At 37.0% G+C, this 72,089-nt stretch overlaps 2 protein-coding genes and 1 pseudogene across 2 annotated transcripts; 1 reads left to right on the forward strand and 2 right to left on the reverse strand.

The window, feature by feature from the left end:
* Positions 1 to 5,594: 5,594 nt before the first annotated feature.
* On the reverse strand, positions 5,595 to 21,764 carry LOC117394861 (pituitary tumor-transforming gene 1 protein-interacting protein). Its single transcript, XM_033993515.3, has 7 exons — positions 21,431 to 21,764; positions 19,851 to 19,900; positions 19,224 to 19,332; positions 16,768 to 16,873; positions 14,794 to 14,859; positions 10,360 to 10,406; positions 5,595 to 6,156 (listed from the first exon to the last, which is right to left on the reverse strand). The coding sequence occupies exons 1-7, from the start codon at positions 21,537 to 21,539 to the stop codon at positions 6,107 to 6,109; spliced, it is 537 nt and encodes a 178-aa protein (XP_033849406.2). The 5' UTR covers positions 21,540 to 21,764; the 3' UTR covers positions 5,595 to 6,106.
* A 6,323-nt stretch (positions 21,765 to 28,087) lies between these two features.
* On the forward strand, positions 28,088 to 37,817 carry LOC117394208 (tRNA-dihydrouridine(47) synthase [NAD(P)(+)]-like; annotated as a pseudogene).
* A 6,732-nt stretch (positions 37,818 to 44,549) lies between these two features.
* Positions 44,550 to 55,239, reverse strand: LOC117394883 (sorcin-like). The gene is made up of 8 exons (XM_033993561.3): positions 55,080 to 55,239; positions 49,444 to 49,536; positions 48,404 to 48,473; positions 48,069 to 48,112; positions 46,717 to 46,864; positions 46,317 to 46,430; positions 45,211 to 45,269; positions 44,550 to 44,855 (listed from the first exon to the last, which is right to left on the reverse strand). Exons 1-8 carry the CDS (start codon positions 55,125 to 55,127, stop codon positions 44,829 to 44,831), a joined length of 603 nt encoding a protein of 200 aa, XP_033849452.2. The 5' UTR covers positions 55,128 to 55,239; the 3' UTR covers positions 44,550 to 44,828.
* Positions 55,240 to 72,089: the final 16,850 nt, after the last annotated feature.

Consider the following 72,089-nt stretch of genomic DNA (forward strand, 5'->3'; position numbering starts at 1 on the left):
AAGTCATGAATGACCCTCTTTTGGTCCTGACATGATGGGCAAATTTCAATCATTTCACATTTCAGATAAAGGGCATTTGTTAAGCTGCCAGTATTCAGCTAACTGGTTTAATAATACAGCAATTGAATTTGCCTGTGTCACGGCAGACTTCTTTTAAAAGTAAAACCAATAGATTGAAACTGCAGCAAATATTGCCAAACCTGCACACGCTATCCTAGAAACTCTACTGGTTACTTATTGTAAACCCCATAGACTATTTAAAAATAGGAATACAATAAATAAAATAACATATGAAACTGTTTCTGAAGAAATGCAAACGTTTACAGCATGAATGGCAAAACTTAGAGATTTATTTACATGCACAACTTTATGAAATATTGCTCTGCCCATCTGAAAATCACTTAATGTGTCATAACAACTGGGTTAAAATGCTCCAGTTTATTGCTGAATATTTTAAAACAATGTTAATAATCAGGACAATTTGTTGGATATATATATATATATATATATATATATATATATATATATATATATATATATATATATATATATATATATATATATATATATTATATAATTCTGTGTGTGTGTGTGTGTGTGTATGTATATGTATATATATATACATACACATACACTACCGGTCAAAAGTTTTAGAACCCCCCCATTTTTCCAGTTTTTATTGAAATTTAAGCAGTTCAAGTCCAGTGAATAACCTGAAATGGTACAAAGGTAAGCGGTAAACTGACAGAGGTTTAAAAAAAAAAGTTTAGGTTACCAAAAACTGAAAAATAATGTACATTTCAGAGTTAGACAAAAAGGTCTTTTTCAGGGAACAAGTAATGGATTAACAACTTACAGCTGTCCTGCAGCAATGGAAGTAAATTAAGCCTTGAAAGTTGATGCTAACAATTCCTACTGGTGTCCCAACTTTTGTTGATTACTTACAAACCCTCTGTCTGTATAAAAGCAGTGTTGGAACAGACTGTGTTACTACACCCTCTTAAGCATTATTTGGACAGTATTGTACTGCAGGAAGTAGTATATTGCTCTCATAATGGCGAGAAAAAGGCAATTAATAAAGGAAGAAAGACAGACCATTATAACCCTTAAAAGTGTAGGTCTTTCCTTTAGAGAAATTGCAAAGAAAGCCAAGGTGTCAGTGAGTACAGTTTCCTACACCATCAAAAGGCACTTGGAAACTGGAGGAAACTCTGACAGGAAGAGGTCTGGCAGACCCAAAGCCACAACAGAATCAGAAGACAAGTTTCTGAGAGTCAACAGCTTGCGTGATAGGCGGCTCACAGGACAACAGCTTCAAGCACAGCTTAACACTGGTCGAAGTAAGCAAGTCTCAGTTTCAACTGTGAAGAGAAGACTTCGAGCTGCAGGTTTGACAGGTCGAGTGGCAGTAAGAAAGCCATTGCTACGATGGCAAAATAAGAAAAAGAGGCTTGCCTGGGCCTTGAAGCACCGCCAGTGGACTACTGAAGACTGGAAGGTGGTCTTATGGACCGATGAATCAAAATTTGAAATCTTCGGTTCATCACGCACGGTTTTTGTACGCCGTCGAGTAGGCGAAAGGATGGTTCCTCGGTGTGTGACACCAACTGTCAAACATGGAGGAGGAAGCATGATGGTCTGGGGCTCTTTTGCTGGATCCAGAGTTGGCGACTTGCACAGAGTGAGTGGCACCCTGAACCAAAACTGCTACCACAGCATTTTGCAGCGCCATGCAGTACCCTCTGGTATACGCCTAGTTGGTCAGGGGTTCATCCTACAGCAAGATAATGACCCAAAACATACCTCCAGGCTATGTCAGAACTACCTTAGAAGAAAAGAACAAGACGGTAGGCTTCAAATCATGGAATGGCCAGCACAGTCTCCAGACTTAAACCCCATCGAGCTGGTTTGGGATGAACTGGACAGAAGGGTGAAAGCAAAGCAACCTACAAGTGCAACACATTTGTGGGAACTTCTGCAACAGTGTTGGGAAGAACTTTCCGAACAATATTTGATTTCCATTGTAGAAAGAATGCCACGAGTGTGTTCGGCTGTTATATCTGCAAAAGGTGGCTACTTTGAGTCAAAAATTTAGATTAAATTTTGTTAAACAAAACAATTCCATGATTTCTTTTTTATCTCCAATTGTTTATTTGTTCTATGCTTTAATTTCAGAGTACATTGAGACATTAAACTGCGTAAATTTCAATAAAAACTGGAAGAATGGAGGTGTTCTAAAACTTTTGACCAGTAGTGTATATATACACATACACACAGAGAGAGAATTACACACACACAGAGTAGAGTCAATTATCTAAACTAATTGGGACTGATACTATGTTGCATAATCTTTGTATGGATAATGGACCAGGTATTAACAATTATTGTACCTTATTGCATTGAATAAAGTTAACACACACTAGTACTTGGTACACAAGTACCTACTACGATATATAGCTAGCAACCTATTCTATCACATTAAGCATACAAAGTTACAAAGCTTTACAAATCATTAAATTAATGCAATTCAGTAAAACTTTAACACCTACAGGTAATGAAATACTGTAGTTAAACGTACCATATACCAAACTTTGAAAATCATCAAAGAATACAATTCAGTACAACATTGACACATTACAAAACTTTAGGAATCATTCAACTTCAAAAAATCAGTAAAATGTTTCTATGCTTTGATACTTGCTGTTAAGGCATTGTAATAACGTGCAATTGAAATGAATTAAATAAAAGTTCTTTGCTGCCCAATAACAGACTGGATCTCCAGCCCTTACTGATGAAATAGAAGAAAAATAAAAAATGAGGTGACTGTGTTTTAATTTGCTTAGCTGCAACAATTTAAAGCACACAATGCTCCATCTAAGGTTTTGGTGTCTGAATAATTCTATAACTTTCATTTGCCTCAGCCTGCTGGTTCTTTTTTGGCAGCTAAATCTCGTAGCTGTTTTAGCAGCAGAAGCTGTGTGCGTAAAACACCACCGTAATTCATTACGTGATTACAGGTGCGTTCATTTGATCAGACAATACGGTTGATCAGATATAGCGCTTGAAGTCACAGGACGTCCCTTTTAAAGTTATTTTGAGAGGATTCTGTTTCCTAATTAAACTCAGAAAAACAATGTCATTTGGTCATATCTTGACTGAGCCCGATTCTGTTATACTTATGTTTTTATTTCAAACAGACGTGACAAATTACGAATCGCTGATCCAAATTGCATTTAATTCATGAAGACGCATAGTTTTTTTTGTGCTTGATAATTTCATTAGTTTAACAGACTTTCTTTTCACCATAAACTACCCAGTACAGATTGTAAACTGATAAGTCCATCATTTCAAATCTCATTTATTTAAATTAAAAAACTCAGTCTTTAATTAGTAGTTTTCTCTTTATTAGGATGCAGCAACATCTTAACAACTAATTAACATTTAAAGACAGGTAGGGATTTGGAAAATAAAAACCAAAAAGTTCAAGCCCTATCTATTATTCATATACCAGTGTGTGAGGAGGCCATTCAGCCCATCTTGCTCGTTTGGTTGGTAGTAGCTTATTGATCCCAGAATCTCATCAAGCAGCTTATTGAAGGATCCCAGAGATCAGCTTCAACAACATTACTGGGGAGTTGGTTCCAGACCCTCACAATTCTCTGTGTTAAAACAGTGCCTCCTATTTTCTGTTCTGAATGCCCCTTCATATAATCTCCATTTGTGACCCCTGGTCCTTGTTTCTTTTTTTCAGGTCGAAAAAGTCCCCTGGATCGACATTGTCAATACTTTTTTAGAATTTTGAATGCTTGAATCAGAGCACCACGTAGTCTTCTTTGTTCAAGACTTTGTTCAAGCCTGTCTGCATACGACATGCCTTTTAAACCCGGGATAATTCTGGTCGTTCTTCTTTGCACTCTTTCTAGAGCAGTAATATCCTTTTTGTAACAAGGTGACCAGAACTGAACACAATATTCTAGATGAGGTCTTACTAATGCATTGTAAAGTTTTAACATTACTTCCCTTGATTTAAATTCAACACTTTTCACAATATATCCGAGCATCTTGTTGGCATCTTTTTCATAGATTCCTTCTTTAATTTATATATCTATATCTATCTATCTATCTATATATATATATATATATATATATATATATATATATATATATATATCCTACAGATTGTAAAAATGACAATTTTATGCATACCCTAAAATAATGTCCTCCATTATGTTAACAACAACCCTAAACTAAATTGACAGTATTTTGTATATTTTTGTTTTATCTACAGTATATCCTCTATACTTCCTTTGCCACTAGGTGCAAGACAGCAACATACAGACAACTTTCATGTGATTCAGCCTTACAATCAGCAGTAATACAGGACTTCCTCCTCCAGGTATTCTGGTTCAAATGTATACATTATTACATTAATACATTCTGCTTAACTGAAATTATAAAGGTGCAGAGTGGTGATGAATAAACTACAATATAGTTAAGTACCCTTAACCAGAGATTAGGTCATTTGTATACAGTACTTTTGAGCAGTTTTGTTTGTAGGGCAACACTGATTGGTAAATTATAGGCATAGTTGATTAAATGTTATTTCAACTTTGTACAGCACTTTACTGCTTGGACTGCAATGCTACTTGAGCTTAAAAGGAGAGCTTATGTTTTAAGATCCCTAATGTACATCGGAGAATGTTAAAAGGAACAGAAGAAATTGAATTAAAAAAAAAAGTTACTATATTAAGTTTATTAATTGTATATTTTTGGAAACTATAAAATATTTGACAATTCAACATTTTCAATTTTTTTTATGTTTACGATATAAGGGCTATAACTGTGTCAACTGAAGTTCACAGATTCTTAATCAAACTAATCACGCTTCAATTGTATGCCGCTATGAAAACTCAATATATGTGCTTTCACTGACAGCTACTTAAATGAAATATACAGTAACAAAAGGAACCATGTATAGATCTTCGTATAAACAGGACAACAAGTCACAAGTCACTGAAGGTCAGGAGAACATAGCAGGGGGTGGAATATAGATTGATCTGTAGTAATGCATTTGTTATTAGATTGCCCGAAGGTAAAATTGGTTCATTATGCCCCCAAAACTGGTTTTTTACCAACCCAAAATGAAAAGGTAATAAAACAAAGCACGTTTTTCTTTCTCAGCAATGTGTGTTGATTATAGCATTTGAAAAAGCACACAAAATCTTGTTTAACCATAAAATGGGGGTCTCTGTATAGGTGAAAAATGTATTTCTCGTATACATGTTACCATTGGTTGATGTTTACATATCCAATACTGTATGATGTTGAAAAAAAAATATATATAACAATAAATGTTGTTGTGTTTTGGTACCAAAGCACTCCTTGTGCTATCCAATAATCTACAGAATTAAATTAGGGACTATAAGTGATCAATTTATCTGGGACTACTTTACATAAGGTAACACTGGGTAGTGCAAGATTAGTGCTACCCCGGATCTGTGAAAAAAAAAGCTGTAATCTACAGTTAAATAATCAAATATTTTCTAAAATATATAGTCACTTTTGGTGCCTTGAAATAATACATGACAACAATATGAACAGTCACAATTTATTATAAAGATTAAAACAAATAAAAACATTCTAAACAGCTTACAGGTATCTTATTTTAATAAGTACAGCAATGAAACCAGTAACAATCATCAATGCAAACCATCTAAAGATCATTTAATTAAATGAAAGAAGCAGTCACTCAAAATGCTGAAGTGACCACAAAGCTGAAAAATTCAAAACAATATCTATATAGTTAGTGTAAAAAGTACAACTGTAACACGTGACAAATGTCACAGGAATCTATGAAAAATACTTTTTACTTGGAAGTAGAAAATATTAACAAAATCAGCCAACCCTTTGATGCAGCATAAAGATTTCCATCCTTATTAAATGTACAGCCCAGAGAGTGAATTACAGTACAACCAATATCAGTGACTGCATGTTCCACAAGAAAAAATGAGTAGTTTGTCAAATTAGAACAAAGAAACTGTGTACACCTTGCAGACCCATCTGCCCCTTTCACCATCCTTAAAACCAGCACATCTTGATTACACTTTTAATCATTCTCAAATCTGCTGTAGGGATGGTCTGATTTTGACAAAAGACCTAGAAACGAAAAAGAAAAAAAGAAGATAATGTTATTGGTTGAAAAAAAGGTTTAATGACATATAGTATCCTTGGCTGGCATAAGTTAAGGTTTGAAGTTGCCGTATCATATTTCAAGAATACAAATGATTTGACTTCAAACTGACATTTTTGTAAAATATTGCTTGAGAATGAACTGCTTTTAATGTGTTCACATAGGTTTTTTTTTTACGTAATATATAAAAATTGGAGCTCTTCTTAATGTAAAGTGCTGTGATTTATTTGAATAGTATTCTGTGAAAAAAAACCATTCTAGGCTAAGAGCCCTCTCTATCTAAAGGAAATGGGACATGCTGTGCATTGCTGTTCTAAATGCAAGGTCTAGCATGCCAAAAGCACTTCATAGCAAACATGGCACGTCTTGGTTTTGTCAACTGAGATCTGAATGTCATGTTTTCAAAACATTTTTTAATCTATGATCAGGAATAAATATATAAAGATTCATATGCCCTCATTATTCCACCACAGTCGGATGACTGGTTCTTAAGATTTTGCTCAAAAGTAAATGCAGATGGTGCAGATAGACACATCAATCACAAACAAAAAAGAAAGGTTTCTGTATGAGATTATATTACAAATGCCAATGTAACTGAATAATTCAGTTTAGAAGTCGGTTCATTCTTCACAAAAAAAGAAAAAACCTGCAAAGAGAAATTATTGTCAAGCTCAGGATAATCTATGTGCCTGTTCTGCAACACAATTAAGCCCAACCTAAACTTTTCTTTAACCCTGCAACATCAACCTGACTTATTTCTAGTAGTTTGACTCATGACCATCTGTAGGGTTTACTTTCTATGTATTGTACAAAAGCTGTTCATAATTCAGTACATGTTTTCTGAGGTAAAAATCTTTGTTTACAAATAAATAAACAAATACAATATAATAATAATAATAATAATAATAATAATAATAATAATAATAATAATAATATAAATAATAATATAAATAAATAATAATAATAAATAGATAATTATAATAAGGTTAAAAAACATCAATGCAAAAACAACAAAAGCACCACATCATTTTGGAGCAAATACCACAGTACAATGGTTAGCCTATTTATTTTTTTTTATTAACTCATGCTATCACTTTAGCTGTGTTATATTTACTTTAAGGATTGCAATCAAAAGTCATTCTTCAGGGACAAAAAAAACTAAATCATCAATGTTCGATGGCACGATTGATCGCTCAACGGCAGTTAATTGGTGGGCTGCCGTCAGACCTATACTAGAAATTGTCTCTCTGGCTTTGGTCCTCCAATCCACTCCACTCTAGCCTCTGTGCCTCCCTGATCTGACTCTTGCATGTAAGCCACTTCACTCGTGTCATCTAACAGACCTGTGAGGAATAAATTACTTCAAGTAAAATACCTTCAAATTCCTACAATAGGAGATATTAAAAATAAAAAAAGTGCATCTGAGGAACGTCACACATGTGTATTTCCATAAAAAAAATATATTCTGCTCTGCCATGTGTGTTTTCATTATTGATCCGGAACATGTCTTTAAAAATTTAAGAAGTGCAAATGTTCTCTTTTGGGGATTTCTGTTATTAAAAATGTAAACACTTGCCATAATATATTTTGCATCATACCGCTGCATACCTAAATACTTGTGACATGTTTCTGTCACTGTAGATCGGTTTCTAAAAACAGATTAAGCACTTTCCAACACAATCATGTCAGAATATTTCAAATGCAAGTACCAAACTGCAGAATGCATTTCTGATTAAATGAAGCCAAATTAAAACTGCATATGGCTGTATCATGTATAAATGCATTTTAAAAATCTGAAAACTTGCAACTGCAGTTTTAGAGAACTGTGGTTATTTCTAAGTTTAGGTAATTATCTATGTGCAAGAATGAAATCATCATTCTAACAGAGGGTGAGATATAAATATGCCATAGCTGCCAGACCTCCCAGAGGACACAGAAGCAGGCTGCGACACCAACACTGCATTATACATGTGTAATTACCATTTAAATAGACTGTAGCAAGCTATTGGGTGGAATTTAAAAAAAGAAAATCCTATAGAGAAATTCCAGAAGCCGATATTTAAGACCTAACAAAGCCATGGACTAAAACTGTTCTCCCGCTAAACATTAAATATTCTTTGAACAGACATTTGAGAGCGGGCTAAAAAGAAAATATAACCATACTGTCATTGTTTACTTCATTTAGTTTTATTACCATATTGTTTTAATCTAAAATCTTGCATTACTTATTTTATTTATTTATTTATTTTAAATGTTGCCCCTTCATATGTTGATTAAAATGAAAACCATTGAAGTTACTTGGTTATACCAGCACAATAACAGAACACGTTTACCTGATTCTATTTACTGTAGGTTAAAACAGAAACTCACTTGCAGCTATATGTATGTGTCAGTAGAATGGGGGCCTCAGAATGTCATTAAAGGGGTCAAAGAGACATTCAGAGAACTGATGACCCCAAGCTTGCTTTGTCTTCTTTTAAATATGTGTGATGAGTTATGGTGAGCAAGGGTTCTGTATTGGCAGAAGCATAGAATGAAGTCCCTAACAGGCAGTGGCAGTGCCATCTTCCAGAAGAATTGTTTGAAGGTATTGAAACAAGTTACTGTGTTACCAAACACAGCAAGCATGGCAGTTGACAAGTAAAGCTGATGTTCACAAACTTTAGAAGCTGCAATCCACAGTGCACTGCTTGCACTAGTGGGATGCAGTCTGTGCATATTATTGGTAGTTAAATGTTGGTAATTAGGAATTTAGTACTTATGAAAAGGCAAGTGACAGTCAGGCTCAGTGTGAGCACATCTCAAGACCACCAGTTTTTAAAAAATGCTATGTGCTTTGAAACATCAATACACAGCGAGTACAGCTCTGCAGTTTCTGAGATCTCCACTGATCTTTTTGTTATCTATAAACATTTCCTATTTACCATGAACAGCAACTGACTGAATAATTCCTGATTTACTGAAGTGAGAGTCTTGCTCCTACTGCCCCAAGGCCAATTCAATATGCATCTCAGCTGCTGAATTGTTACATGGTCAGAAAGTCATACACAGGGATGATGAACACAGGTCTGTTTCTGGGTGTGACTGCACTCTGCACGCAGAGCTAGCTAGCTAGGTACCCATGGGGTGGCAGGCCAATACTAGTGGGGGAAATACAGGGGCCTTAAAGGAATTGTGCTTCTTTTGTGATCTTGTCAACAACAAAAAAGGATGTATCAGAGGAAGTCATCAATGCTGATCTGCTTAACATTTTCTTTTTAGAAGTGTGTGTCTCTCATATCGCATATAAGAAAGTTTAATGAAGAACTTACAATTTTAGTAAAACCATGTGTTTGTGTCTGTGGTGTTAAAAATGTATAAAAGTAAATGGTTATATAGATATATATATAAACCATTTACTTTTAAATGTATTTATTTTTAAAAAAACAGCTTTTTTTACCCATTCACAATAACTGAGTTGTTTGGCACTGCGTTCTTCCTGAGTTTCAGGAAACTATATTTAACTGGGTGGCTTTTACACGTTTAAACTTAACTGTGATTATTAGTCTCTTGATGATATTGAATGATCTGTCATTCAAACAACGCAACTCTGCTTAGACGTGTGTATTGTATTACTGCAATAAGAATAAAATAAAACATTGTTGCATTTTATTCTGGACTCATTTCCCAACCCCCCACTTACTCTAACCTCTATATCTAACCCAGGATGAAAATAAACTGTGCGTTGATATTTTGTTTAGTTCTGTTGCCATAGCGTTGTCAGAAAGTATTTAAGTTATTTAAATAAACATTGCAATGGGTGGCTTGGTGGCGGTGCGCTTTTGTGCTTAAAGGCAACAAAGATAATTCACTATCTATTTGTATTATACTGTATCTGTTAAATTGTCTTCACATGGGTGGCTGTGGGCAGTTGACCAGCCAGGGCAGTTGCCGAAATGACATAAAATTCGAAGCTAATTTGGCAATTGTCCGGGTGGCTGTGGGCAGTTGACGAACTGCCTGGGCAGATGCAACAACGGCCCAATTTCGGCATCGGTCCATAACACACACACACACATGTATATATATATATATATATATATATATATATATATATATATATATATATATATATAATGTGTGTGTGTTTTTAAAAAATAAATACAAATAAAGGAAACAGTTGTACATACCATACTTCTTACGGATTTCATCATGTTTTGTCTTTCTTTCCGACTTCCTGTGAAAGAATATAAAATATATTTATTCATAATGAACCCTTCTTTTAAGAAAAATATAGCAAGGATCCATCAACTAATCTGATACAGTGCATATATAATCTATGCAGTAGATCAAACAAAGGAAGTTATGATATCATTTTTCTTTCTCAATATTACAGTAAGCCATCATTCACAAATATAAACCTTTTAACCAACCCAGTTGTTTGAGATTTACTGTAGGTTTAATCACAGGGAAAATATGAAAATATTTGAAATAGAAAATGAAATGTACATGCTGCTGTTTTTCTTATCTCAACCATTGGTTTTCTGTTTATCTTGAATAGACATACTGTTCTTAATCAAGATGTATGAACATTTCCAATAATCATGATTTCTGTCAGCAAGCATGAAATAACCCCAATGTATTATAATGACCCTCTTCAGAAATGCAAAGGCACATTTAATTAGGAATTCACTATTAGCTTAATGTAAATGCATGAAATAATTATGGTTTGATTTATAACATTATAGATGAAAATCAAAAGATCCATTACTTTGGCATTTGCAGAACAAAACATGAATAATGAACATTCACAGCCACACAGATAGAAATCTTTATGCAAATTAAAGTACTGTAGCGTTTTGCACACCAGTTAACCCTGCCTAAACTTAATGTTCTTTCATTAAATGAAAAGGATTAAATACAATCTTTTTTATTTTACACCATCCATGCCCTCACATCGACACCTCCCAAATTAATTTCTTTTTGTTTTGTTTTTTTAATACAGAAATAATTTACTGAGGGCAGTCCATCTGAGATGCATCTGACCTGCTAACCACTTTCAAAGCTGTCAGAGTTAAAAATTGACATGGTCGTGAGTCGCGACTTAAGAGTGTCTGTGAATGAAAATAAAACTGCCAAATCTTCAAGTCTTGTAAACAGTACTTAAAAAAACAACAATGAAGTAATAAATACCAGAAGAACTAAACATTTAAAATGGTTCCTGGATTTGAGTTCAGTTGAGAAAACCTTTCAAAGCATAAAAGCCATGCATGAGCAATCTCATTTTCTGTTCACCGACTACACAATCTAGAAATGTAGGTCTATATCAGCTTCTGCAGCGAGTAAGTAAATAATTAAGAAAAAGAAAATATTCTGCATTACCTATTTTTTCTAAAAGAAAAACTAAAATTAATAAAAGCAATAGGTTCATTTTTTAACAGCTCCAACAGAAACCTAACAGTCTCCTCTTGTTGTTTTTTCTTTTACTAACTTTGAACTGGAATAAAGCATTTTCACATTGTTGTGTCAGTTTGTAGTATCATTAACTTCTTATTTTAAATACAGGCCACTTTATAGGATTGGTCAGTATAGAAGACAATGATTTTAACATGAATGTATTAATTGCAAGCAAGGCCATTTTTCGTCTAATCTTTTTGGTGTAACCTGACAATTGTAATAATAACTTGCATAATAATCCTCAACATATACAAGTGTACTCTTATTATTAGTTAAAGCTCATATTCTTTCTTGTTAAACATGTTACACTACAGCAAAGGCAATGAACTCCACTCAACCCTTTGAGACATTTGACAGAACTGTTTTCTTGTATCAGCAGGAACAACAGAAACTGGCAGGGCCTAACTTAGAACTGTAGAGAATGCTGTTAGCCATCTGCTTGACTTCCCCTTACATACTTAAAGCCATTTTGTTTTCCTGTAGTTCACTAGTTAGCATGCAGGCTTAAAGATAATAACTGAATAGACCATTTAAGGCAAGAAAGGTATTTAATGATCACTCTCATCTCTGCAAGGTTTTTTACAGTTATGACAATTTAAGATGTCTTGTGAATATAGCGGTAGTTATGTTTAACCATTTTGTAAAAATGAGGATATTCCTCATTGGATAAGGGCGTCTGCTAAGAAATAAATAATAAATATTCATAATTGGTTGTTTATTTGATTTTAACAATGTATTTCATTTTGCCAATGTACTATGCCCTGTATTTCACTGTATTTAATGTATTATGTAAAGCGCTTTGTGATGGTGGTCCACTATGAAAGGCACTATATAAAATAAATATTGATTGATTGATTCCCTGATGCTTGTAGACCTAATTAAGTTATATGTGCCCCAGGAACTGTTGAGTTGCATAACCATGAGTAGGGATGTGATTTTGTCACAGTAAAAATATGTAACAATCACAGCACAGTCACAGCTAAAAATAGACCGTGTCACGCAATGATCACGGCTACAAAGATTTGAACTTAAAAATATATACTTAATAATGTAATATACTGTAATATTTCTATATTTGTGCTAAATAAAGATTTCATGTATTTGACACATTTAAATTTAACAGCAATATCCTGTTCGTTAATGTCTATTTAAACACAGCTGTGGTTCTGGTGTTACAAGAGCTACATTAAAAGTTCACTTTTGATGCGATGTCTGTCATCCCTGAGCACATTGTTAAAAGATTAAAGGATCATTCTGCATCTACACTGTTGACAGATAGTGTTACGTAAGCCCTACTACTGCAAGAGCTGCAAATCGGGGTTTCATGCTCCAAAACTAAACCGTCCTCCCTTTAGGTTTTTACCATTATCAATGGTTGCAGAGGTATATTTTCTGTACAAAAAGCTTTGGTTAATTTGAAAAGTTTGTTTTCCTTTTAAAGCTGCTCCCATTGCTTTCATGAAGTTTTTTAGGATATTGCTCTGCTCGTTCTTTAGAACTTAACTTCGCAATTTTTTTTGTATTTCTTTGTTGTTATTATTATTATTATCATTTTCTTAGCAGACGCCCTTATCCAGGGCAACTCACAATTGTTACAAGATATCACATTATTTTTACATACAATTACATTATTTTTTTACACATTATTTTTACATACAATTACCCATTTATACAGATGGGTTTTTACTGGAGCAATCTAGGTAAAGTACCTTGCTCAAGGGTACAGCAGCAATGTCCCCCACCTGGGATTGAACCCACGACTCTCCGGTCAAGAGTCCAGAGCCCTAACCACTACTCCACACTGCTGCCCTATTTCTTTACTTAATGTATTATGCATTGTTCCAAAGCAGTGCTTTGTGATGGTGGTCCACTATGAAAGATGCTATATAAAATAAATATTAATTGATTTTCATTAATACTGAATGTTCTGACTTGACTGGCTTGTATTTTGAACAACATATTTTCATCTGACATGTAATTGTACGGAGAAGACCCCCACATGAAACATTAATGTAAACCCCATTTAAATACACATTTTGAATGCAAATAAAAACCAAAAAAACAATAACCTAAATACATGAATCCAATCCTTCCCATTCATTATTACATGGCGGCGAATAGTTTTTAATGTTAGGTTGTGACCGGAATGAAACCAAAACTTTCAATGAAACTTTAAACGTGTTACAAAAATAAATACAAATAATGTAATTCTGACTTTGTATCTAGGTTTTGCAGCTGCACCGTTGTTTCGGGTTTTGTCTCCCATGAGCATTCAATGGAAGACCACCGCAGCCCCTGCTATCGTTTTTGTTTTTCTATCGTTTTCTTCTGCCATCTGGTGGCAGGAATAATGAAGTGCTACTAATTCAAAGTTGTTTTTTTTTTTAAATTCACAATTGCAGCCATGCGCCACCGTCAGGACAGGCACCATGCTGTAATCTCCGGCGCAGGGGTAGGAACTTGTGGATCCCACTATATAAAGATGGAACCCCCACCCTACCCCTCCCAAAGTGAATTGGTTGTCAAGGGAAACTGCCAAAGTTCCGAGCTGTGCTGGTCTGGTGACATAACGCCACAGGCTGGGACACTTGAGTTATTTTGTTTTTTTTTTTAATTTCCTTGCTGTTAGAAGCACTGTATTCACAAGAATGATGAATTGTGAATTTAAATAATCCAATTGGCTGGCATTGTGGCACCGACACTTCACTGATATTGAAACAAACTTTTTAAAATAATATCATCAATTGTTACGATTTAGTTTCTTTAAATCACCTCAACCCCCATTTTTTTTTACATTACTCGAGCACTGGAAAATATTTCCCCCATTCCCAGAGACAAGGGACAGACACAGTATATACTGTTAGGTCTATATTCTGATTCCCTAGTAGAGGCAATATACTGCTTTTGGCTGGGCTTTATGTTTTGTATACAAAAAAAGGCACACAAGCCATAAAGTCCTTTGGCAAATTAGGGCCACACTATACACAGGAAACCTCAGCAGCTTAAATCCAATCTTTGATCAATCAAAAAAGTCAAAAGTGTTCAATACTAAATCTGCTTATGAAACCCTACCGATATTATCCATTGACTTTAATGTGGATTGTTAATCCCCCAGGTTAATGAAATGTCATCATTAACAATAAGGTCACGTATATTTGAACACTTACCGCTCATCTGAGCGTTGCATTCTTTCCTCGCGTCTCCTGGCCATTCTTTCTTCATCTCTATCAGGGCTACATAAAAGAAAAGCAGTCAGTGGCTTATAACCTAAAGTCAAAAGAAAGTTGTTATAAAATGTGTTCTAACTTTTACTGTCACCATAGGTCTCAAAAGCCATTTATTATATATCTCAACTCTTCAGCATTCCTTCATGCTTGCCAGTTGATCCAATTAAGCACCCATCCAGGTACTGAAGAAATGAATCATTTCATTGCAAAGCCATGGTAGAGCAGCCTTAAGTGGTTGGTTACAAGTTCTGTAACATTGACAGTTTTATTTTCCTTTGTTCGCACGTTTGATAGTGTATTAACGTTTTGGTTGGAGATACACAAGAAAAGAGTAGCTTGCTAGCCTGAGGTAATTGACAGTGAAAGAAAGATTCTTAGATCAAGAAAAAAAAAAAAGACAAGGTTAAGGCGATAACAGAAATTAAAAATCATCTTCTGAGTTCAAATTTTCCTCACGAGATACGCATTATTCAAAACTGTTCTAAAGGACTGCTTTTCAAATACACCAGTACCTGGCACAGAAGCATAATCCTGCTCCAGAGTGCTTGGGCACACATACCTATTGTTACATAACAAGGAGTGTTTAGCTCTACAACCCTGAAGCTGAATGATTTTTTTCAAATGTGCTTCTCTTGTAGCACTGCTTCTTAAATCTTTCAACACATCAAGCAGCGCTTTCAGATGTGTTTTTAAATTAATGCACATCTCAGAGTTTAACCAAACAAGACACAAAACAATAGGCTTCCCTCCTGCAAGAGTTGGGACAAATGAACCAATGCATAACCAATGGGGGTGGGGTAAATCTCTACCAGTCTTTGCGGGCGTCTGTGCAGAAACTGACTTTTTGGGGTAAAATGAAGAACAAATGCCCCACTGAGTCATTCTGCATTGGTATTAAAAGGTCTGCACAGGTAGAGAAACTGCCTACCTGTTGTGAAAATAACTAGGTTTGGGTAATTTAAAAAAAAGACTTGCATTAAATTAATCACAAACATCACCTTACATTTATAATGTTAATTTGAGGATTTCTTAAGTTTCATTATAGTATTAAATATAGATGTTCATAAAAAATATTTTTGACATTGGTAAGTTCTGCTTCAAAAAAGTTGCACATGTTATTTTATCTTTTTATTAGGAAACAGTAACTTCATTGACAACATATTTTCTATTTTTTTGTAAATTTTCAAATTGATACCCTGGTAGAAAAAGGAGACTCAAGTCAGTAACCCAAGTTTTCTGCTACCTGTTCCAACCTCTAGTTGCGATATTAGGGTTGGATGATAATTTTTAATTATCGGCTAAAAAACTGACACACAACATTTTCACTCAGGCAAGAGTTAGGCAACTTTATGTACAGATTGAGGTTACAGCTTTGTAGTGGGCCTCCCATTGGAATATGTCTTCCTGGTATTATATGGATCAATGAAATCTAGCGGTCATTAAAGACCTCCATCAAGAAAGATAGACCAAGCATATTCCATTGACCCATCATAATTTCTTTCTTTTGAAGAAACACTACTTAAACAATATCAATAACATACTTATATTTGACTGTCTCCTTTTCTAGCTGTATTCCCAGAACTAACTTAATTGCTTTTTTTCCCCCCAAAGTGGTTGATTAGTAATATTTAGTAATCCAGCTGTTCTGCATTCATCCCATTGCCTGTTGGAAAATAGTGCATTTAGACAAGAATTCCACAGGGCACTTTTACCCTGACCAATGGCCAATAAAACTGCCATTATTGCATGATGCTGAAGTACTGAACGGTGCTTTGTAAATTTAATGGACAGTTATAAAGCTTTCACTGGAGAGGTCTGGAAGCCTACTTTCAGAGCTGCACTCTTTTTTTTTTTTTTTTTCAGTGCAATCATAGAACCAGCCAAAATCACAATGTTCAGAAAATGAAAAATTACCCTGAAGAGCGCTTCCTGCAACAGCAGCAGCAGCAGCAGATCGTGATACTTATCAAGAGGATACCACCCACCACGGCCATGGCAATGATCAGGGCCTCAAAGTTTACTGGAATAAAAGGCAGGGAGAATTAGTTAACATTGTAATTCAAAACAAATCAAAAGAACAAAATAAGACAGAGAATACAAGTAATCTTGAACGATACCTTGAATAATTTAGGGTTTCTTTTTTTTATTATTTCTATATAACAATACCCTCTAAGTAAATTTTATTTAGTGGCAACAAAACCCATACCCAATTCAATTAACCTGTAGCCATGCATTACTGATTATGATTTCCATTACATGAGAGTAGATGCTAAAACTTCATGCTTGAACTCGGCTCTCGCCAAGATAAGCACCAACTAAGACGCAGCTTTACAGTAAACTAATGTGATCCATCTGTGTCTCCATCCATTTGCGTTTCCTTCCATATGTAGATATCCTTCTGCCTGTTGTTGATGGCTGAAGTGTAATTCTGGCTCCAGGGATCAGCTCATTTTGCCTCCCTAGTGCATCAGCACACACAACGGCTGCGATGCTGGCTCCGGGGATCAACCACAGTGCGGTCTCCCCAGCGCATCAGCATGACAACCGTCTGGATTGAGCTAAGTAGGGTAGATCTCTGGGGTCTTCAAGTGGGCACCTTCCATCCTCGGTGTTTCATTGCTATTGCCTCACCATTAATGTAGAACATTTTATCTACTACTTTACCTTTAATTATAGAGATGCTCCTTAATTTAGTGGGCTTGAATTGCATTTGTGCCCATTCAATGTTATTGGTTAATTTGCCCAATAACCGATTAGTGCAGGCTACTGTTGTAGTCATGGTTGTCATGTCATCCATGTATGCTCGAATTGGTGGTAGTCGCATTCCAGAAGCCAAGCGCTCTCCTCCCACTACCCATTTTGATGCCCTAATGATTACTTCCATTGCCATGGTAAAAGCCAGTGGAGAAATGGTGCATCCTGCCATTATTCCAACTTCTAGGCATTGCCATGTAGTGCTGAATTCTGAAGTTGAAAAACTAAATTGCAAATCTCCAAAGTAGGCTTTCACTAAATTTGTTATTGTCATCGGTACACTGAAAAAATCAAATGCTGCCCAAAGAAGTTCATGTGGCACTGAACCATATGTATTAGCCAAATCCAAATAAAAATAAAAAGGTATGTTTCATTTTTATTTTTATTATTTGCATTTGTATTATTTTAAAATGCTATTACCAATAATAATAATAATAATAATAATAATAATAATAATAATAATAAAGGCCAATACAAATTGGAATTTCTGTTTAAAATTAAGAAATACAAAAAAATAAAACGTGACATATATATATATATATATATATATATATATATATATATATATATATATATATATATAGCAGGTACAAGGGCGTTTATTTAAAAACTTAGCTGACTGATTAACTTAATTGGTTCCAGCAACAAATAATTTCTCATTCAGTATAAATATGTTTTCAGTACAATGCTGCCACCATCTGTCTAGTTTTCTAACTGCAGAAATAACCACTCAAGAAGTCATAATACAAATGCAATGCTATTCTCTGTTCATTCCAAAATATATTTTTGAATTTTAGAAAAATGAAGAACCTCCAACTGAGCTTTAAATTGCATATGTTTTACTTTCATTGCACGAGTCATGCCTTTGGAGACAAATTTGAAAACATAAAAGTGGAGCTCAAAAAAACCTAATTGTTTGCAACATGCTTTGTTATTCTTGATTAGTATGTTTAATGAAAAGCCAGTACCCAAAGAAACCATATTTATGGTTACGTGATGGGTCATGTGATCCACTAGACCAGGGCTGTCCATTGAGTTTACCAATAAAACTATTTGGATTTGAGTATCCCATCCCATTCAAGGTTCTTAATGTGCTTGGAAAAGACTACAAGGGTAATCAGTATTCTTTGGCAGAAGCAAGTTACAGCAAAACATGTTGTGTTTTAAACATCACACATGTTTAACAATCACAGATATAATGAGCTGTTCATTTTACAGTATGGCTAAACCTCTTTTTAAATCCCTGCACTTTTCAAAAAATATCTTTACACCTATTCAGCAATATAGTTTTGGTGAACTAAACTTATTTTATGTTATAACTCCCTGGTCATGAGTGTGGCTCTATGCACCAGACCTCTATATATGCTACATGAGTTGTGTGCAACGATTCAGCAACAATCATACATTGCAGAAGGATCTTAAGTGACTGCACACGACAGTGCCCATGCAACCAGCTAGTCGTTTAACACAGAGGCGGAATCGACCACTGTATTCAGTCTGAAGATGAAGATGTGTGCCATTAAGCTAAGCCATTCTATAAATGTTGACCAGTCTGTGTAGATACCAATTTTGCAATTACTCTGACTTCAGTATGAATTTAGTAACTTCATACTCACCCCAACACACTCCCCATCGTGCATCAGACAGACGGCAGAGTTTGGATGGTGGAAGTATATTTCTGACTGGATAATCCAGACAAGCATTGGTGGTGTAACACCATAGACACTGCAAGAAAGAAATATCCAAAAATTCAGTCAAAACATTTCAATGCAAAACCAATTTGGTTGAAAATGTAACTGTGTAAAGAAAGACTATGCAGGCCCAACAGGTTTAGATAATTTACATTAACATTTATCAACTACAGACAATTTCAGAAAGCTTCTATCTTGGTTTATTGAGACTATACATTATAAAACACACAGAGAAGAGTATAACATAATACAACAACTAAAAAAAAATCTGTCTTGCGATCAACATTATGCAAATGAGCATGATATCTATCAGAAGTATACAATAGGAATTAACATTTAAATGTTTCGTCACAATTTGATAAGCGATTCACCAGACAAATGCAAAAACGTAAGTATGACATGGATGTCCAGAAAGACACCCCCACCTCGCCAGAATCGAATATTCTCAATAACTTCAACTAAATGTTATCTTTAAGCAGTTCTCCAGGCAGTGGTAGTATATATATCCACAACAAATACTGTACATTCATTCCAAAGTGTAAGATTACTCACTGAAACATTCTTCAGGCACTCTTCACAAGACCCAGTGATGGAAGAGCACGCTAAAATTTGAAACAAAAAGAAAGTGAATATATAATTTGCTGTGTCCAACCATTTGTGCAATAAAATACACAAATACAGTGGCTTCTGTTTCCGAGTCACTTCCTGTGCTGCAGATCCGTATTTATGAGTAAGTAGCTTCAAATTCAATTCTCAAGCACTTGACTGCGAGTCCAGCACTATGGCAGGATAATACAACTGGCTCATCATATATCAATGGCAGATAATTAGAAATGAAGAGCAGCTCCTGAAAGTAACACTTTCATATTGTAGTCTATATTACTATAATTTTGCACATCTCGACATGGATTAAAAAAACTAAATATAACAGTCCAATAGATCTTCAGTACGATAAAAAAAAAAAAGGGCGCATAGCCTGCACGTATTTTATTTTATTTTTTTAACAAAATATCAAATAAATAGACTTTTTGTGTTCAGTGATTCAATTGCAGCGAAACAGGAAGCATCTGTGGAAAAAGTGTTTCGTATGCAGTTTAACATTAAGGAGAAGTTCCCAGTCAACAAAGATCATTCAAAACACATTCAAACATACATCTAAAAGTTTTATAACAGTGACACAGACTTCTGCTACCCTGCTATTGCCCCACCCCCAATTCCCAATTCCTTAAACTAAAGCTTCTGGTTATCAATTAATTAATGAAGATCCTAGTTGGGTCTGTTTTTCTGGTTGGTCCCCACTTTAGAGTAAACAAATGGTTACAGATTTTATTAAATTAAAAAAAAACCTTAAATGTATTACTTTAGGGGAACTGACTAATTTAAAAGTTATTAGAATCAGGGGATGCTCACAGAATACCAACTGACTAACCACCGTACTGTTTTTATGCAGGAAAAGATTTTGACCAAAAATAATTCTGAGAAATCATCATCACACACCATATTTAATATCGCTGCTATATTTACTGTATTTTCAACCTGATTGCACCATTACCCCACTACACTACAATAATATAATACAACAATTGTGTTTTGCTGGTTACAAAGGTTCGTAACCGGAAGTGCTGAGTATTGCTGATCAGGTATGTTGTCATTCAGAAATTAAGTTAGCATTTCAGTTTTTTACATAATGTTTCAGTTTAGTCTCGCACTTGATTATATGTAAAAACAATGGAGCACAAGTATGCAGATATCTTAATCTGATATTAATAATATTCTCGTCTCTCCTGGTGTTTTGCATATCTGCTGCCAACAAAGCAGTCCCTAAAATGACAGCAAATCAGCAGTCACATTTTAAAATCTAAAATATAGAACAAATTAAGTTCGAATTACGGCTTTTGAAGACGGACTTCCTTCTTGAAATGACAGTATGATCTCCAACAAACTTCACTGATTTCAGTTTGGTTAAATCGTCCATTCTTACGGTGTCGTGTTATTGTGTTCATGTCGCAAAGACATGTGTAACTGTACATTCAATACAAAATCCATGCTGCAATTTTTAGAACAGTTTCTTAAACTTAACACACACACTCACATTATATTATAAATGATAAAGAAACACAGTCGAACCTTACCCTGATGTGGTGGAGGTGTACTAGTTGAACTCTCTCCGCATGAGACAGGAACGCAGCAGATGCAGGCGAGGAGTAAGACAACTGAAGACGAAAGTTGTACGAACTCCATTTTTGTATTTATTTTAAACTCAATCACATTGATCCAAGTTAACTTTGTCTCAATAATACAGAGGCTAAAAAATATATACCCACTCGGAATTGTTAATACCGTTAAATTAGTTGTTTTGTTTTGTTTCGTTTTTCTATCAGCGATTTCCTGGCTGAGTGTTCTTATTCTTCTGACTTCTGCGCAAACTCAGTGCGCTGTAAAAAGTAGATCCGATTCACTCTGAACAGTTCCTGTTATTTGCACTCTCAATACCCCCACCTTCCTGCTTTGTTGACTTCTTCATTTTTCTTGACGTTCGTTCAGTTTTGTAACTGCTGAACCACAGATTTTTAAAGGTCTTCTGTTAACCTGTCAAGTTTCTCTGCATTTTGTAGTTTTTCTACCACAATGCACCAATATTTACAGTAGGCTCCATCAAATTCTGCAAAGACAAAATATGTTTTTTCTTTTGTTTATTTCTATTATATAATTTTTTTAGTGTACAACATTTTACAGCTATTTCCCGTCATCTAACATCTTGCCCCAAGCCATGGTGCCTAACTGAAACACTGCTGCAGCAGGGTGATCCTGGTTTCATACCCTGATGGCTTTTTCTGGCAGGGGAGGTCAACATTCTTTCTCTGCACTACTCTCACTGAAAAATAAATACAGAAATAAATTCATACATAAACACATTGCCATGAGATTTACAGTCTATTTTATTTTACAACAATAAAAATTGTACTGATACTCATATAGAAGCATTTCATTTCTATCATTATAAACATATTTGACAATCTTCATGTTTTTAATAGTTTCACAAATCAATGGATTGTGCATGTCCAATAAATAATGAATATCTCTTTTGTTCAAATCTAGTAAAAAGAAAGTTTTTTTAATATATCATTTAAATATTTAAAAAAATGTAAATATGGCAAATAGCAAACTTTAGTAACACTAAAATCGAAATAAAGCAGTGTTGGGTCTTTATTCCTGGAAGTAGTGTTGCTGTCAGAGCAGTGAACTCTGAACCTGCCTGTGAGAGCAGCATAAATAAAAGAGCGTCAGTTTCCTAAAAGTTTCTCTGCGATTTTTCTTCTGCCGTGCTGACACGCTACATTGGCGTCAGAGTGGGATGGAGATCGATCCAAGCAGCGTGAAGTAAGAGCCAGCAGGAGACGTAGGGATGATCGGCGTGCTGGAGCGACTGCTCCAGGGTGAGAAGGAGGTCTTCTGTGAGGCGGGAGGACCATCGGCCAGCAGTGGAGAGGGGTGCCTACCGGTGGCAGAGCGTACGGGGCCCGGCTGGATCCCAAAGAGTGCCGCGCCAGAGAACCAGAACATTGAGGGACGAGCAGAGCATTGGGCAAGCCAGCCCAACAGTGGTGCTGTCATGATGGGATGGCAGACCGCGGAGCTGCCCAGTTTTGACGGCACCACTAGCTGGGAGGTGTTTCATGTCCAACTGGTGGTGCTGGGCAAACTGTGCAGCTGGATCGAAGAGGACAAGGCCCAGCAGCTGACAACAGCACTGAGAGGGGATGCCCAGATGGTGCTGCTGAAGGAGATGGGCCGTTACTGCGCATTGGTTGCCGCCCTCCAACGCCAATTTGGCAGTACTGGAGAACCAAATCTGCTGCGAGCCAGATTCCGGAGGCGAGAGTGGGCAGCGGGAGAGAGCCTGGCCCGGCTGGTGACAGACCTGGAGAGGGAAGTCCGGCGACTTTACGCTGATGCTGCAGCCCGAGAACAGGAGGAGCAAGCGCGGTTCCAGTTTGTTGAAGACATGGGTTCGGGTGAACTCCGCAAGTACTTGTGCCTTGCGAAGCCCAAGTCCCTGCAATCCGCACTTTGACTCGCCCAGGAGTTGGAGGATGTGACCCAAGAAGAGAGCAGCGCTTGAACAAGAGGGAGGCGAAGCCGAACAGGGCACCACGCAACTGGCTGAAGATCATGGCAATCCAGAAGGCCATGTTGGAGGGGTCAGCCCCACCCCCATCAACCACCCACCACCTCTGCTGGGGATACAGTTAACCAGGCCTCATCTGTGCTAATTGCCCCCAGCAGGAGCCGCAACCCAGACCCAACCAGCCACCGGCAGGAAACGAGCATGGGTCAATGTAACAGGGGAACCATCGCCCCACTCTCCCAACCCCAAATTGAATGCAGCACACACTGCACCAGCAATCGTTGGGAGAACCTGGAACCACGGCAAGGGCAAGCCCTTTTAAGGGCTCCTGCAAATGGTGCCAACTGAGAGTGAGGCACAGGAGGGGGAAATGAGGACAGTGGCAGCAGTTCCACGCCTGTTGTGGACGGAAGCTACCCTCAGCGAGGCGGTAGAGAGCGTGCACCTGCGCAACAGTGAGGGACTGGATGAACAGGAGAGTTGTCAAATCTGTACATTACTGCAAGAGTTTGAGCACCTCTTTGCAGTCAAGCTGGCTACCCCTGTTCAGACTCGGCAGCGGAGAAATCGGGGGTGATCGAGCTGTCCAACAGTCCGTGGGTCGCACTAGTGGTACTGATCGGCAAGAAAGATTGGTTTTATAGTTCTGTGTAGACTACCGCTGCCTAAACACCGTCACCAGAAGAGACTCATACCCACTGCCCCGCCTTGATGGGTCACAGGCAATTCAACGTCATGACATTCGTTTTGTGCAACACCTTGGCCACTTTTAAACTGCTGATGGAGAGGGTGCTGGATGGCATTCCAAGGCAGACGTGCATTGTGTACCTGGATGACCTATTGGTGCACGCCCCAACCTTTTCTGAGGCCCTGTTGAACCTGTGGTGGGTGCTGAAGAGGATTCAGGCTGCTGGACTGCGACTGAACCAGGGCAAGTGCCACCTTTTCTGATGCCAAACCACCTTCCTCGTCCACTGCATCAGCAAAGAAGGCATCACCACCGACCCTGAAAAGGTCTCCGCTGTGCAGCAGTGGCCCACCCCAGCAAACATAAAACAGCTCTGCAGTTTCCTGGATCTCTCCCCTCTCTTGAGATGGAAGGAGGAGAACCACAGGCCCGACTGGGCAGAAGTAGCCCCCCCTCTCCCAAGCTGTTAAAGGGTTGTGGTCACAGTGGGAAGCTTTGGAGCTCCTGGATGACATCCTGCTCCAGCAATAGCAAGTTTCGGCCAGCAGCAAACAACAAATGCAGCTGGTGGTGCCTGCTTCACTCAGTACTGCTGGGGAGGTTGCCGCCGCGACGTGGAATCCCAGTGGCACTCCCCACCGGGACAGGGCACTCTGTTGCCGACCACCCCTCCACCAGGTCCAGCCTCACCATGTGACGCGCTGTGGTCAGCAAGGAACCCTCTCCCTTCACCACCGGCGTCACAGTGGGAAGCTTCGGAGCTCCTGGATGGCGTCCTGCTCCAACAATGGCAAGTCCCTTTAACAGCTTGGGACAAAAAGAGCTAAGGTGAGGGCAATGTAACGTTCACTGTGTTGTACAGTCGCTCTAGCTTGATGTGATGTGATTGGCTGTCAAAATGTATTTTCTTATTGGGTCAACTCAAAGGTAGGGCCAATAGCATGTGTGTGGGTTTCTGCACCCTCATTTGCATATAAGGGTGCAGGACCGAGGGAATAAAAATGGGTTGTGCCCACCAGTCTTTTTTCCTGGAATCAGTGTTGCTGTCAGAGCTGTGAACTCTGAGCCTGCCTGCGAGTGTGGTAAATTAAAGAGCATCAATTACCAAAGAGTGTAGAATAAACTATGATGGGCTACTGTTTTCTTTTCTCTGCTGGCTAGTGGGAAAATGCATTTAACAGCCGAATTGGGGTAAAACCTGTTTAGACTGCACTTGTAGATCTGTTGATCTACCGATGCACTGGACTTACCTGACCTAAGCACCACGTTACTGCATCCTCAGCTGATGCACTATCCTTGCACAAGTGCACTACTAATATGTCATTGTAGATATAACTTGTTGCATGCTAGCTCATATTGTATTTTAGTAGTATTATTTGCAGTTACTGTAAACTATACTGTATTTAAATATGAATCTTGCACTGTAACCCTGTACAGTACTGCCCTGTAATACCTGTAAGTCACCTTGGATAAAGGCATCTGCCAAATAATTAAATAATAATAATAATAATAATAATAATAATAATAATAATAATAATAATAATAATAATAATATGAAATGTGTTGTCAGTCAGAATACAACAGAAGCCATTTACCTTACATATGAACAAGCTGCTTACTTTTTAAAAGCCAATTTGCTTGTATTCTGTGTCAAATAACAACAGTCAGAAAACAAGGCAGAGGAAGCACTCGTTTTTTTTTTTTTTTAACTTCTGTTGCGGCTCGTACAAAGTTACAAAATATGTAATAATAAGGACTGGGAACCACTTCTTCTCACGAAAGTTCGTGCGTGCACTGAGGAATGATAAGTGTGTTATGCATGGTGTTCTCACGTGTTAAAGCGCTTCCTGTTTCTGTGGCTGAAGTAAATGGGTGGGTTCACGACACTTTTTTGCCGGCTAGATTGCAGGCGGGAGTCTGCGCGTAACGTCACGGTCTGTGCAGACGGAGCATGGACAGCTTTGGTAGATGAACAACAGTTCTGAGCAGAACCGAAATGGAGGTGGTGTTGAGAAAAATTCTAATCGCAGAAGTGGATGCAATCGAAGTTCCCTTTGTGCTCCACCAGCTTCATAATTTACAGCAGGATCAGAAAATCTATAGTAGAAACAGTCTCTGCTATAAAGAGATAATATAAACGTATGTTTTGTGATGTGAGACTAATTAATTAGTTTTATAACGGGTAGGATTCCCCCCGCCCTCTCACAAACGGATTGTTAGACAGTAGTGGATTTTGATCTGGGACAAAAATAGTTAATATACTTGCACATATGGTCACATATCTCACTTCAACTACCTGTTATTAAAGCTGATTTAATCTCCTTAATTCAAAGTAGGTTATTCCCTGTCCCTAATAGCCTTTCATCAATAACCAATTATACCTGCTGAAAATAACAGAGCAGTTTTAGGTTCATTTCAACCGTTTAGCATTATTTTTTTTATTTTTTTTTTACATGTTTAAACCTTTAGAATAAATATCTGAATATTTGAAAAGTATAATAACTGTGTGGAAAAAGAGTCAAATCATTTAATTTGTATTGCAAATCATTCATAAGATAACGACATGACTCGAAGGCGATTCACACCCCCTGACTAGGTGGCAGTAGCACATGGAGTGAGGATTGCATCTGGTTGCCTACACAGTTCTTTGTCAGCCAACTATTGTTTGAGCCGCGGCTGCTCCTTGGACTATAAAAAGAAGGATAGGACAGTGTATCCCGCGATGCAGTTCGGTGCTCAATTACAGGCGCCATTTGTGGAGCCCACTCAGTACGGAATACATTGCGGAGATGCTGTGTAGCAGCGCCAGGATATACAGGTATTTATTTTAATAACAATACAAAATATCGTTAATATAAAGTGACTGACTGTTATTTATGCGAATTAATGTTTAATTATGTGAATAAACATTTTGCTAGGGCAAGCGTGAATACGTTAAAAGCATTGCGAGTGCACTGTTAAAGTGCTCTACGGGCTCCAGAAATGGCTCCACTGTTTACTAACTCCGCCCACTTTTGACATCATTTTCCTATCCTTCTTTATATAGTCCTAGCGCTCCTCCCGCGCAGTACCTCTTGAGAAGCTGCGCGGCTGTGCAGACTTTTAAGCCCGTGGATGCGTGACCTGGTGACGTCTTTTCCGGCTGAGTTCTCGCAGACAATGAATTTGGACAGGTTTTCTGCAAAATCTGCGCAGATTTAGCAAAATCTGCGTATCGTGAACGCACCCAATGATCTAAACGTGGTGGTGCAAGTGGAACTACTAAATACATTTGCAGGCTTGTTTTCAAGTCCAGTTTCTGTTAGACAATGACAGAAGGACTTTTTTTTCTATAAGTAGGTTTCATTACAGTGGCAATGAACGCTCTGAACTCTGAATTTAAATTTTCTACGGTACGGATATTCATGTAAATAATTGACCCGGATTAAGACCGGTAGCAGTTTTTACAACTGAACGTTGTATTATTTATTTTGAAACCGAAACTTGTGTGTGTGTGTACATTTTTTTTTTTTTTTTTTAAGAAAGTCTTTTCATGGTAACCCATCTCATCCCATCCCACCTCACAAACACATATTCATTAAAACCAAAAGTAATTGAACCAGTCTGCTCAGCATACATTAGTTATTATTATTAGTTTATTTGGCAGGTGCCTTTATCCAAGGCCACAGGTGTTACAGGGCAATACAAGGTTACAGTGCAAAAACAATATTTACATAGTGTAGTTTACAGTAAGTGCAAATGCTACTAATACAATATGACACAAGTGTAACAACTTAAGATAGACAATTAGTATCTACACAAATTCCTTTTCATTTGTTTAACATATTTACCGGGAACATCAAGAGGAATGTAGAGCTAGCTCTAGCATTTTTGCAGCGATTGTACAAAACTATGAACATTACATAAGTTATTATATAAATGATATGTGCTACCAAGTTTTAAGTCTCCGCTCACTTTTTTTCCTAAGCAACTATGGCAGAGACGGAAAGCAACCAGATTTCCACCAGCACCAACAACACAGAACCGAACAATACTAATAACCAAGGAACAGCAGCCAGCGAGGCTCAGTAAGTAAACATGAACACAAGACCATCGTGCTTGTCATTTAAGGGGTTACAGAACCCCCTGTAGTCTTTACATAAAACACGTTCAGTTCTCCTACTGCAACAATGCTTGCAGTTGTGTAAACAGGAAAACAAGCAGCGTTGTTGTAGCATGGAGTCATGAAGCATGGTTTAAGCAGTGGCGTGCCGTCAGGACCAGACAGTGCCAAGTAAACCGTCAGTCAAATGACATTACATTGCCTCACTCACTTGCGTACAGTGTGCTTGCTTATACTATGAAACATACTACTCTAATTCTTATTTGTTCATTTGTCTGATGCCTTTATCCAAGATGACTTACAGGGTTTACTAGAGGTTTTTAAGGAGTCTAGGGGTTTCCTGAAGGGGATGTGATCAGCCAATAGGAGATCTGCATTTTCCCTGCATAAGTCTAAAACAACGACCAAACGCTAGAAAAACAGTTGAGGGTATTCTCCGTTTCAGTTGAAAGGCTTGAGTGAGTTTAACCAATAGGCGAGTCGAAGAATGTCCTTTTTTTTAGACAGGCGACCAATCAGGAGTGAGCAGAGGCGGGCCATAAGTCTCTAAGGGTATTCTCTGCCTCACTTGAAGGCCTTATTTTAGTAACCAATGGAAAAGTCAAAGCTCTGAGAGCTGACCAATCATTAGTGAGCAAACCCAAAACATGAATATTCCTTGGTTAGCGCTGCAGTTAGCTGGATTTTGCACGATATTGCTTATAAATATACATTGATAAATACAAATACCTTTATAACATGTAATTATTTTGAATTTTATTTTACACTAAAATAAGAACAAATCTGAGAAAACAGAGACATCATAGTTGATTTGGTTAAGATTCCTTTTTCAAGGAGAACTTTCTCTGAAAAATTGGAGATTGTTAAAAAAGGGAGATATACACCACAGATCCCCGAACACAGGAAGGGAAAGGATATACTCGGCACTTTCAGAATTCAAATTATGAAAGGTATCTGTGTCTTACAGGTAGCTGCCACTTAAAAAAAAAAGGAGTGGAGGGGGGTGGGGGTTGTGACGACTCTGCTACCCCAGTCCATTCTGTCACGGCACGCCACTGGGTTTAACACACTCTAGTTCTGATAAAGGGGATTCTGGGATTATAAGATTGCAGTATGCCATACTGTACCCTCCCAATGACTGTAGCTACTAAAGGGTCAAGTAGCATGATTTTAATAGAAAATTGGTGAAACATTTGTATGCATAATTACACCAACGCATGAACATTTTGTGATGCAGTTGTTGCATTTTTGTCTTTTGTTTCCTTTGAAAATCAGCATTGTTTTTTATGCAGTATAATGCGACTGAAATTCAATGTCTAACCTATACATAGTATCTTATGTTTATAATAGGATATTCCAAATGTTTGCTTTAGGTTCCTCACAACTAGAGAGAAATTCCATGAGTTTGTAGATTCTGGAGGAAACGCTGCCAAGAAGAAGCCAGAGAGCATGGAGCCAAAAGCGGAAGGAGGGTGATGATGCTGCAGCAGCAGAGGAGGAGACTGGGGAACTAGAGCTGAAAAGGATTAAGCTAGATGAAAACCTAGCAGGAAATGATAAAGAAAAAGGAGGAGGGAAACAAAAGGACAAAACAAAGCTAGGCCTCACGTGAAACCAAACGCCTATGATGATAAACGACTCTGCCCCTCTGTAGTTCAGGTATGGCATTGAGTAATAATGAAAACTGGATTTTCTTCTTGTGACAATTCAGGGTGTAAAATTATTTAAGACCACCATCCCCCACCCAAGTTTGACCAGAGCAGTATACTAGTCTCAAATTACCTGGGAAATCCACCCCAATACTTCAAAAGTTCAGATATATGACAAAGGCGTATCAATAACAATATGTAACAACAGTGATAAAGTAGAGCAGTTTATTGAATACAGAATAGTTAGGTAAGTAAAGAAGGGATTCAGTTATGTAGTTCACAAAGTTACAGAATGTCATAGAGCAGTAAAAATACACAAAGGGTTAAATTAAACAGCAAATCAGAAATCAGTTAGTTTCATGTCTTGCAGTACCCCAGTCGGTGGTCTGAACCTGTTTATATTCATCACACCAGTTCCTTAGAAGTTGTTTGAGGATTAGGTCCTTTAACAATGGAGCAGCATGTTTTTTTAAGACTTGCAGAAACACTGTCAACATATTTGTAACCTAGTTACTTTTTTCGAGGTGAAGTGCATGTTTGGCGACCAATATACCATACACAGTTGCAAGTGAACATATGAACATATTTTAATCTTTGCACTGTTGTAGACTCATTCCAGTGATCATCAAGTTCCACTGTTATCGGTAGTACTTTTTTGTTAACTAATGTTTTTAAATAAATAGATGGTAATAGCTCAAGGCAAATATTGCAGTAAAACAATTCACTGTGGAAGTGCTTTAAAGTAGCTGATTCATAAATCACATTTATTTGTAGGAAGGGCTTCACAGACACTCAAGTCAATTCTAAGTCTTGTTTATTAAAGTAGGCAGCAATTACAGATACTAGGAAAATATTCAAGATCCTCTCCTAAATATGCGGGAGCAGGATGACCTAGGACAGCATTTCCACAGGCAACACAAGTTCTGCTCACAAGCTTTCTCTTTATATATTCTACTTCCGCGAGAATATTCAAAGACTTTCTTTAACCCTAAATTTCCAGCTGATAATACAGTTGCTGTGGTGATACTGTCCTCCAGTAACCACATTCCAGAGATAACAACATTCTATGAACACACCTTCTTTTTAAATACTGAATTTTTTTACCATCTGTTGATTACATCTTCCAGCAGAGCAATCACATGACCTTAACAACACTACGCTCGCTCTGCGTTCCGCCTCCAGATAGACCATTTGTTGGCTGTAATTTGCGGATTTGTTCTTTGATTGACAGTCCGCCAATACTACCTTGCTATGGTTTATTTTTCAAATCCCAGTAGAGTAGATGGCGCCTATATATGTTTTACATTTAGTCAAAGTGGGCTCAGGGAAAAAAATAGACTCAAGGCTGGGCGTCCCAAAGGCTGGGCCCGGGTGCAGTTGCGTCCCTTTCACCCCCCCCCCCCCCTGACGCCAGCCCTGATAAAAAGAACCACCTTATTTGAACAGCGTTCTTGTAGTGATGGTAGGTAATAATTCATATTCACTGTATAAACTTTACAAAAATGCACTCTTATGCTATCTACTACAGAATTGATATATGAATCAATATTCCTCTTTATTACGTAACAGTGATTTTTGTGACTTTTTGAAAACCATATATTCTGGGGAGTCATTGTAGAAAATTACAGCACTACAATCTACAATAAAAAATACATTGTAATACACTGCCTGCTATCTATTTTACTGTATAAATATTACATGCACCAAAACAAAATTCACCTCCTATATTTTAATTTGTCATAAACATTTGTTTAGGGTTGTGTCGGTAAAAGCGAACACTTATTCCTTCCAGTACTAACAAGGTTTAGTAAAGGTGGTTTGAAAGGTACCATATAGATTTGCTTACAGGTAGAGAAAACGTTCAAAATGTGCAAACCGAAATATGTTTTTTACTTCTAAATATTGCAGACCCCTGCATCAACTTAATGTGTTTTGTGTCTCAATTAGTAAAATTATATTAATACATGTTATCTGGAGTGAATATTCACATCCTGTAACCAGTCTCCTTCATTCCAGTGTGGAAATCTTCCTTTCCATCGAAATATGCAAACGTTTTGGTGCTGACATCACTTGTGGAGAAATGGCCACGTGCACGAATTTGCTACAGGGTCAGTCTTCTGAATGGGCCTTGTTGAAAAGACACCATACTGAAGATATGTTTGGTGTACAGGTTAGTTTTTAATTAAATTCCTATAATGTTTCACAACCTAGTGGGGCGTTGGCAACGTCCCGGCCCTCGTAAACGATGTGGCACATACTACTTGGAGGTTTTAATATGAATATTCCTGGAGAGGGTGTATGCCTCCGTACACTTACGAGAGAGAGAGAAATGTACACCGCTCTAGAGACCACAAGGCCCTTTTCTTTAAGTGACCTTTGTGGTCTTGGAAGAAGTGCATGTTTTTATACCTGTTTCAGACAAAAAAATCCTTTTGTAATCTTGTTTTTAAATATTACTTTTCCAATGAAAAGCATTTGGGACTCTCAAAAAGCAATGGAATAGTACTGAAAAAAGTCTTTCTTTTTTATTATCATTAAAACAATAGTCATTTTAATTGTTGCAGCTGGAGGGATCGTTTCCTGACACCATGAAACAATGTTCAGAACTGCTCAATCAAACCATCGATGTGGATTTTGTGGATATAAACGTGGGCTGCCCCATAGATCTTGTGTACAAAAAGGTAAAATTGTTGAGCTGTAGAATTTACTGTTTTTTTTGTTTCTTTTTAAATACTGGTAATATTTATTATTATTTTTTTTTTTGCAGAAGCTGGGTTGAATGTTTGTTGCTTTACTAACATGCCGCTTATTTGATCAAACATCAAAAAATCCTGTTTCTTTTTTAAACTAGGGTGGTGGCTGTGGGCTGATTACTCGCACAAACAAATTTGAGCAGATTGTTAAAGGAATTAACTCGGTGTTTATCATGTAACACTTTTTTTTTTTTTTGTTCCATCTATGCACCAAATACTCTCAAAATCCTTCTCCTTACATTATTGTTATTGTCTACAGGTTTTGGATGTGCACGAGAACAGCGTTACACAAAATCAGCAGACTGGGAATACATAGACCACTGTTCAAAAGTAGCTTGTCCCATGCCTCTTTTCGGTAAGAAATATTGCTGTATTTGTGAAATTCAGATGTATTTTGCATTTGTAAGGGGAAGTGTGGTCACTAGTGAGAATTCTGTTCTATTACGGCAAGAATTGTAACTTTTTGGTTAGTGTGGTAATGCCCAAGTTTGAGAACTGGGTTTAAAACAGGTGGTCTGAGTACTGTACTTTCTTTTAGGTAATGGGGATATACTCTCCTATGATGATGCAATGCGAGCCAGGGAGACCGGAGTTTCTGGACTTATGATTGCGAGGTAAACAGAATTTAAATAATACTATCTACATTTTCTGTAAAATGTGTGTTATGTGAAAACAAGAATAATCATTCTCCTGTCCAAGAAGATTTATTGAATATCCCCTCTGTTTGTAAGCTATCCATAATATTAACCCATATTGCTCTGTTCATAATAGTGGAGATGTAAATGTTGTCATAGTTTAGATTTTCCTCTTTATTTGCATTAATCTTAAGATTTATTATGCTTTTTGGAGAAATAACTACCTGTAATCCAAGGATAACATTTTAAATATGGAACTGCTATACTTGGTACCAAAGAAACTCTTTCTAGGTCTAGGAAAGATAATTTGACTCGAAGACCAGTGAACTAATCAATTAATCAATCTATATTTTATATGGTGCCTTTCATAGTGGACCATCATCACAAAGCGCTTTACAAGATGCATATGAAAAATGCATAATACATGAAATACAGTATAAGAAAGTGCATAATACAGTGAAAAATCCATAATACATGATATAGTAGCATAATACATGAAATGGTAGCAACAACACAGCAGCTAATAGCAGATATCAGGCTTAAAGAGCATGGAAAGCAAGAGAGAACAAGTGGGTCTTGAGAGTTGATTTAAAGCGAGCGACGGTGGGAGCATCACGCACCAAAGCTGGGAGAGAGTTCCAAAGAGTCGGAGCCATGAAGCTAAACGAGCATTCTCCAAGTGTGGTGCACTTTTGCTTGGGGATTACAAGCAGGCCAGAGTCATGTTTTTGTTTTTTAGATTTTCTTTTCTGTACAAGACATTGAAACTATTAAGATGTGTTATTCTAGTCTTTTTGTAAAGTTATAGTGCTGAAAGAGTTACGAATAGCTAACAATTTAATCATGTATCACTGTGTGGCAAAGTGGTACGTGCAGGTGCAGGGGTAGTGCAGTGCAGTAATGAAACACAGAGAGTTATAATCCGGTTTGAAAGAGTTTTTATTTGTATCCAGGTCTGGTGACCAAATAATAATCCCCGGCAATACACAATAATATGTCGTGCACGGAGTAAATAACAGCAGGGTTACAGTCCCAAATAATAAACACGAATATCTGTCCCACAATATACTAACACGGTCACCAGTCCTGGATGCGTGCAGTAGTGCTCGTGGTGGGTGATACAGTTTATTTCGCGACAGTGATAAAGTGATGTTCCGGCTTTGTGCTGGCCCAAGCGACAGCTCCGGAATCGTGTTAGCTGTCTGGTGATTCATAAACAAGACAATTACTAACAGACAGAACAAACAAACAAAAAACACTCACAATGCTGTTCACAGTCCTTTTGGGGTCTCTCACCATCCTTCTAGGTTTAAAACCCACAAACCAAGTGAAGGAAGCGATTACGATTCTCCGTCCCCCTTATATGCCATCACAAATGACCCCTTGGTAAACGAATGCAGCTGCCTTTACAATCTGCGGCTGCTACATTGTTTTCCTTCTGGGTCAATACGTTCTTGCAACAGAGTCTCACCTTCTTCCAGACTGACTGACTTCCCGACCCGGGGAAAGAAGAACTTGGTCCTCCCTGCTTAGGAGGGAGATTTACAACCAAGATTCATTGTATTTCTGTCGCACACTGTCGTCTGCTTTATAACACAAATGTCCCGTGCTTTTACAGAGTTGCTCTAATTAAGCCTTGGATCTTCACTGAAATAAAAGAACAAAGGCACTGGGACATCTTATCCAGTGAAAGACTTGACAACCTGAAAGATTTTACAAACTTTGGTTTGGAGCACTGGGGTTCGGACACTCTGGGGGTGGAGAAGACCAGAAAGTTCATGTTTGAGTGGTTATCCTTCTTATACAGGTAAGCAGTGATTTTATATAATGTAATGTTTCACCAAAACAATAAGAACTAGTGTGAAATTAACCAGCTGCTGATAGAGGAAATATTCTGTAATATTCATTTTGGGAGGTGGTTCTGTTCTATTCATTTTTAGAAAAACTAAAATAAGATTACATTATTGGTGTTCAGTGCTTAACTTGTTTTTGAATCAATCTGTAAGAATTTTCCAAATGTTATTTTTGTATTCCCCAAGGTATATTCTGGTGGGCTTGTTGGTTCGTGTTCCACGGAGGCTCAATGAAAGACCTCTGTTCTACCTAGGCAGGGATTACTTGGAATCACTGATGGCGAGTCATAATGTAGGGGACTGGATCAAAATCAGGTAAGAACCTTATTTTTATTCTGTTACTAAATTACATTTAGTCTTGGACCTCCTTTTAGAATTGGGCCAGATCAAATTAACAGTAGAAAACCCAGTAGTAGTGACAGACATATGTTGATTTTTTACAGCAGTGTATTTATTTACAGCTGTGGTCAGTATGTGTGTGTAATGTTTTTTTTCTAAAATCCTTAATTCAAGTAATTGAACATTTATTTTATTTTCTTTCTTACAGCGAAATGTTGCTGGGTCCAGTGCCTTCAAATTTTACGTTCTTGCCAAAACACAAAGCAAACTCATACAAGTAAACGGTGCTTACTGCAAGATTGCTTCACAGTATTGCTTAGTTTCAGAAGACATAGATTTTACAACCAACACTTTATTTTTGTCTGAAGCAAATACATTATTCAAGCTTTTTGACTGGTAATGATCCTGAATGCAAGACTGTGTGTGTACTTGTACCACTGCAGTATTATTTATTTTATTTTTTTAAATAGTCAAATCGATCTTGCAACCCCCTTTATAAAAACATCTGGTCTTGAGTGAGTCTTTTAAGCAGCTTTAGCTATATAGTATAACTCCAAAAAATGATTAGGGGTATCCATCAGAAATCTACTGGTCTGATTACACAAAGCTGTTCCAAGCCGCTTTCTCCTTACTAGTGAGCTTCTTGGGGAATTCATTGCACTCCAGGATCTTCTTTATCTGTGGTCCGACGAAGACACCGGCTTTGACCTTCGGACAGCTTAGGGAAGAAGTCTTGAAGGTACTTGAAGGCTGCCGACTCCTTATGTAGAGCTCTGACAAATTGTTTCATAAGGCCCAATTTGATGTGCAGTGGTGGCATCAGCACCTTTCGGGGGTCCACCAGTGGCTCCCACTTGACGTTGTTCCTCCCCACAGAGAACTCGGTCCGCAGTGGCCAGTCCCGCCTGTGGTAGTGCGCCTTGGTGTCCCTGCTGTCCCAAAGGCAAAGATAGCAGGGAAACTTGGTAAAACCGCCTTGGAGACCCATCAGGAATGCCACCATTTTGAAGTCTCCTATGACCTTGATGCCATCTCAGAAAAATGCAGATATGTATCCACTTAGGCAGCTGGAACTAAACTGAACTGGTGGGCTTAAGGCCCCTGTATTTATACTACTATTTATATTACTGGAAAGTACTAGAAAGTTCTAGAAGTTACTCCAAGTTTACTCAGCACTGAATCTATCTGGAATGTTCTGGAAAATGGGTTAATTTCAAAATATCACTGTCCTGGTCACAAAAGCAAAGTTTGTGGAAAATAATAGCCATTTTCTATACTTTTGAGGCATAAGCAATTAGGAAATAATACTTACTACCCAGGAACCAAAAAAAAAAAAAATTGTTACACGGTGTTATGTACATGTATGTCTTCCTACACAGATTTGAAGTGTGTGTGTTAGACTTTGCTTGAAATCACTTAAGTACATTTACATCCTATTACATATGCTTCTTTGATAGACTACCTTCCACCTTCCAGTTTTGTGGTGACACAAAGAAAAAGACAATGGAAAGCACAGTAAACAAAAAATAAAATGCAAACCTTGTACCTTATTCATTATTGTCTTCCATGCTTTGATAAATGGACAAACCCATTCTCAGGTTTCGCTGTATTGTTTTCATCTCCAATATAGTACAGTACATACAGTGAATAATTAGTCAATAACTTGGGACTGTGCATCTGTAGCTGCTTATTCAAGGTGTGCATCTCAGTATTTATAAAAGGAAATCTGTTCTAGTATTTAGTGATGGGTAAGAGCAGGTGTTTTTTTTAATACAGAGATGGTTCAGTACATATATAAAAAATACATGGATGAAGGCTGTATTTGCATCCTGAGCCATTTGAAAAAAAAGGAATAATACCACCGTAGTGATGTCAAAAAGTGATAATTCCTTTAGAGGAAAATATACTTCAACTTTGACCCATTCGACTCCTTGACACCATCCCTTTCAATTCAAACACAAAATGTATTGTTTTCAATCACTCGACAATACCCACAGTACGGAAATGTTCATTAATGATCAACAAAATGAGAATACGTTTAAATAAAAAAGAAAATGTAAAGCTGGTACATTTGTGTCTCAAAGAAACTGTTGAAGAACAGGAAATTAAAACAAGGTAAAAGGCAATCATCCAAATAAAGCTGAAGCGCTAACGGATAACGATATAGAACGTCTGTACAGCACTCAAACACTACATTAAAAAACAAAAAACCTACTGCTGAACCGTGTCGTCTTTAATATTAGCATCACAAGGGTATCCATGTATTATAAAACATAATAGATGGGCCTCTTCAGTGAGTTACAGGAAAACAATTCCATCGCTGGTTTCTGTGACAGTTTATAAATTACTTGACCTTCGGTCTCGTAATTTATAATGTCACAGAAACCCTAGATGGAATTATTTTCCTGTAACTCACTGAAGCCCATCTATTATATATATATATATATTTATTTATATATACACACACACACACACACACACACAGAGTTGTAGTCAGAAGTTTACATACCCCAATGGAAATTTGTAAATTCTAGAAATTTCTTGAAAACAAATATGAAATATCTTTTGTAGCAAAAGTTTTGCTTTTGTGGATGAGGAAAAAAAAAGTTACAAGAAATAGAGGCCTACAATTATTTATTTCAGCAATTTTTTGCAAAACTCCAATAATTCTAATTCAAAAGTATTTATACCGACAAGGAAAATGAAATTAATAACTAATTGAGGCACCTTTAGCAATAATAACCTCTTTTAAACGATTAGGATATTTCTCAATTAGCTTTTGGCATGATTCTTTAGTGATTTTTGACCATTCTTCAACGCAAAATAGTTCCAGTTTATTCAAATTCCGAGGACTTCTCTTGTGCACAGCCTTCTTCAACTCATACCAAAGATTCTCATTCGTACTTAGATCGTGACTTTGACTAGGCCATTCCAGAACCTTTATTTTATTCTTCTTTAACCATTCTGAAGTAGATTTTTGATCGTTGTTGTGTTGGAACATCCATTTGTGCTTTAAACCATGTTTTGTAGCGGATTGTTTCAGATGATATGCCAATGTCTTTTGGTATGCTATGGAATCCATTTTACCATGTACTGGAACTAAATTTCCTGTGCCATTAGAGGAAAAACAGCCCCATAGAAGGATACTACCACCTCCACCTCCTCCTGTCAGTATGACCAAATAGCTCGATTTTTGTTTTATCACTCCACAAAACCTTTGACCAGAACTCGTATCCATCATTCAAATGCCGTTTTGCAAACTTTAAGCAATTGGCCTTGTGACGTTTTCTTAAAAGAGTGGCTTTTATCTTGGCCTGCGACCATTGAGACCTTCACTATCCAATGCTCGACCTATGGTTGAAATGGAAACTCCAGTCCCACTTGCAGTCAATTCACTTTGAATTTCTTTGGCAGTCAATCTCAGATTGTTATTAACCTTCCTCACAATTCTTCTACTTGTTCTTGGTGAAAGAACCTTCTTTCTTCCAGACCGAGTGAGCGTTGTGACAGTACCATGAGTCTTCTACTTCTTGATAATAGAAACAATAGTTGAAATTGGGATACTCAAATACTTGGAAATCTTCTTGTAACCTTCTCACAATATATATACATATAATATAGCTTTACTAGACCTGCTTTTAGAGGGGGGATCAGACAATTACCAGAACAGTAAGTTCTTCTACAACCATTTCCTAAAATAGACCTTGACTTAGAATTAACCAGACATTTTAATTATTTTTATTTCTGTATTTTGTTTTGTTATTGAAATGTTAAAAAGGCCTTTGCATATCTTTTCAGCTGCATTTTGCCATAAACAAACTAAAACGTACTGTAAGTTTTTTTTTTTAAATGTGTGCATAAAAAATATAATGTACGATTCCAAATCTATTAATAAATATATTACACCTCCTATTTTTATCTACCATGAAATATGATAATTAGTTCTAATTCTCTGTAATAATTATTCAATTTTGATATGTATGTTTTAGTCAAATTTGATATGTAACACATTTTTTCCATGTTAACTTTCAAAAGTACTCTTCGGATTATTAAATGGTTTACTAAGTAAAACTCTTACAGCATATCATTTGTGTAAACTGATTATTTATTAAAGCGCAACATTTTTTAATTTTTTTAAATTTAATTATGTAGTGGGAGATATTGTTTTGTCGAGTTGAGATGATTTTAGAGGTGCTTGAAGAGGTCATTTACCATTTCTTCAAAAAATGTTTATGGTAAAACTAAAATCAAGTATACAAAAGTTTCAGCATTGATCTGAATTAACAATAGTGTGTTCCTTATTCCAGATGTTTAGACGAAGGAATCTGGCTCAGCAGGGGGTTGCCAGCATTGAATACAATGATGCCAGTATAACAAAATACACTAGGAAAAATGAATTAAAAAAATCATACAGTGAACTTGTGATGCGTACAAATAAATAGAATGGAATTCTAACAACTATAATAGTTCTGACAATTACATAGTCACCTCCAAAACTATTGGCACCCTTGATAAAGATGAGCAAAAAAGTCTGTATAAAATAAACAACACAGGTAATGAGCTATATTTTATGCTCAAATACATGGGAAAACCATATTCTTTTATTCTAATACAATTGCTCAGAGAAAAAGTTTTTTTAATAACAAGAAATAAAATTTGTTCTAAAAAAGATAGGTGTCAGTTTTATTGGCACCCCTAAAGATTCTTATAAATAAAATCAAACAAAATTAAATCTGCTTTAACATTCTACTTCTTTAAGTTCATCTCAGTCTTAAGGAACTGTATTGTGGCCTTCCATGGCTTCCTGTTTCACTGGGGTATAAAAATGAGGTAACACGCATATGAAATCCATTTGTCATCCATCACCATGGGGAAAGGCAAAGAACTCACAAATGAAAAGAGACAAATGGTTGTTGACCTTCATAAATCAGGCAATGGGTACAAAACAATAGCTAAAAAACTAAATATACCACTTACCACTATTAGGGCAATAATTAAGAAGTTCAAAACCACTGGAACAGTGGTAAACTTGCCTGGTAGAGGACGCAAGTGCATCTTGCCGCCACGCACAGTGAGGCAGATGGTTCGGGAGGCAAAGGGAAATCCAAGTGCCACAGTTGGAGAATTACAGAACTTGGTTGCATCTTGGGGTCACCAAGTCTCCAAATCTACAATTAGACGCCACCTCCATGCTAATAGGCTATTTGGAAGGGTTGCCAGAAAAAAAGCCTTTATTGAGAGCAACCAACAAACGTAAGCGTCTAGAATTTGCTAAACGGCATTGGCACTTCGATTCAAACTGGGTGCTATGGTCAGATAAGATGAAAATAGAGCTCTTTGGCCCGCACACCAGCGGTGGGTTTGGCGTCAAAAGAAGGATGCATGTGCAGAAAAGAACCTCATACCTACTGTAAAATATGGTGGTGGATCTTTGATGTTATGGGGCTGTTTTGCTTCCACTGGTCCTGGAGCCCTTGTTAAGGTCAACAGCATCATGAACTCTACCCAGTACCAGGACATTTTAGCCAAAAACCTGGTTGCCTCTGCCAGGAGGCTGAAACTTGGCCGCAAGTGGATCTTTCACCAAGACAATGACCCCAAGCAAACATCAAAATCCACAAAAAAATGGTAATTGACCACAAAATCAACATTTTGCAATGGCCATCTCAGTCTCCGGACTTGAACCCCATTGAAAACCTGTGGTTTCAATTGAAGAGAGCAGTCCATAAGCACAGACCGAAGGATATCAAGGATCTGGAAAGATTCTGTATGGGGGAATGGTCTAAGATCCCTCCCAATGTGTTCTCCAATCTCATTAAACATGATGGAAAAAGACTCAGTGCCGTTATCCTTGCAAGGGGAGGGTGCACAAAGTACTGAAAACAAGGGTGCCAATAATTGTGACAATTTTTTTTGGAAATAAATTTAGAATTTGAGAAATGTGTAATTTTGGTTGATTCCATTGAATCGTTAATCAAGTCAAATATATTCCACATTTTGGAAAATTACAATATAGCTCAGTACTAGTACTATTTATTTGATATAGTCTTTATTGCTCATCTTTAACAAGGGTGCCAATAATTTTGGAGGTGACTGTATATTTTCCATAACCGTTGATGCAGTACTTTTTATTCCCTCTGTATTGGTCTCCAATTCATACACATTTATTTCCACTTTTAACTCGAACTTAACTTGGTTGGAGTAACTGCTGTGACTCAAGATATCCTGGGCCCTGCCTCTCAGTAAATGATGAGTGTGATAAGTCCCAATTTTTTTTTTTTTTTGTATTGATATACACATGGGGTGAAGACAGCAAGTGTACCATGCACTCAAGAATTTGACTTAATAGAATTGTGACTCAGAAGGGCTAACTTCCCAGTTACTTTTCAGATGCATTATTTATCATATATAAGCCGCTTAGAACATTGCAGGTATCAAGATATCAAACCCCTTTGAGAAGTAGTAAGGCAAGCGGGAATTATCAAAGAGCAGAAGACTGAGAATTGAAAGAGTTTCTTGATTCAAGAACATATTCACTGTCACTGAAAAGTTTGACTAGAAAAGACATGTGGGAGAATGAAGGAACTAACTGCTTTTAACAAATCTGGGCTGACCCTGAAATCCATAAACAGTCAATGGGTGCTCTCCGGAATATAGACAATAATAATAGCAACAAACGTTCTTTCAATTGCAGCATCCATTGCTCAGGCACTTTTTTTCTCTGAACATAGTAGTGTGACAGGTTTCTTTAAAACACAGCACAATACTGTCCCACAATCCCCCAGTGACCTGGAAAAAGCACAGAAAAAGAAGCATAAGGCAGCCCAAGATGAGTGTTTTTCAGGGTCTGTGAAATCAGTGGTAGGATGTCCACATGTAGTGTTAATCAGTGTCTGTAGCACCTTTTATTTAACTCAAGTAATTTCTACTTTCCCACACATCAACTACTGCATTATATACGGCATTCAACTACATTGGAGTTGTCAATACAATCATTATTAAAATGTTGCTGAATATCGCTTTTTTATCTTAATGTAGAGCTCAATGAACTATATAACCAAGTTCAAAAGTCCTCTGTAACACTAGAACTAATTATTTCTGCCGACGAGACATCTTGGCAATGAAATCATATTTCAAATGAACTATGGTGCCATTTCCTTCTGGTATATATAACTAGGAATTCCCTCAGATTCTCATGATCTGTAACCTTCATTTTAAGATTGTTGTGTAAAAACTTGACCCCAGTTTCCCTAGTTTTGTGGGTTTGTGTGGGAAACTTAACCTTATCGTAACAGTCCTGGATACTACTTCAGCTACAAGTACAAGTTTTTATGGATAAAACAAACACACACACACACTTAAGATCAGAACCAACTGAGTAAACAGATATCCTTACAATAATTACTGTGCATATGACTGAAACACATTCTTCAACTGCAATACATATTTGTTGAAAGACAAAGCATGCAGAGAATCTTACCTGTCCTGCCACTGCAGAAAAGTGGAATAACATGTTTACCGGGCCTAATTTAGAATGCGTCTTTGCTTACATTCCAATCCAGTGGCGTGCTGCTGAAATTGACAGACTGAATTTAAGCTTCTATATAAAAAAGTCTGTTGTGAAGAGGCCTAAACAGACTTCGAAATGAATCTGCGTCGAAGCATAATCTGTTGAAAATTAAAGATCTGCCAAGTAAAATAATCCCCAAATTAATTTGTTTAATATAAAAAAAATGTAAATATTGTATTGCTTATTATTTTAACAATATACTTGTGGTATAAACAGAATATTGAATGATCGTTCTTGGTATACGGTTGTTATTCACCTTAGAAGGATCATCAGTATCCTCTTTACAACCAAACATGATAAACAAGCGAGGTGCAAAGTAACCCATAACCTGATATTTAAAAAAAAAAAAAAAAAAAAAAAAAAATGCAAACCTTGTATCTCGCTCGTTATATCAATTGTCCAACAATATTTGGCTCCCATGCTTCAAACCCATGACATTTTTTTTTCATCACCTAGGTTATAAAGTACATGCTTAACTAGTCACCAAAGAGAACAAACTTAAGTTGAGCAGGTGACTTTAATATATGTTTTACTAGCAGAGACATTTCATTATGTGTAAAAGAGCTGAATGGACCTACTTTTAGAAGGAAAATGTACCAATTACCAGAACACAATGTCCATCTAGAACCATTTGCAGGGGAAGTATATAATAACTGGGTCTAAATGTTTATGCCTCATGCTTTCCAGAAATGTTTAATTAAGACCTCATCTAGAATATTGTGTTCAGTTCTGGGCACCTTGCTACAAAATGGATATTGGTGCTCTAGAAAGAGTGCAAAGAAGAGTGACCAGAATTATTGTGGGTTTAAAAGGCATGTCCTATGCACACAGGCTAAAATAATTGAATCTATTCAGTCTTGAAGTGGAGATTAGATTAAGGGGCTTTCAGAACAGAAAATAGGGGGCACTTTTTTTACACAGAGAATTATGGGAGTTTGGAACCAACTCCCTAGTAATATTGTTGAAGCTGACACCCTGGGATCTTTCAAGAAGTTGCTTGAAGAGATTCTGGGATAAATAAGCTACTAAACCAAACAAGCAAGATGGGCTGAATGGCCACCTCTCGTTTGTAACCTTTCTTATGTTCTTATCTATAGTCAAAAACTGTGTGTACTGTAGAAATGTAAGTACAGTGCACCAAATCAATTCATGGTGACATAGGAAGCCTTGAAAAGTATGCTACACAATAATCTGCATTCATGGTTCGCCACACACTGGTACATGAAGCTTCAATAAATAAAAGGTGCGATCTCAGCCAGGTTACATTCTTTAAACAGAGGCATTTCATTAGGGTTAGTTATGTCAAGTACTGCAGTCTGAGATTTGATGAACATGGAAGACACATATCCTTGTGAAGTTAATATATCCTATAGGTATTGGTATATTTATATAACTAACATTTAGGAATGTATACATATTGCTATATTCTGTCAGGAGTTTATTAAGAAACTTTAAATTATATTTGAGCTTGTGTTACTGTATGCAGTAGTACTGGATGCATCAGTTTTAAACCTGGAATTAGCCACCATGTCATTAGATTGTTAATCCAGTTTAATTGTTATAACAGTATTTAAATTATAACCATTTTCAACAGTAATTGTTTTTAAATTCCCAGGAAACAAATTATTATTTTTTTAGTACATATAAGTAAAATAAAATGTTTATGTAAGAAAAAAATACATTTATCATTAGAAAAAACACAAAATGTAAATTTCATGCACACCTGTTACACGGTATAAAGTAATAATGCTGCGTGTATAAACATGGAATGTAAAAAAAACCAGAATGTCATTGTTGAGGTCTTCGGATTGCTCAGATACTCATTATACACTGGATAAACTGAAAGAAAAAAAAAGAGATTTTGTTTTTGACAGTGAATATCAGACTTTTTAAAACCAAAAAATGTGTTTGACAGGCTGCATTTGTAACATTTAACGTGTTTTAACAATGGTTTTGATATCTTGACCTTTTACATCACTTCTAAGCCTATCTTTTGAAAGAAATTCTGAATGGAACTGTTATATAATTTAAACGAGATTCATAATAACTTGCATATTATTAGCAACTAATAAAGGACAATGCATCTGGAAATACAGTACATGTGTAGGAGCACAGGAAAAGCATCATGCTACTTTCAATCCCAGAGGTGGGACTGACTGGCAAAGAAGTTCAGAAATGTCTTCAGAAAACTTACATCATCGTATGCAAAGCTGGCCACACCCCGCTGACTCTGATCCCTTCTTCTAAAAGCATCTGGAATGAAAAACACACATCTGTTATATAAAAAATAGATCCAAATGACAATTCCTAGGTATAAATGACAATTCACGCACACATACCATCTATGGCTTTTTATGTATTTGTCCTACTGCTTTCACACAGTCCGTTTACCGCTAAAAGCAGGCGATAATGTTAAAATGTATTGTATCAAATTACCTTTTTGTTAACTTTATCTTGTTCTGGTAGATTGTAAAAGTAGATTATACTTTCTCGCACATCCAAACTATTGTATTAGATAATACAATAGCAACAGTAACTATTGTATTAGATAATACAATAGCAATAGTAATTCTTCTAAATCCTTAAGTTCAAAAACCTTTTGACCAAAATGTCTTGGCAGTGAAATCATCTCTCGGCTGAACATCAGTGCCCCATTCCGAGCTGGTTCAACTGGGAACTCCCCAGGAACCCTTTCACTCTCAGACCAGACACCTACAAATCACCTGAAGATCTGTAAAGCTGGGCTTGTGCAAACATTTTTATGACATCCTGTAATTGTTTTTGAAAATGCTTTTTTTCCCCCATGCTCTGTCAAACTTCAATTGATTTCTCTTGCAAGTCTATCTTAGTAAAATAAAATGTAAATGAAAGACTGCCTCTCAGTGCTAATGAGAATTTACCTGGTCCCAGTGTTGCGATTTCTCTGAATACCATACGGAATCCTATCTAAACAGCACAGTCTGTCGTTTCTTCCAGTTTTACATTAAGTAGTGTCAGATATGTAGTTCTCCCAAAACCAATAACTAATGCGGTTCTAAGTCATGTTCTTATGTTTTCTGTACAATGCAATACTGTGTACCCAGACATAAGAATTACTCTCCTTTACTTTAATAACGCTTGCCACACACCTGTTTAGATGGTAACTGAAGGCCTATAGTATGGCCATCTTCAGTACAAGCTTGCTATGCTATCCAGCCAGTGTGGACTATTCGCTTGCTTCTTCCAAACCCTTATAGTATCTAGGTCTCATACTTGGTAAGAAGCTAAGAAAGTCAATGAAGACAAAAATGAAAAACGTACCAGTCAGGGTCCTAAGTTTTATACAACAAGCCACATAGTCATCAAAAGCAATCATCCCGTGGGTGCTATATCGCTTTAGGATTACAACCAGAGCACTGGGATTTATACTGTAACCTACAGAAACAGAAAGTTAAAGGAAAACAAGTATTAAAGCAATTGCAGCAAACAGAAAAATAAATACAAATCCATAAAGCCATTTTGCACTTCCATTGACTACATAGTTCTTTAGCATTCAAGTATGTACAGTATACACTGCAAGTACTCATGACTTCAAGGTAATGTTGCACTTTACTCTCATGAAGTGTGTTACCGCACTGCGACAGTCTCACGACAGGTAAATAGCTGGTTTTGGCTACCAATGTAATTCATACTGTATGTAACTCTGGCTAGACTCACTTACCCATGCTAGCAATCGACTGCCTCATTTCTTCAGGATCTACTGTGCCACTCCTATCCTTGTCCATAGTCATGAAGTGCTGTTTCCAGGCACTTAAAACAGCCCATAACTCCTTGAATTCATTGAAGCCCATTTTACAAGAGCAATCCCTCTTTGACATAATGTTAAGGAACACTAAAATGAAGGTGTGTCAGCCCTTTAAGGGTGATAGTCCCTTTTAAAGTGCCCTATCAATTATTGCAACAATTATCTGTATTCCAGATTCAGTTATATCAGATTCAATGTACTTTGGCTTATTCTGAAATAGCATTAATAGCTTTATTTACTACAAGCACCTGTGAAATACAGCATCACATAACTTCTAAATGACACATTATTACATTATCTACTACCTGTGTTAAGGTAGTAGAACATTTGGTTGGCAAGTAGGAAACAGCATACTGCTTATATGATATTGTGAGACATTTTCAAAACAGTGTGTTGGTAAGCAAATACCAACTGTACAGAACTAAAACAAACAAACAAACAAAAAAATCACAATTCTGACTATGCTTGGTTACTGATTTGCAACTTTCCATGCAATACAAAACATTGTGTATTATTTTGCTTATTTCTTTGTATTTACAGTAAAAACAATTGGAACACACTGTATGAGAAGATCAGATATGCTGGGTTTTCTGTGTGTTAAAAATACTGGAAGTAGTAACAATCACAATGTTTATTATGAAATTCTGCATGGGTTTAACATTTGTTATAAATTATAAGTAGGGCTTCCCATTTTCAGTTTTAACTGATAAAAAACGATAAAACACCCCTTATACAAAAATAAATAATTAAATCGTTGTATAGCCAAAAAACACTGGAAATGGTTACTCATTTCAAGATGACTTCACCTCTTTCCCTGTGAAAAAAAAAAAAAACCTACAAATTAAAAAGTAAATATAACAAATCCCAATGCAGTTGGGCAATGTCTCTCCTTCCTGACTTGTAACTCACATTGATTCGTTCTGAATACTTTAAACCCACCCCAACTACTGAGTGGCAGCAAATTCCTACATTTCTATTGGAGGATTGTAACACGCTTGCGAGATTTAAATGAAGATGTTCTTGCTTGCGAGATTTAAATCTATATTATAGTACTACAGGTAGGATTTACACGCTCGTGGAACTTAAAACAGAATTGAAAATTGTGGCAAAATGTAAAAAAATGCCTTAAAAAAAGTAAATCGAAAACAATAATTTCATACAGTACATAAAAAGTGAAAAGTAAGCACAGAAAAATGACTAATAAAAAACAGAAAATAAGTCCTTATTATAAGCCATATAAAAATGGGTTAATTGAAAGTGAAGGATACATCCAACATGCTGATCATCAGCCTGCAAGTCTCAATGTTGAATGCTGCAAATAAAAGATACAACAAAAAACATAATTAAGATTTACATTTACAGACACATTTACAGACACATTCACAGTTTCCAGTTTTAGTTATTCTGTTAAGGACCTTCCTTTGTAAAGATGTTTCTGCTGCACTCCCACAAAAGGAATCTTGGGAGAAGCACAAGGATATGTAGAAATGATTGTTGATGGTTGTGCTTCAGGGAGGATGAGTACACACTCTCCCACGAGACAAGGTTCAGCCTAAATAATTCTGCATGAAAGAAGAAACGGATTAACGTTTTAGCAGCTTACGTTTGTAGCTTCCAGAAATGTTTGACTGGGTAAGGCATCTTTGGAGCTCATCAGCGTCTATTTGGCCATCCTAGATGGAAAGGAAAAAAGAAAGGTAAAAAACAACTCTACTTTAGGTCAGTTTTTTTCATGTTACTCTGATGTTGTATTTACAGTCATAGTGGTTATTTATGTTGCTGCTTATTTTATTATTTATACAGCAGTAAATAAAGATAAATAAGGAAGACCAGCCTGTAGTGTAAAACTACTGATTAGTTAGTGCTGCTAATTTACACTTCCAACTAAGCTTTTGAGTCAAGCAAGGGAAACAAATGACATCCTCCGCCACAGCAGTAAATTCAAAATGAGAGCTATCAGTACGATGAAAAAGTAACAAGTTTCATGTCACTTTGATAAGCGATTCTCCATATATATGCAAACATTTAAGTGTGGCATACATACAGACATCTCCCTATATCTCCAGAATCTGAGACTCTCAATAATTTAAACTAAGTAATATACTAAGTTTTGGGACAATTGGACAGATGGTTTTCCAGATACTGAGAAAGCTGAAGTGCGACTTCTCCATATCCCCTTCACAGGGTATTTCATGGAACACATAAACATACAGTTACCATCCTGTTTAAACCCATCCTTTGTTGTCGACAGTGCTTTATCCACCAAAGACAGTGTTAGGAACCCAGAACTGTTTTCAGTGTTATAATGCAACTGAAGAAGCTCAAACAATATGAAATGCTAAACTGAAATCGCAAGCCCTTTTCTAAATGTTACGCTTGAAATGTGCAATACTATAATTAACTAATTGTTGATGCGTTAAACAATATACCTGATCCGCACTCCCCTTCCTTCTCCTCACAGCCACTTTTAGTTAGAAGATTCAAGAATTAATCAATCAAAAGATCAAGAGGTGACGTCACAGAAATGTTTTAATTTGCGAATAAAGCACTTGTTGAGTTTAAAACTATAAAAATGACCATTACATTGATGAAAGCACAAGCCAAAGATTTGTAATCTTGACTTGACCACAGAGACAACCTTACCTGTCCTGCCACTGCAGAAAAATAAGGATAGAGAGGATCCTGTGCTTGACCAGGGAATCCTGCATAACCAGGGGCTCCAGGGGCGCCGCCATACTGTAAAGCAAAGAAAAGAGACACCAGAATATTAATGAAACTGCACAAAAAATGACTTTTCCTTTTTACCTTCCACCCCTCTAAAGTAATTTGAATGCAAAACAGTCATCAGGTAATGTGTCAGGACATGGTCTAATAAAATTCACATGCTCTAAATTTGTAAAATGTCTTGAAAACATGTCCATTTGATCTATGCCTTGGCTGTTGTAACGGATATTACAGAACACATGTAAGGAACTGTATTTGCATTACAAACTAAGCATGTGAAAGGCAAAGACATTTTGTCCACCAATCCCAGTAAAGTACCATGAGCTTTCTGAAAGCAGTTATCTAAGGCCAAATAATAAAAAAAAATGTATGGTTCGGGTTACCCGACCAACCCTATTTTTTCCACCCTACCCTAAATATTTTTTGCTGATAACGGGCTAAACTTTTCGCTATCAATCTGAACAACTGACCGCTGTGTGCGGCCATGTTTTCGCTCATGCGATTTTCCGGAAGCCGCGTAGCAAACAAGATCTTCAGTTCATATAAAACGCAGGGGTCTGAGCAGCACGGCTGCAGCGTATCGCCAAGTACTGTTTTGCACTGCTGTTTGAAAAATGCGACCACATACCAGAAAAAAGAATTATAACCAGTGTTAGACTCCAGGGTGAAATGCCATTTTCACACTCCATCTTCATTGTTATTTATCTTGAATACTAGCCTATTTTATTTCTCACCAATACTTAATCGTTTAATGTTCCGGACGCATGTTTTCCTTGTCCTGCGTCTGCGTGTGCTCTCTGGCTAAACAGCAGCCTACTGAAATTGACAAGCGGCATCGGGAACTGAAATTGATGTGGCAACTAGTTTTTAAAGGGCAATTGCATTTTAGTTTTTTAAAATAATGTTATCACAACATGTGTGGATTCACTTATGACATCTCTTAAATACACTAAGTAAAAATTAGTACAATAGCTTACCTTGTTTTTTTTCCTTCCAAAACTGACAAACTAAACAACAGCACACAACAGGCACTGCCTCCCTCATCGATCCTGCGTTCCGAGCAAGATCTCTCGATTTGCTGAAAATAATTGTGAAAGCTTATAATACAAAACTAAAGTTGTTTGATATATCGTATCAGGGTTTACAAATACACCACACACCTGTTTATACTAGGCTATAATATAAAGCCTTCCATTCTTTATTTAATTGCATACATTTTGTCGTGTTCATTTTTTATTTGTAACTTGCTATTTTGTCTGATTTTAATGTATTTTTCTTTCTTTTTTTTAATTGTATGCATTGTATAGCTTGTTTCTTATTTCTGTGATCTTTGATGTCTGTATGGTCTTTACATTTTTTATTGTAAAAGAACTTTGGGATACTATCAGATTCTGCCGAGTCATCGGCCATGTTTGAACTATCGCTATAACTTCAGCTTTAAAGGTTAATGTGTGTTTTATGAACATTTAAAATTACATTACAGTGGACTTACGCAGCACCCTTTTTTCAGGGAAACCCTTTACTTTGTGTTTCACCATTTAACACTAGAACCGCCGCTGTTATACTCATACCTAAAACCGCCGCCGGCAGTCATTATGACGGTTACATTTTAAACAACATCAAACCATTAACTTTGTATTTCACCATTTAATAAATGTTAACTGCATTTCTTGATTCTTTAATGTAACTGTGCTGTGACTTTTGAATTTTAAACATGCCTAATTCTACATGTAATCTATCTAGCTAATGTTAAAAATATGACAGTAATATTGCTTGTTATTTCACCTCTCCCCCCACTTTTGCCTTAACGTTAACTCTACGCCCCGGGGCGTTGACTCGGCAGAGTCTGGTATATGGTATGGAAAAAGGGCTCAAGTGTTAGGCTAATATTGTCCATTTTTTAATGCTTTCATTTTTATTTGCGCCCTGCAGTTTCAGAGACTTTTTTTTACAGCTTAGCATGGAGCAATCATATTTATTCGATTGGCTGTATCGTATTAGTGTGTAGGCTATACTGTGGTCAACTTATGGATGTTCAGATTTGCAATGTCTTACTGTATATGAATACTAGTTCACTTTGACCTGGTTATTCCAACATTTTTTTATTTGTCAAAATTGAAATGTGACATAGATTTGAGATATTAATGTTACTTGCAAATACATCCTTGCAGACATGTTTGTATAAGATAAACAAGGATGCACTCTTTAAACAAAAGCGGTTTAGTGTCTAAACACAAGAACCATAATAATATCAATACTCAGGGGTTAATAACAGAAAACTGGTACTGACGTTAAGCCTGACATGCAAAGTGAAATTCATGCAGTTTAATGTTAATTTGAAAATGCACAAAAAAAACTCAACTTATTTAGGAGTTTTAAAGCTAAAACTCTGACTTGTTTCACTTAACTTTGTTAATTCATTGCCACATCTCTTTTAAGTTATTTTCTGCATTCCATCAAGTTTAAAATTATTGCAGATTTTTAATAGGAGACTTCTCTTCTGTCTTTTTTTTCCCTCTCCTACAAAAATTACTTTATTTACAACAGATGTTTTATGGCAAAACCAGTGATTTCACTCCTTAGAGCTACCTGCCTATAGCATAAAACAAGGCAGGCGGAAAGTTTATTAATGAAGATGCACCCTCAAAATGAGACTGAGCCAGATGTGAGGTGGAGAAAGGGGAGATGGTGGGAGAATGAAGCAAAACGACAGAGTAACTAATGAAAGAACAACAAGAGTTATTAACAATGTACTGTAAAATAGCACTTGCCACTTTTACAATGCTCACACTACTTGTTTGGGAAATAAAAAAGAAAAAAAAAACATTGTATCTACCTACCCTATTTTTGTTTTCCAGCGTAACCTGAACCACACATATTTTTTTACTTGGCCGAAGTATGAAAAGAACAATACAGTGCTGTACACTTGTAAGGATTGCTGAGGTTGTTAGTTCATGCATTTTAAATGATGAACATGGCTGGGTTGGAAGCCACAATCATTTTTACAGCTATAACACTTTTCAGGAATAATGTGCATTCCAAAGCGATTCCAATGCTCATTCAAATACAATTTTGCTGCTAATTAAAAAAAACTAATTGGAGCACAAACTTTGTATTCAATGTACATTTTCATTTTAACAAAAATATAACATATTCCCAACACATTCTGCGCCTGACATTGTAATGTTTAAGATACTGTACATATGAAACAAAGCACAAATGAAAAAAGGGGAAATACTTTATTATTTCTCAAAGTCCCCAACTATAAGTGTTAGTTTCATTTTGATCAAATGAAACTAAAAAGAAACTAATAACTGTTTTACTTTTTGTTTCAACTGAAGCAGAGAATTAAAAAGAAAAAAGTATGATAATAATGGGTAAAAATACTGTTTCCATATGCTATTATGTAAGATAAATCCATGCACTGTATATATATATATGTTTTGTTGCATAGCAACAATAATATGCCACTGACATTTTGTACTGTTATGGTTGGAAGCAAGCCAAAATAAAAAACATTGTACCAGCCCCTATACAAACATTTCAAACACACCTTCACACATCTCATTTACTGTACTTGAACAGAAAACAAACTAGAATAGGGTGTACACTAGGCCTGTTTAATTCATTAGACACTTCTTAATTGATTTTATTTTAAAATGACATAGCCTATTGCTAATAAATTATATAAATCTTCCCTTGCACAAATTATCACAGCATATTTTAATGTTATAGTAATATTGAAAGTAAAGCTTTTCTTAATGCAGATATGCACTTTCTTAAAAATATGTTGCTGTTGCTTCCTGGTACCTATTTAGGCCTGCTTCCTGTCCAAGAAGTCAGATTCATTTCAAAAGTACACTGCTATCAGACCATGGAACCTACAGCACAGGAAGTGATAAGTTACAAGGAAGCAGCTGTTAACTATAACCTAGTTTAACATTCTCAGGTTAACATTTGCAGCTGGAAAGCAAGCTCAGAACTGTAACTCTACAAATGTGGGTTTGTGTTAGCCAAGCATACAGTAGTACTCAAAAGAGGCCTAAGGAAGCAAAATAGTTGCAACCAGGCCCCCACAAATTTTCAAGAAATCACGTGTCAACTTTCTCCACCTACAAGGCAGTAGCAATATCTGTGTTTTATCAGGAACTTTGGAAGGGAGGGGCTGTTAAAGGTGCAGAATACACACCTGCAGTTCTGAATCATTCAAAAGCTGCACAACACACATTACCTTTGTACCCTTCACACGGTGCAGCAACTAAACATGCCAGCAAGCAAGTCTGCTAATGGATTACTTGACTTTACAGCTTACAAAGGTGTTTCAAACAGTTTGATAGTGAATTTTCCATTGTGTCTCTACTCCTCACAGAATAAGTGGTAATGATCTTAAGAACCTGGAATCCATTACAGTGCATCTACCATTGGAATTCTGGGTAACCCTTGAGAACATGCTGGTTAATTTTGCATTCCTTGAACCTCACTTTGTCTTCCACAAAGCGTTATGTAGTTGCGGAATCAAGATTTCATTAAGACTGAGACTGGCGAATGTGCAATTGAGTGGGTTGATTTTTTGCCTTAGAAAACAAGCAGATTTTCTTCCAGGTTCACCATGTTATTCCATTCTACCAGTTTTAAATGTATTTAACCTAGTCATAGGATGTGCCATTTTAATGATTTAGATGGAACGGTTGCAGTGGGTTTATTAAATCGTTTTCAGTATTTCAGTTATGATTTCAACCACAGCCAAAGGTTAAATAGAAATATTTTATATAACACATCATGGTCACCAGGCTAAATTTAGCCTCTTCTTGGGTTTAAAAGTCTACTAAGAAAAATGCACTCTCTCTTCCTTGATAAACCATGCACGGGAAATATATTAATATGTCTATCTTAATCTATAATCAATCATAACATGCAAAATATTAAAATTGAGATTTTAAAAAAAATGGTAAGGAACATAAATGATCATTGGCTATGGAATAAACAAAACGTGAACGTTAATAATTCAGGAGTCATAAGGGACAAGACTGGCAGTTCACACAGCCATCCAGCACTATGTTCTGTGTACTGTTTGACACCTGGGATTTGCACCAAAATGAGGAATTGAAAATGCATAAATAAGATATATTCAAACTGTCAGGAATATATATATATATTATATATATATATATATATAATATATATATATATATATATATATATATATATATATATATAATATATATATATATATATATATATATATATAGATATATATATATATATAGATATAGAGAGAGAGAGAGAGAGAGAGAGAGAGAGAGAGATGTTTTTCTCTCCGCCGAAAAATCATAATGTTGTCTAATCTCACTTCCTTTTTTCACTACGGTTCTACGACATAACTTCTGGTTGCAGACACAAAAACTAAAATATCACATAAATACCATAAACACTCAATTTATGTTATGACCCCAAAATAGAAAAAATAGAAGTCTACGTCATGTCGTCATATTGGTTAATTGCTATTTACACACACAGAAAAAACTCATCACTGCCTGACTACGACTAGTACTTACCCCTCCACCGTATCCAGCAGGTGCTCCAGGGTACCCAGGGTAAGACATTTTATACAGACAGTACAGTCCTTATTGAATCGCGTACAGAAAAACACCGATCACTACGTTTTACACAGGCAGGTGTGGCAACAGAAGGATCTGGACCATACTACTATAGATAAGCGGGTGGCAATTTTATTAAGCATTATCATTTACATTTTTTATAAGCAGACAACACAGTTTACACAAAGCAACAATACATTATAATATTAAGTACAGTCGTGTAACTATCCAGTTAGCTATATTGCTCTACGATAAATGACATTCATGTTTGTGTTTTGTTTTTTACAATGGTACGACCTAGAATATTCTTCAATTGCTTCCGCACGTAACGAGAGTGCGTAGCATCCTGTCTCCACAGGTTGTTACGTACATTGTGCAATGCGCTGTTTCTAGAGAACAAAACAGTGGGATGGTGGGAGTTGAGTACCCTATGATATACACTCGTCGTCCACTGCGGTTCTTGTTTTGGTAAAAAGACAGCATATTCTGATTCACTGATTCTTGAGAGTTGGGACAAAATACACTTGCTAACTTTAAGTATAATTTATAATTTATTATAATAATACTTGTACTTCAGACTGTTGTATTTAAGTTGTATATTAAAGTGTGCTGAGCACAGTAAATAATGAATGTTTACTGAAATAGTTTTTTTTTTTTTTGTGTGTGTGTGTGAATGTGTTTTTTTTTATACTAGGGGTTTGTCTCCACCAGAAAAACCCTTGTCCGGGGCAAAAACTGTACAATTAAAAGCATTAAAAAATACTTTACTGGTTTTAAAAAAGCTGTTTTTAGGAAAACAACAACCATTCAGTATATCTTCATTTTTACTAGATATTTTTCAGCAATTTTTAAAAAATCACCTCACAACTCTGTCCTAGGATCTGTGTCAACCATTATATTGTTTTAAAATTCTGTTTAAATCAGGCATAAATAGAGACAGATATGTTCCAATGGTCCTTTCTGCACCTGTGTTTTCAGCACATGACCATTTTAAGTATGGTATTTTTCTTTAAATTAACCAAACTAATTTGTTTTGAACATTGTGACAACCTTAACGTGTCAACTCTGTACACCTTCTAGACTAAAATTAAAACATGATTTAAGATTAAAAATGTATAATTTTATTTGCACTTTGTGTTACCTTGAAACTTTAGTAAAACAAGATGGCCAAAAAACAAGTATTTATTTACTTTAGCTCATACAATATCAGAAATATACATTATTTAAATAATTTCAGTGAAATAACCTTTTTTTTAATGTAAAGTATCTGGACCATCTAAAACCTGCGCACATAATTCCTTATAGAAAACCCAACTGTAAAACTCAGTTATTCTTCATTCTGAGCACCCTAAAGTCATCATGGAAGATGTCGAACTCAAGATCTGAATGTGGAATTTCTACACCCCCATGGACCACATCCTACCATTCAGCACAGGGAAGGTAGAAGAGGTGTGTTTCTGTCCTCTCATAGATGTGCTTGTTAAAGAGTAAGTAACTGGGTTCCAAAAATATAGTGTTACACGTCCCCACGTGTTGCTACGACTGTTTAAATCAGGGCTCCAACCCTGGTCCTGGAGAGCCCCAATCCTGCAGGTTTTAATGATTTCCATTACATGAGAGTAGGTGTTAAAACTTCATGCTTATATTGGACTCAGCTCTCGCCAAGATAAGCATCAACTAAGACGTAACTTCTTTTACTGTAAACTTATGTGATCCATCTGTGTTTCCTTCCATCTGATGATGTAGATATCCTTCTGCCTGGTGTTGATGGCTGAAGTGTAATCCTGGCTCCAGGGATCAGCCTATTTTGCCTCCCTGGCGCATTAGCACACACAACGGCTGCAATACTGGCTCCAGGGATCAACCACTGTGCAGCCTCCCTAGTGCATCAGCATGACAACCGTCTGGACTGAGCTGAGTAGGGTACTTCTCTGGGGTATTCAAGTGGGCACCTTCCATCCTTGGTGTTTCGTTGACGAGCTCACGACACCTTAAGGAGGAGGCTGTGTGGTCCAGTGGTTAAAGAAACGGGTTTGTAACCAGGAGGTCCCCGGTTCAAATCCCACCTCAGCCACTGACTCATTGTGTGACCCTGAGCAAGTCACTTAACCTCCTTGTGCTCCGTCTTTCGGGTGAGACGTAGTTGTAAATGACAATGCAGCTGATGCATAGTTCACACACCCTAGTCTCTGTAAGTCGCCTTGGATAAAGGAGTCTGCTAAATAAACAAATAATAATAATAATAATTAAGAGGGCTCAACAGTGATTCTGACGTCCCAGCATCATCCCCTCCATCCCCCACTCAGCTAAGCCCAGCTTACTTACCTTCCTTTACATCGACGTTGCTTTCTTTCTACGATGCTTGAGGTCCCCAAACAGAACCTTTTTGTCTCAACCAGAGCCAGCTGCTGCTCCTCTCTGCTGCTTCAGATAAGTTCTTCACTATGTGTCGCAACTGTTGACCACTGAATCCGACGTCTCTGAGAAACCGGGTTGTAGAGTGTGCCACAAATCCTCGACAACCCACCTCCACTGGGTAAACCTGAACTCTCCATCCTTGCCGTTCCGCTTCAGCAGCCAATTGATCGTACCGAAGTTTCTTCCTCTCATACGCCTCATCCACAGCATCCTCCCATGGCACTGTTAACTCTACCAAATGAACAAGGCGTGCTGATCTAGACCACAAGAAAATATCAGGTCGAAGGCTAGTGGTGGCAATCAAAGATGGCAAAATAACCCACTGTCCAACATCTGCCAGCATTTTCCAGTCTCTAGCAGCTTCCAGTTTTGGTTTTAATACCTTTTTTTGGTGGTTGCTCCCCTGGACGGAGGAATGTTGTTCTTCGTGTGTCATATATTGTTGAAATTGGTAGCAACATGTTGGTCACGTTACGCTTGTCTTCCAATGCTAAGGCCAAACATCGCAGCACCTGGTCTTGATGCCAAGTAAACGTGCTTGGCTAAGACCCACCATATATCCTGTCAAAATGTGTCTTAATGTAGCTGGCGATGAACACAAAGGACACCACGGATCCTCCCCTACCGTTAGATTAAGGTTCTGTGGTGATGGGAGAACATCATATGTTGACCTGATACGGAAACTGATCATGCTCTGTTCCATTGACCATAGGTCTTGTGTTGTTCCACACTCTCCCATCTCATCCATTCTCCCTGCTTGGCCTGGGAAACTGCCTTTACGCACCTCATCCTCTCCTGATTTTGCACCTCATTGACTACCATCTTCCTCTGTTGAGCTGGGTCTGCTTTCTGCCATGTAGGAGGAGGTATTTTATAAATCAGTTTGTTTATATATATATATAATTAGCTCAAAGAGCTAAAATATGATGCATTGTATATATACATGTATGTATTGTATAATTGCTTTGGCAACACCTGCTATTGTAAGTCATGCCAATAAAGCACCATTGAATTGAAAAAAAAAAATGAGAGAGAGAGAAACCAGCATCACAATATAGCCTATTTTGTTTCACTTCCTAAATTTCAGTTGGCAACCGACAGGCTAAAAACACTCAAGCCGCTCCTGTTCATTATTCAACAGCTGCATACAATCAGCCCAATACTTAGTCGGGATGCTCCATTTACTGGTCCGTTTCACTCTCTCTTACTCATCATTCCAAACTCCAAATGCTGCATTCCCACTCCTGCACTGACAAACCCAAACCCCAGGATTATTATTATTATTATTATTATTTATTTCTTAGCAGACGCCCTTATCCAGGGCGACTTACAATTGTTACAAGATATCACATTATTTTTACATACAATTACCCATTTATACAGTTGGGCTTTTTACTGGAGCAATTTTAGGTAAAGTACCTTGCTCAAGGGTACAGCAGCAGTGTCACCTACCAGGGATTGAACCCACAACCCTCCGGTCAAGAGTCCAGAGCCCTGACCACTACTCCACACTGCTGCCCATCCCATTTGTAAAAACATGGGCTATTTATATTCAAGTGCGTAAATTGATCAATAATTCAATTGGTCGGTGCCCAATAAGGCAAACGAGTGGAGAAGCCAACATAACGTGATACAATTCAATTATAAAGTGCCAGACAACAAAGCGTGCATTAAGAACATAAGAACATAAGAACGTTTACAAATGAGAGGAGGCCATTCAACCCATCTTGCTCGTTTGGTTGTGTTGAACTCTTGGTGGGCAATCACATGCATGTGCAGTACTGCAGTTTATTTAGTGAATGCAGTGTATGTACTATAAATAATGTTATTATAACATAAGAACATAAGTTTACAAACGAGAGAAGGCCATATGGCTCATCTTGCTTGTTTGGTTGTTAGTAGCTTATTGATCCCAGAATCTCATCAAGCAGCTTCTTGAAGGATCCCAGGGTGTCAGCTTCAACAACATTACTGGGGAGTTGGTTCCAGACCCTCACAATTCTCTGTGTAAAAAAGTGTCTCCTATTTTTGTTCTGAATGCCCCTTTATCTAATCTCCATTTGTTACCCCTGGTCCTTGTTTCTTTTTTCAGGTCAAAAAAGTCCCCTAGGTCGACATTGTCAATACTTTTTAGAATTTTGAATGCTTGAATCAGATCACCGCGTAGTCCATCTTGTTCAAGACTGAATAGATTCAATTCTTTTAGCCTGTCTGCATACGACATGCCTTTTAAACTCGGGATAATTCTGGTTGCTCTTCTTTGCACTCTTTCTACAGCAGCAATATCCTTTTTGTAACGAGGTGACCAGAACCGAACACAATATTCTAGATGAGGTCTTACTAATGCATTGGAAAGTTTTAACATTACTTCCCTTGATTTAAATTCAACACTTTTCACAATATATCCGAGCATCTTGGTGGCCTTTTTTATAGCCTCCCCACATTGTCTAGATAAAGACATTTCTGAGTCAACATAAACTCCTAGGTCTTTTTCATAGATTCCTTGTTTAATTTCAGTATCTATTAATCAAAATCAATAAATAAAATTATAAAAACAATAACATACAAGTGCAAAATAAATGTGAACAAGGCATTTTTAACCCTCTTACACCCTTGTCCACTTTTCCCAAACGTGTCCTCACGTTTAAAAAAAATAAAATAAATTAAAATGAATAAAACAAATAGTGCCAAACCCATCACCAGCACCCACTGCTTCTCTATCCAGCACTCTACGAAAGAGATAAAACTTTAAGTTAATTTCAATAGTCATCACTATGCACTCTTAAATAGATCTCTGCACAAGATATAATACAAAAACGCAGTCCAATACACAAAAACAGTTTTAAAATCTTGGTATCTTCTTTTGCCTCTGCCACCGCATGCACACCCCACGGGAAGAACAAACAAAACAAAACGGCAGGGAAACACAAAAACAGTAAGAGAGGTGTTAGAATAGCAACAAAACAATATACTGTATTAAAATGTTATACTGGGAACTTTGTTCTACATAAATCTGTTAAAATCTGAATTCTGCCAACTTACACCAAAATGTAACAGCGTACAGAAACAGCATCACACGTGCCTTCAATATCACAAAATGTAGCGCGACTACGCCAGTTCAGTATGATAAGGCACAGAACAAATTATAGGATACCACTAGGGGTGCGGTTTTGCATTTTGACCGCAACAGAACCGGGTTAAGCGACCTTTGACCAAGAACCTGTGAATGTGACCGCAACGCAAGAATGGACCTGGCCAAGAGGTTGAAAATGTAGTTGCAGCAGTTATGAGTATTGATGAACCAACATGGTTATGTATATAACACTGACTAATGTCACAGATATGTTTGTCATTAGTTCTATACCAATACATAATGCGTTGTGCCTTGGACCCCCTCCCCACTCACCTCTTTCAAGCTGCTGCTCCTGCTCTACTCCCCTTCATCTCCTCCCTCCTCAACACCTCTCTACTTTCTGGTATCTTTCCCTCTGCCTTCAAAAAAGCCTCTATCACTCCCCTCCTCAAAAAACCTACCCTCGACCCCACCTCCCTCCAGAGCTACCGTCCTGTCTCCCTCCTACCCTTCCTCTCCAAAACCCTCGAGCGGACTGTACACCGCCAGCTCTCTGCTTTCCTGTCCAACCACTCTCTGCTTGACCCTCTCCAATCTGGCTTCCGCTCTGCCCACTCCACTGAAACCGCCCTCCTGTCTGTCACCAACTCACTTAAGTGTGCCCGAGCTGCCTCTCTCTCCTCTGTCCTAATTCTCCTCGACCTCTCTGCTGCCTTTGACACTGTTGATCACTCTATTCTACTATCATCTCTTGCTGACCTGGGAATCTCTGGCACTGCTCTGGCCTGGTTCTCCTCCTACCTCTCCAACCGCACTTACCAGGTAACCTGGCGTGGAGCAACCTCCACACCTCACCCTCTCTTAACTGGAGTCCCCCAAGGGTCAGTCTTGGGTCCTCTCCTGTTCTCTCTCTACACCCGCTCCCTGGGCCCCCTCATCGCATCCTATGGTTTCTCATACCATTTCTATGCTGATGATGCTCAGATTTTCCTCTCCTTCCCCACCTCTGACTCCACCATCTCTCCCTACACCCCCACTCGACCTCTCCGCTCCACCTGCACTAGAAGACTAGCTCTACCTCCGCTACGCTCCCCTGCCTCCAGAGCCCGCTCCTTCTCCACCCTTGCTCCGCAGTGGTGGAATGACCTTCCTACAGATGTCAGGACTGCCCAGTCCCTGACCACATTCCGGCGCCTCCTTAAGACTCACCTCTTCAATCAGCAGAACTCCTCTGTTTGTATCCTGGGACACTATCACCCTTCATGTAAATGTGCTTTATTTTGCTCTTATCTGCCCCCTATTTTACTGCATTTAATCCTGTACTTCAGAATACTGTAATCTGCCAAGTGTTTAACCTGTAGTACTTTGTATTTAATCATATCCTGATGTAACTATCACTATTTAATCATATCCTGATGTCACTATCACTATTATCTGCTGTATTATTGAATTGTGGTTTGTCACACTTGTACTTTGCTTGAACAAAAGTTATTGTATTTCTTGCTCTTATTGTATTACTTGTATTGTAACACTTGAAATGTATTTGCTTACGATTGTAAGTCGCCCTGGATAAGGGTGTCTGCTAAGAAATAAATAATAATAATAATAATAATAATAATAATAATAATAATAATAATAATAATAATAATGCAAAATATATCTCTAGACGTCTCTAGGCAAACATGTTAGACTGAATTGCTATGTATACTGACTATAGTGTCACGGGTGACCCCGAAACAGTTATTATGTGTAGTAAGAAATTGGATTCCTTTGCATGGAGAATTTCAGTGGCTAGAGTTCACGGCTCCTCGATTGATTCAGATTCAGTTGTATTAAGTCTGCCCACTAATAATGTAGAGCAAAATAGGTATTGTGGTGTTTGCAGAGCCGACCCGAGCTGAACCCAAGACAGAAGTGGAGTCCTGCTGGGAACGAGCTGAAACATTGGACATGGACTGGATGATTTAAAAATGAAATGTATTAATGAGATGATATGTGCTGTAACCACTTGTAATGTTTGAATAATCTTTAGTCTGTAACAAATACTGTAAAGTGCTCTCTCTGTAAGATCGTATAACAGAATCTGGTACAACTTGATACACTGGCCGGCCTTGAGCAGTCTCTTATCAAGATAGGCACAGCTCCAGAATTGAGGGCTGGAATTTGTAATACTTTTTCATCTTAAATACAGAATAATGCTATACTAATAAATACATGTTAAAATGTTTGCTTTAAATAGTATAGATTGTTGTGATAACATATAATCATAGGTAGTGATAATTATTGTTAGTATGAAATACTATGAACAATTTTTATGTATAAGATCATATGATTCACTTTGCTTAATATGATAGCATACCTGAAGCTGTTTTCTATCAAGATGAGTATAGTTAAAAACTGAATCCTAATTCAATGAAAAGAATTACTGTGTGCTTACATTCAAGAATTATAACTTCTGAAGGGAAAAGGAGTTAGGAGTATTCTTAAGGGAAAGAGAAAAACAGAAAAGGATTAAAAGACCTCACTTTGAGTAGGTTTCTGCTTGTAATTCAGTTTTAAAATAAGTAGGTGAGTAAGAACAACCTAGAGTAAAAAGCAGACTCTAACTTAAGAAAAATAAGCATTGTTAGAAGATACACCACAAATAGAGAGCAGAAAAATTGAATAAAATCCTATTGTAATATTGCTGATATGCTGCTGCTAGCAGAAAGTAATAAGGTTAGCAGCCATACGCTATAAGGAGTAAGGTACTAGTTTGACTCTGAAGTTAAAAGTTGTTGTAAACATACAAAATAAAAGGATTGAATAAATAATGAAGAATAAAAGCAGGAGCAGGTTTTAGGAGAGTAAACTCTATGTGACCTGTCTTCTTGAACTCTCTATCAGCCTGCCCTTGGAGGGATCAGTGCTTGATGCCAAGAGGTCTTCGTTGGCAAGAGAAGCGGGGATTCTCTTATTAGGAATTTATGGTGTCAAGGCTAGAAGTATTCTTCAATTTAGAAGAAGGAAGGACAGAATAGAAATGGCCTAATTCCAAAATATATTAAGATAGTTAGTTGCCGGGCGGAACAAGCACGTAAGATACAGGTGTAAGGAAAGTTCTAGGGAACATTAATCACTATTAAACCTGGCAAGAAAAGAGGTGTCTCCAGCAAGCTGGTTTTAGCCAGTATGTGTATAGCTGAAAAATACAGGGTCATCTGGATGTCAATTAAGTTCAAGCTACCAGGGGCCCATAGGAGAAAAACATTACAGCTTTACAGCTCAGTAAAATAGTTAGGTTTTCCATAAGGAGAAAACTCTACACTAAAAAGATATAAGATGGAAGTTCCCTATAATACCTGCTAAACACACACCTGTAAGGAAAGAAGGAAACTAATTTGAGAGTGAGATGACATGAGGGAATATATTTTTGAAAGCCAAGTTCATGTAATCAATTATAATCATTATAACTATAACTGCTATATTATGATATAACTATTGGTGTTGCATATATTCAAACACCACTCTTTTTATAATACACACAATTATTGGTGCTTCATATATTTAAACACCACTCCTTTTTATAATGCACCCATATTAAGTAGTGAATCAAGGTAGCAAGGATTTTGTGAACTCTGCTTCACCTAACTTTTCAGATGAAGGAGGGGGGCCAATAATGAGTGGATGAGAACATGGGCTAGTGTTGATTTGTTGGCATATGACTCCAATTGAGTCTGAAGAGTTGGTTGAATTCTTTAGAGATTACTGTTTGCCAAGAGATAAGGAGTGTCCATATAGATTGATGACTGGATCTAATTGGGGCTTCCCATTGCTTTCAATGGGACGAAAATTGTATAAAAACCCTGGGCCGATCACACTGAGACCACCACAATCAAGACTCAGCTTGGCAGAGCCACGTGGTCCATCCTTTGCAGATCTCCACAAGGCAGTCCTTCTCTTTTGTTCACGCTACTCTCCCTTATAATAGGAGGTAAGCACATTAATGGTAATATTGTATCTTGCATGTATTGGTTATATTGCTATGAGGTTTTGAAACTATGTTTTAGTATTGAGAGTGTTATATTGAATGTGCTAAAATATAGCAGTGGGTGCTTGTAGGCTTTGTGCTTAGCTGGCCCGAGGGCTGCACTAAATACATATAATTGTATTATGTTATTGAAGTATTAAATGCTGAGCTTGTAATAAACTTAGGATTGCTAATTATTGTTACATGTTTTGGGGTTTTGGTGGTATGCGCAAACTACTAAACCAATATTAAAGGCATTTTAATAAACCGAAGGAGCACTGATGTTGCTCTGATTCGTAAAACTTCAAATAAATGAGTCTGCGTGATTTTCTTGATTAAATAAAAAGGTTTTAAGGACACACCGCTCGTCCAGTGCTCGAACATAAACCACTAGGAGTTTTAAACATCTCTGTCCTCCTTAACGTCTCCCCTGAGTTAAGAGTGTGTGCAGAGCAAATAATATAATAAAAGAGAACGTGAAAAGTGAAAACGTGACAATAGGTAGTTTGTTCCAAGTGCTTTAATTGTAATTTTTTTTTTTTGATGGGTAAGTAATTGAAATAAGTTTCTGTGGCAACCGGTAATTTGGAGCAGGGCCAGATTAACCTGTATGCAAACGACACTATAGCAGAACTGAGGTCGCCGTTTGTTTGTGACATTTTACAAAAACTGCATGTGGGCGACCAAGCTTGCACAGACAGGAAGACAGGCGCACAGAAGCTTGCTTTCGGTTTATTCTTTTCTTTTATGATGGCTAGGCATTCCTTCTTGATTACAGCATACATGTACATTTGTGTAGCTATTTTACATAGAACAATTTCAAATATAATGACTTCTGGAGCGAGATCCTTAACAATGTAAACACCTTGCAGATTTGTCATATTGAATCAGTGATATCTTCCCTGCCCATGTTTTATTTTTTTTGTCTAATATGAGTTGAAATAGGTCATTGCACAGCCAGAAAGGTAACTAGGACTGATACACTCTGGTAGCTGAAGCTGTAGTCAATGGTTCTCACACGCTACACAAAACTGTAACATTTGATCTTGTTATAATTACATTGGAAAAGTATTAATCCAAAGCAATCAAATTACACTGATTTAACTAAAATATAGAAACACAATCCTCTTATTAGTTTGAGAGCATGTATTTACAGCCCTTTGCCACAGGAGAAACATGTGGGTCTGGCTCATCCTGCCTGTCTGCATGAGATTTAGTGAGCTGTGTTATCATACCCTGCTTGGGATGCATATTACAGCTATGTCACACATACAGTGATGCCCAAAAGAACTTACAACCTCCTACTGTATCTTTTAAAAACTCATATTTTCTTACATTTATTGCTTTATGTGATTTGATTTAGTTTTGCATTGAAAAGATAGGTGGATGTCAGTACTTTTGAGTAGCACCTTTTTTAGAGAACCGCTTCTCTAGTTTTTACGAAACTAAGGACATTCTTTTAGACATTATTGTGAGAGTACAGTTTGTATCAGACCTGGGTTAAATATAGTTATAAATATGGTTTGTGAAAAGTAACTGTTATTTGAAAATAATTAAATACATATTGCAGAAAGTAACTATTATTTGAAAATATTTAAATATGGATCAGCAGCTACGGCAACTACAGCGTTCAAACCAACTTTAATTTAAAGAAGAACAGTTATGAATTGCTTCACAGCTTTTGTTTTACATGTGAATCCTAAGAATAATATGTGAAAAACAAAACATATCGCATATGCGCATACACTTAGTCTGACATGTGTACAATGGCTTGATATCCACAACCATTTGTTTTTTCACAAATTATTATTAGGATTCACATGTAAAACAGAAGCTGTGAAACAATTCACAACTGGTCTTCTTTAAATTAAAGTTGTTTTGAAAATGCTAGCTGCTGTGGTTGGGGATATCAAGCACTTTTAATTGACGCTGGGACGGTGGTGTGTATATGCGATACGTTATTGTATTCACAAATTATTCTTAGGCTTCACAGGTAAAACACAGACTGTGAAACAATTCACATTTGGCATCCTTTAAATTAAAGTTGGTTTGAGCGCTGTAGCTACTGTGGTTGGGGAGATAAAGCCCTTTTACGCGTGGCTGAGGCTAAGTGTGCGTATGTGCGGTATGTTATTATTTTCAAGAAATTATTCTTAGGATTCACATGTAAAACAGAGACTTTGAAACAATTCACAATTGGTCAACCTGGTGTTGCGTGCTGTCAGAAGGGGTGGAAGCTTGAAACATCCTGCGGGGAAAAAAGCTACATTATTATGATAATAATGCTGGTCATAACGATCTAGTAGTTCTCATGCATCGTTCATAATACACTGAAATGAATAAATAATAATGGATGGATGGATATTTAACTGATTTGTATTAGTAAGACTGGGATAAGGAAAATCTTACTTACGCTACAGAGGAGGACAGAAAGACTGTATCCCAGAGAAGAGCGTTCTTTTACATAGGGGAAGTGGAGGAGGTATCGTGTTATTTCATGAAAGTCTATCATTAAGTATTTTGCACGACTGTGGAGTTTGTTGCTATGGGACTAATTAGGCCAATTAGCGCGCACTTTACCGTGCTTTACCAAAGTGTAATGACACTTTCACACACTTTTTTTTGCCGTACACTTTGGGAACGAGCACAATCATGCGTCATTTGCATGTGACACATCATGAATGCACTATAGTAGCGCGATTAAAACTTGCATGTAAACACCGCCATTGAAGTATAAAGTTTAGCAGAATGATTCTGTAATTATGACTAGCTACCAACAACTAAATTATGTAACACCTACTCGTTCAGAGGGGCTACAAAAAGAGGGGCTTTATCAAAATATTTATTTTAAATCACCAAAGTGCAAACTGCAATACTGCACTTTAGTAAGAGTACGTTTTGTTAACCAGGTGTAAATAGAGGATAATAATACAAACACTGACCATTAAACATATAAACGCTGTCTGTGCAGCTCTGGGCAATCTGGAGGTAAGAAATGGGCAGAGTTTTTTTTAAAGGTACATTTTAAATTGTAGAGGATTTTCTAGAGTTTTGTTTTATGTCTGAAACCATTTTTTCCCCTCAGGTTTATACATAATGTGCAAGTCCTTCCTTTACTAAGATGGCAAATGCTCTGTGACATTGTGCCAGTTGGCAGCTGTGACCGCTGATCTCTATAGAATTTCTCCAGACTTTAGATTTACTTTGACTGCCACAACATTATAAGATCACTTTATGTGCAACAGGTGTTAGGGCCACTAGGCCCTCAGAGAGTCTGTGCTGCATAGAATTTGACCGAGGGGTACAGGTGGGGCACTAATACTTGCTGCAGAGAAAGTTAATTTAGTTGTAATGGCAGAGTGCTGTGCCAGTCAATATTTTGCAGATGAGATTTAACTTGCCAGTATTGTTTTCTAGCTTGTTTTTGTGCCAATGATTTTACAATTTAGCTATAGTGTGCCAATGTAGTAGGTTAATTTAGGTTTAAGACAATTTATAGCATACCCGAACATTTAATATTCCTGAAGCACGTTTCAGTATTAATTGCATATGCTATGTGCCTAACAGTTCTAAGCATTTAACCAGAATATGCACATTATCATAAGAAATGTGCTTCACAATTGTATGCAATTGTCAGGTATACAATTAAATGTGCCTGTAATGCACTATTTTACTGATAATTGCATACAACTTTTAGGCACACAGGCTATGTAATTAGCAATAATCTACTATAAATATGACTTAACATGATGTGCATTGTATTATTTAAAGTTAGATTTCAGTGCTACTTGCATGAATTGTCTCTTAATAAATTCAGATGTTGAACATTGCACGACATTGAGTGTTTTTACAATTAGAAAAAAAGGAACTCACACCCTGTGACAGAAATACAATGATTCTTGGTTGTAAATCTCCCTCCCGACCTGTGAGGGCGCTAAGCTGCGAGAACAGAGTTCCTTGGACGGGCTGGTCTGACATTTCTTTCCCAGGGTTCAAGAGAAGTCGGCCAGCCAGGAAGGGGGTGAGACTCCGTTGCAATAACGCATTGACCCGGAAGGGAAACGACGTGACAACCGCAGATTGGAGAGGCGGTTGCACGCGTTTATCAAGGGGTCATGTGTGACGGCATAAAAGGGGACGGAAAATCGTAATCTGTTCCTTCGCATTTGGTTTGTAATTAATAACAGAGAAGGACTGTGAGAGACCCCATTAACCACAGCAAGCAGTATCGTGAGTGTTTTTTGTTTGTTTGTCTGCGTGTAATCGTCTTGTTTGTTACACAACACTAGACGGCTAACACGATTCCGGAGCTGTCGCCGAGGGCCAGCACTAAAGCCGGAACAGCACTGCACAACTGTCACAAATAATCTGTAGCACCCACCACGAGCACTACTGCACTCACCCAGGACTGGTGACCGTGTGTGTATAATTGTGGGGCGGATACGTGTTGGGTTATTGTTATTGTTTGGGACTGCAAACCCGTTATTGTTGATTATTATTGTTGTTGGTCACCAGACCTGGATACAAAAATAAACAGCACTTTTCCAAACCGGATTAAACCTCTCTGTGTGTTCATTACCGCACTGCATCACCCCTGCACCTGCATCCACTCAGCCACTTTATCACAAACCCTCATACAAAAAAAATTAAAAAATCTCACTTTCGCTGGGCAATTTTTTTTCTAGAGATATAAGGTGCAATGCTAAAGGTTTTCTAGCATTTTTTTGTGGGGGTGCATCAACCCTGAAGATCAGAACACATCTGGAAAAACAGATATAAAAAAAATAACTTCTCGCCACCATACTGGCAGTTAAGAATTTCAGGCCACATACCGGTAGATATTCACCATTTTTATAATTCTTCAGAATTGTAAAAAATATAAATGATAATTAATTTCTTTGGATTTATTTTCTTTTAAATCTCTTTGGCCACACCAATACTTCCAATATCGACCGATACTATATTTGGAAAAATAAAAATATGTATGAAAGATGTAGTTCTGAAACACTATGTAAAAACATTTTTAAACAGAAACTATAACAGTAAATCATGGATATATGTAAAAGAATATATAGTCTCCTATAGATTTCAAATAACACAGCGGCCAAACAAATGCATTTCTAAGATAAACTCTCGTTCCTTTTGTTTCTGAGCAACATTTGTTCCATAGCACTGATTGATCACACAGACTGTGATGTCTTCAGCAGTGTGATCATCACTGTTGAAGTGATGGGCTACTGGAAATGCAGTGGTGTTAATGCGAATGCTTCTTAAGTGTTCTACAAACGGTCTGCTAAACGCCTTTTAGTTTCCCCAATATACAATTTGTTGCATTTCTTGCAGATAATACTGTAGACTATTCATTTAGAGGTACATGTAAAATGTTCATGAATGCTGAATGAAGATTTAATTCCTCTAATCTCTGTTTCTTGGTCGAGCAAGGTTCCAGCTGTCCGTATATTGGTTGGATACGGACAGTTGGAGCCTTGTCACATATTCTAACTCACAGTGCTGCCTCACAGAATTTAAAGTATCGGATGGTAGCTATCTTGCTTTTACAGTTACAGATGTACAGCTGTAACTATGAAACTGAGTGACCAATTACCTGAAAAGAATTCCAAAGTAGTAAGTAGACATGCCGATTTGGATGAAGAGCAATTAAACGAACTGGAAGATAGCAAAAAAAAACCTGTCACCCAGACTTTGTCACTTAAAATAATGTATTTTTAGCAGCTTGTAAGTGCTACAGAAAAACACAAAAAGACACTTCTGCACATTATCGACCCCTCTCCGACACATACCTTGAAAAATGATTTAAATCTGAGATGTCATTGTATTTATTTTTATTATTTTTGTTCTGCTCAAACAGTGTGTCTGCAATGTCAGTGACAGGGAAGATGAATAACTTTGTGCCATCTCAACTCCGCCCCCTGGTGTATCTTTTCAATGGCAATGTTCACAATATCAAAAATGCAGATGTACCTTATTTTGCATGTTCCATTAAAATGAATTTACTTGGCTTAACTTAGTGTGTAGTTCACACTAATTATTTTTTGCCCTAAACATGATTTATGCTTTTTTTTTTCTTCGAATCCACTGTTTGACCTGGATTATAAATGCAATAAGGCCCTTCAGGGCATCCGTATACGTTGAATATATTGACTTCTCGGGGGTTGCAGGTATTCGACTTTGTCACATGCCTCATAACGCCCAGAGGCATCCGTATATTCGACGTATATGGACGGCCTGTTGGGCCTCATTATATATACATATATATATATATATATGTGTGTGTGTGTGTGTGTGTGTATATATATGTATATATGTGTATATGTATATATATATATATATATATATATATATATATATATATATATATATATATATATATGTGTGTGTGTGTGTGTGTGTATATGTCAGCTAAAATGGGGCCCTCATATGCCTGACTTTTTATAGGATGGAATGAAAATAAAGTTTTTCAAGAGTACAGAGAAAATACACCTATATATCTTAAATACATTGATGACATGTTTGGTATCTCAATTAACACTAATGAAGAATGAAATGATTTATAATTTATAACAAAATACAAATATGCCCAGATAATTCATGGTACTGTTAGTCTTAACAGAAATCTAAAATAAAACCAGAACTCTTTAACCGTGACACATTTGCTGCTTATTTGGCATTTAAAAGCATGATTTTTATAATACGTGACTAATTAGTAGCTTCAAGGGTTTGTGCTTGTCATGATAAATTACTTTTTTTTACATGCATAATTAAATTGAATGACATTCAAAATTAAACAGAATATGCAATATGAGTGTTTCTTACACTTGAGTGAATTTATACTCAGGTCAGGGTCTGGTTACTGTTACTGATATTACCAGTATTATTTGCCCAATTTGTTTTCTCACATACTGCAAAAGCACAGAATTCCAGGGTCCTGGTCCTATGGTTATTTATCTGCCTGGGTCTGTCCTGGTTTCTGTTGTAGAATGTAGTCCCGATGTTCTCTACCTCACCTCCCAATTACATTATTATTATCACTAAAGTAAAAAATATCAGAGGACCACTACAGGTAGTCTAACACAGCATAAGCTTTCTTACCTGTACAATACTGTACACTGTCTATGACACACTGTGATTGTTAGTATTGTAGTTTTCACTGCACATAAATTGTGGCTTTTTTTTTTTTTTTTGTTTTCTTTTAGTTTTAAGCCTATAAAAAGACATCAAATGAGTCTGTTCTGAAGGCAATATACTGGCAAATTCCAGCCACTGGAGGGAGTCAAATACAAATATATAGTACCTGTAGCTTGACTATGTACAATAAGTTATAGTCGCACGCAAAAGTATTTGGGCAAATTATTACATAGCATGCATAAAATGAAAAATAACATGCAAAAACTAATTTCATACCTTGACAAAAGTATTTGAGCAATTAACATATTTCGTATGAAACCCA

Source organism: Acipenser ruthenus, chromosome 3 (genome assembly GCF_902713425.1).
Source record: "Acipenser ruthenus chromosome 3, fAciRut3.2 maternal haplotype, whole genome shotgun sequence".
Taxonomy (NCBI): Eukaryota; Metazoa; Chordata; class Actinopteri; order Acipenseriformes; family Acipenseridae; genus Acipenser; species Acipenser ruthenus.

Coding starts and splice junctions, on each gene's coding strand:
- LOC117394883 (XM_033993561.3), bottom strand. CDS start 55,127: ATGTCTTACCCTGGGTACCCTGGAGCACCTGCTGGATACGGTGGAGGG. Junction 49,537..55,079: donor CTGCTGGATACGGTGGAGGG/GTAAGTACTAGT, acceptor TTTGCTTTACAG/TATGGCGGCGCCCCTGGAGC. Junction 46,865..48,068: donor TGATGATCAGCATGTTGGAT/GTATCCTTCACT, acceptor ATTATGTCAAAG/AGGGATTGCTCTTGTAAAAT.
- LOC117394861 (XM_033993515.3), bottom strand. CDS start 21,539: ATGGAGTTCGTACAACTTTCGTCTTCAGTTGTCTTACTCCTCGCCTGC. Junction 19,333..19,850: donor AGTGCCTGAAGAATGTTTCA/GTGAGTAATCTT, acceptor TCTTTCTTGCAG/TGTCTATGGTGTTACACCAC. Junction 14,860..16,767: donor TGCAGGAAGCGCTCTTCAGG/GTAATTTTTCAT, acceptor TCTTTTATGTAG/CCCTGATAGAGATGAAGAAA.